This window comes from Accipiter gentilis, chromosome 2 (assembly GCF_929443795.1).
Source record: "Accipiter gentilis chromosome 2, bAccGen1.1, whole genome shotgun sequence".
Taxonomy (NCBI): Eukaryota; Metazoa; Chordata; class Aves; order Accipitriformes; family Accipitridae; genus Astur; species Astur gentilis.
Genome location: NC_064881.1, coordinates 25,233,042 through 25,305,130, shown reverse-complemented (window position 1 = coordinate 25,305,130; position 72,089 = coordinate 25,233,042). Strand labels below are relative to the sequence as shown.

At 39.9% G+C, this 72,089-nt stretch overlaps 3 protein-coding genes across 4 annotated transcripts in view; 1 reads left to right on the top strand and 2 right to left on the bottom strand.

Moving 5' to 3' along the window:
- LOC126048467 (carbonic anhydrase 3-like) overlaps positions 1-1,796 on the bottom strand; it is a 16,017-nt gene extending 14,221 nt beyond the window's left edge. For both annotated transcript variants that reach the window (XM_049823558.1, XM_049823548.1), the window contains exons 1-2: positions 1,629-1,796; positions 536-733 (exon numbers count right to left, since the gene is read on the bottom strand). In XM_049823558.1, the coding sequence (XP_049679515.1) occupies positions 536-733; positions 1,629-1,674 (244 nt within the window). In that variant the 5' untranslated portion in view covers positions 1,675-1,796. The remainder of the gene's footprint in view (positions 1-535; positions 734-1,628) is intronic.
- A 19,371-nt stretch (positions 1,797-21,167) lies between these two features.
- On the bottom strand, positions 21,168-32,812 carry LOC126048451 (carbonic anhydrase 3-like). The gene is made up of 7 exons (XM_049823503.1): positions 32,776-32,812; positions 32,501-32,698; positions 29,192-29,310; positions 27,131-27,223; positions 25,224-25,289; positions 22,514-22,669; positions 21,168-21,287 (listed from the first exon to the last, which is right to left on the bottom strand). The coding sequence occupies exons 1-7, from the start codon at positions 32,810-32,812 to the stop codon at positions 21,168-21,170; spliced, it is 789 nt and encodes a 262-aa protein (XP_049679460.1).
- Positions 32,813-57,110: 24,298 nt separating this feature from the next.
- On the top strand, positions 57,111-64,324 carry LOC126050632 (carbonic anhydrase 1-like). The gene is given in 6 exon segments (XM_049828768.1): positions 57,111-57,146; positions 57,361-57,556; positions 58,702-58,823; positions 60,734-60,829; positions 62,784-62,924; positions 64,121-64,324. Coding segments are annotated over 6 exon segments (795 nt in total).
- The last annotated feature ends 7,765 nt before the right edge of the window (positions 64,325-72,089 follow it).

Sequence of the window (72,089 nt, the reverse complement as noted above, 5' to 3'; positions counted from 1 at the left end):
CATTAAGACAAAATCTCATGAATGCCAAAGGGAGTTTTAACTGATTAAATACCGTGACTTTGTGGCAACATCTGGTTCCTGACTTCATTTATCAGAAATTACATGGGTACAGTTTTCAAATATTGTAACTTCAGCCATATAGACAGTTAAAGATGTTCTGCTGGACATCTCAAATAGCTTGAGGAATTCAGTCCTCATAGATAAAGCCTGGACTCCTTGCTCCTGGAAAGCAACACAACTGCCATGGCTTTTGCAAGCTCAGAAATCTACCTTACACATTAAATCATCCTGCACTGAGCTTCTTTGCAGCTCTCTCCATTCCCTAGGATTTTACCCGTGGACTTTAAAAGTAGTCCCAGGCCCTTCCCACCAGTTGTGCAGGGCAGTGAAGCCACGGAAACCTGTATGTCACATGCAGGCAGTACACACAGACCTTCCGCCAGCCATGAGAATTCAGAGCACACTCTGTCTTCCAAGAAACTTGAGAAATAATCACTGATATATAACGACAGCTTGAGATTAAAACAAAACTAACCTGATCTATCAAAGGAATCGTCAAATACAACTCTGCAGGTCTTCCCATTATTGAGGATGGTCTTAGCTGCACAAGGATCATAACTAGCAAACCATGGTAATAAGGAGCGATCATAATGCACTTCTTTGTTATTGATTTCAATAGGTGACTGATGGCGTCCTTTGGCAATCGGGTAGTTTTTGTGCCACTGATCAGGTCCTAGAAAAAAACAGAAGTATCGTGAAAACCTTTTCTAGCTAGGTATGAATTATACTTGTGTTACAATAAATGCAAGCTTGGCTTTGCTTAGCTACAGAACATCAATTAAATGTATTAGTAAGTGGGTTACTAATCATCTAGGTTGTTAGTCATGCCCTGTCAAGAGTTTCACTGTATAAAAAGCAATTAGATTACTCCAGCTGGACTGCTGGATACTGCAAGTCCTCCAACTGAACCTAAACTCTCATGGCAACCGCAGGACTTTACTTATTGGGAGACTGACAATATACCAAGGAAGGAAACTAGAAAAGTCCAGCAGTGGCTAGAAATATGATGGGATATACCCAAATGACTCAAATGTGGCGCCATGTACCCACCTGGAGATAGAAAAGGCCACCGGTACCTGAAGAAGACAGGAATTTGAAACATGGGTTTAATTACCGTCATGGTTTTATCAAGAACTTCATGTGGAAAGAGCCCGACCAAGGCCGTGCTGCTCCTCCTGCAGCAGAGGAGAGCGCAGAACAACAGGCCACCCCGCTCTCCCACCTCTGCGGGCAGGAGGCACCCTGCCTGCGCTGCAGACCGGCACTGCTCCTCCGGCAGCAGGGCCAGCCTAAGACTGGATTTTAAAGCTATGTCCAATTTTAAACTGTATTGACAGTAGGAAAACTGACTTCATTGGACTTGGGGACAGACCTCTGCCACGGCCTCCGCCTCCTCCGCACCCGCGAGCGGCGACCGGCCGGCCGCGCTGCCGCCGCACAGACCCGGGCCCGCCTGGAGCCCCTGCTGCCCCTCTTCCCGCACGCCCAGGAAGCGGGGCCTCCCGCCTTGCCCGGGGCCCTTCTTTGGCCCCAGACCCGCCGCCTGCAGGGGCGGCGGCCCCACTCACCGTTGTCGCCGTCGTAGCCCCACGGGTAGTAGCTGGGGTTGATCATGGTGTGGCTGCCGCGCCCCGGCGCCGCGCCTCAGCCCCGCCCGGCGGCTCCGGCAGGACGGCGGCCTCGTCTCACGGCGGCTTTTTATAGACTCCCGCCAACTCCATGCCCTTCCCCGCCGCCGGCGGGCCGGGAGGGACGGCAGAGCCCCGACCGCCGGGGGCGGGGAGAGCCGCGGGGCCTCGCCTCGCCTCGCCCCGCCCGCGCTGCCCCGCCGCTCCCGCTGTGAGGCGCCCGCCGCCCCCGGCCCCCGCCGGCCTGCGGGTGGCGGGCGATTCTCCTCAGGGCTGCCGCGGGGGACGGGGCGTGAGGGGATCGCGCTGTGCGGGGGGTGCGGAGGGCGATCCCGGCGCGGGGCAGCGCGGGGGACGCGGCGTGGCTCCCCAGCTCTCCCGGCGTGCGGGGGCCGCGGGGAAAGGAGCCCACCCGGGGCCGGTGCTGGGAGGGCCTGGTGAGGGGAAAGGGGCTGCGGCCGCCTGCCCCAGCGCCGAGTACACGGGAGTATAGAAAAGCACGAATGCCCACAACTAGGCACGGGCAATGTATTTTCACATTCGTATAAGATACGTATAGGTACGCACACAGACGGGCACGGAGACACCACAGGAAGCTCAGGCTGGCTGGTGTCCGAAATCAAATTTACAGGTTACCGGCAGGCTGGCTGGGCTTTTTATGGTTGGTTGTAGAGCGCCTGTTTGCCGTCAGACTGCGTGGGGTAGGAGAGGCGGGGTCCCCCCCCGAGGAGAGTGTGCTGGTGGTGGGTTTCCCACTGGATGTGCAGCGTAACCCTGCTCTGGAGGTCAGCTGGGGATGAGGGGATCAGTCCAACAGCTTCCGCGTGCAAATGGCTATCACAGGTTCACACCCTTCCCTATGAAATTCCCACGTATACACTTGGGTTCCGGCGCTGCTCCCTGCTGCGCTGTCTCCCGCTGCCTTCATAAACAGCTTCCCTGCAAAAATCCGGTAGCGTTAATTGCCCCGGCCTTTAAAAAGGTGCCGCTTCCTACTGCAAGGATTCTTGGAAACTGGAAATAACTAAACGAGCTGAAGATCCTGTTACTGCCAGCTCCAGATAAAATCTTTATTATCAAGTTAAGCATAGGATCTGCTTGTTTTGCTTCAGCTCTAATTCTCCTTTCATTTAGCAGGGTGTTATCCATCAAATTGCACTTAAAATTGTAAGCATACTTGTTAGCGTGCACGCGTTCCTTATGTGACTTGCATGCGACACACAGAAACCAAACGCCTCCTAAAAAATATTTGTTATTCTGACACATTGGGAATTATCAGGTGAGTTAGAGGAGACAGAGGTTAGCACCAGTGGCATAAAATGGAGGAGGGACTGACTAGGCAGAAGACAAGACATTGGACTGAAAGGTGAATTACTGCGATTTAAATTTTAGTAGACTTTCTGAATAAGAAGAAGTGAGATTATTTTATTTGATAGTGATGAAGTGGGGGCAAAAGTACAAGTTGGTTAAAGAAAAATGCAAATGGCACAGGTTGGAAGCGTGGGGTTATCATACTGAAAAGATCAGTACCCCTGAATGTTGTGTAAACCACTGTGGGTGAAGTTCAGTAGCTCAAAGTGCAACACAGTGGTCTTGAATCACCGTCTTGGCTGATACATTTTTTCTGATCTGAAGTGGAAATGAAAAAGAAGGAGGAAGAATGGGATTCATTGGTGATAAGAGGTCAATAAGCATTACCAGGCAGGAACTGCTCACAAAAAAACCAAGCACAAACCGAGGGCATGTCGCTGGAGCTGGAGAGACCCTGGTGTGACCTCCTCTGAAACAGGTCTGTCATCCTCATAAAACTGAATTAGGATAAATTGGAACAGGTGCAGGGGAGACAAGGGAACTAAAGAGCCTCTTTTACAAGAGGAGACTATAAAAGCTTAGTGTGCTTTGCATAGCAAACAAATGGTAAGAGGGGAAGTGACAGCTGTCTGTATATACACATCATCAGAGAGGTAAACACCAAGAAATGAGAAGACTTATTGAAGCTAAAGAGCAATGTTAGCCAAGGAACAATTACATACACGTGTGCCATGAACAATTTGAGGAAAGATAACAGGTGAAGGTTTGGAACCATGCAAGGTATTCCAGTAACTTTGCAATATTAAAAGTGGAGACATGAACAAGGTACACAGGGGCTATGTATTTATGCCCTACAGAGCACATACTATTTCCCACCTCTTTCTCAATTTGCATTTCCATTTCCCACCATCTTCTCACTGCTGTGACCCATAGACAAATCTCCACATACAGAGTGTCTCCCAGTGACTCAGTACACTTGACAGACTTCTAGATGGAGCTATGCTGCAAGCATGACTATAGGCTAACTGTCCAACGTTTGCTTAGATGGAACCCAGCTCTCTTCACTTTTTCCAGTTTCTCAGTTTATTTTTATAAAAACAGCTTCAATTTGCTCCTGAAAACCAGATTAGTGTTAAGTCAGGGAAACCATATTGAGAAAATGTCTCTGGGAAGAGGAGAGGAAAAGAAATAAGAAATGGAGTTCTGGTGCCTCCCCTCTACTCATGCATTGAAGTTGATCAGTTGGTCTCATCTGCCACATATAAATCTTCCCTAGTCCCCCATTTTTCCAATATATGTCCTGTGCCCACCAAAAGAACTTCCTTGCCCAGCCAGAAGGATGGCAAGAAGACAAAGCCCTGGGCAATCTAATCTAATCTAATCTGATCTTTTAAATTTACTCTGCTTTAAACAGGGGCTCTTCTAGATGAGCTCCTTCCAGAATGATTTTTCTGGAAGACTATGAATATATCACAGAATCATGAGGACTCCCCCAAATCAAATTTGAAGGTTTATCGCAATTTCACATCCATGTCAGGACAGGAGTCATGCTGGTGACATATCAACCACAAGGCAGGTAGTTTATAAGCCTGGTAAGACATAGCCAGTTTTATGCATTAAGGCATTGCTTATGTGCCAAAGCCCAGAAGACTCCCACATGGAGGAGAAGCATTAGTAACAACAAGATTTGCAATGGAGTGAGTATGGAAAGTAGCAAACATCGTGGGTAAGCAAAGACAGGGATTAGAGTAATTTGAAAGAAAAGTAGCGAATGACATGAACTAAGATGGAGCTCAGCACGGACAATTTTAACATGCTACCTTAGCTACCAAGATTGTTTTCAGTATCAGTGCTAATTCATTTAAAGCTATTCTCCTTTAACAGTCCCACTATCTGTAATTGCACTCAGACAAACAATTAATACTGTTCACTGATAGTTACTTACCCACATTTGAAAAATAATACTTTGATGATAAAGATAACAGTAAAGAAAGAGGGGAAAAAACCCAAACCCACCCACAGTAGATGTTACTTTCATTGTTTTAGAGCCATTAGTAATCTCTAAGGAACAAGGTATAGTCTCACCCAGTTTTCTTAACAAATAGTCACATGTAATATAAAGCACTGTATCTTTTACACCTACTTAAATGGACAATTTTGAGGTTGTACTTTACTGCCTGTGTAGGAAGACTCAGTAAATACTGAAATTTCTGTCCTGAGCTCTAAGACACATATAGCATTTTTCCAGAGTCACTGTTTATTCTGAACTCCTTGGCATTTAGATAACATAAGGGACTGTGGAAGGAAGGAAGAAGCAATCTAAGAAAAACTTTTAACCTTAGACACTTTATCTTAGACCTTTAAATTAAATGAGTAAGTTACTTCTGAGGAACAAAAAGATGTCCTGCGTGTACCAGCTTTCATTGAGCTCTTTTTCGGTGGGACTTGAGGCTCACCAGGAGTACCAAAAGAGACAGAAGACTTCCTCCTGTCTTCTTCCTCTCTGATCCTTTTCCTTTCTCCACACAGTGTTCTTACTCCTTCCTTCCGAATTTCTCTCCTTTCCCCCAGCCTGAGTACACTGCGTCCCTAAACACCTCTCTCCAGGTGAAATACTTCCTTCTCAGAAAAGCCCCAACTACAGTAATTTAAAAACACTGGCCTTACCAGCGGATGATCTCCTCGTCCAGTAAATGAAAGCCTTTAAAATTCTTTGCTGGGCTTTTCATTACTAAACATGGCCTAAGTTTCCTGCATGTTGCAGACAAGTGTTTTAAGCAAATATACAGATGACATAGAAGACAACAGTCAAAATTAAATTTGCTCTAAAGTGGAGGTTGAAATAAAAAAGCTTTCACAGAGCAAAGTGATATTCACCATTGGACAACAACATATCCCAGTGTGCCACAAACCACATCATGATATACTCTCCTATAATTCCAATTTGGACACTACTGGATTCAATGAAAATACATTTTCAGGCAATATGCCAATAAATGCTTCTAAAGTATGGATAAGTTATAGAAGAAAAGTAAGCAAATATATTGTATATATTAACATGTTTTCTATGTGACCTCTAAGGCACTTGAACAAATGTTTTCCACACAAATACTGATGTTTCAGTGAGCAAAATATTTAAATGCGTGTTTGCCTGTGAAATTCTGATTAGTCATTCATTTTTCTTTATTCCTATACCACAGATTTTCTTTATATGCATTGCTAAGACTAACATTACTTTGTAAGTTTTAAAGAGGATGCTTTTTAATTTGACAACAAAAGAGAATTCCTTTGGATCCCAGTGAGGCTCCTCCTTTTTTTTGAAAATGTGTATTATCCACACATATATTTAAAGGTTGTATTACATCATAGAGTTATTATTGTTGGTATTTGCTCTTTATATAACAGTAGCAGTCAGAGGACCTATCATGACAGATATTGTACAAACATTTAATAAGGCCTTCTTCAGAGGCCTGAGAGACAGATGGGAAGCAGGTAGGCAGTCAGAAGCACTGAGAGTAGCTCATAATCACGAAGCAGAATAATGAGACAGTTAGAAACAGGATTCCAGGATTCTTGATGATTCATGCCATGCACAAAATCACTAGAACCTTGACTTCCAAAAAGTTTTGTTGTCCTAATTTCCTGAGGATATTTTATTTCAGGGCAGACCACAGGTCACAATTTGGTGGGTCACATCTGTGTGTTGTAACTAATAAATCTACTGCTGCTTTAGGTAATGGTAAAGTCAGATTTACAAGAAATGTAAGACAGACTTGGTCTCTAATTTAAAATCAATTTTAGGAATAATAGTCAAGGTCAGAGATGAAAAGCCATCAAGAAGTGAGGTTAAAATTCACCAGACAACATCTATCCATTAAAAAAATAAACAGGCAAATTCAGCACACAGAATCCTGTAAACTTTCTAGTTAGATAGCCATTACAGTGTTACTGTAAGTATTACCCAGATGGCATATACGCTGAAATGTAAATCTCTGTTCAAGAGTGGAGCAATCTGCTCATGTGTGCTCTGGCACTGAGGCTTAGAACAGTAAGAATTTGACCTCATCTTTTCATAAAAGCAAAATCTGAACATGTTGTGCTGTGAAATTCCCACAATTCAGTGGCTTCTCTCCACTAATGTATAGTTTATATTTAGTTTATGCTGACCTTAAACTGTAAGTCTAAAGTGAGAAGGACTACTCAAATATTAAATGGGTAATTAAGTTTACCAGGATAGTTTTCTAAAGCTTATACAAAACATTTATTCCAATCGTTTGTATTAACTGATGTGATAAAATTCTCAGTCTTAGGATCTAAGCACACATAAGGAAAATCTGGAAGAGAAACCCACACTCTTTATAAACAGCAATCCCACTTCCCAGTCTAAAATGCCCCAGCTCTCACTCTTTCTCTGACCATGTTCACTGTAGCCTGTCTTTATCAGAAGACATTTCTGGTTTGAATGCCTTTAAATAGTCCATTAAATGGTTTAGATGTAAGACTAACCTTAGCACTTTTAGAATTATGGTCCAAATCCTGCCCCTTACCTACCTTTTTAGAAGGACTGAAATGTATCAGAACTTAAACAGTTCTGCAATATAGCTAGTGAGAGGCAAAGTCCTAGGACAGAAAGCACAGCATGAATCCACATTCCTTACATGTCATGGAGAAGTTCTCAACAAAGGCATCTTCTATGTCAGTAAACTAAAAACACTGAGGATCACAGTGGGAGGGTAGATCTGCAATTGTGAAGATCCATCAGCCAAAGCCTTGATGCTATTGATGGTGGTGGGGACAAAGATAGGAAAACAACTTCCAGAAATAGATAAGAGGTGGTATTTGCTCATGTTTCATAACTCACTTCTAGACAGTGGAGGAGGTTGCTATTTCTAGCAATCCTGACATAGCGATTCCTCCCAAATGACTTTATTTAGGCTTTGCTCAAGGGACCAGGAATTAGTGCAGGATCCTTAACTGATTAGCAAACTATCACCTCTATATATCATTTCCATCCCTTAGGATTATCCACTTCTTACAGATGCACAGGACAAAAGATTGTTAACCCAAGAGTGTGTAGTCTTATTTTGAATGAGTACAACAGAACAGCCACACAGAGGGTCAAATTATAGAGCCAGTGAAAAGACTTTTAATGTATAACCATAGAAATTAATGTAGTTGCCAGCCTCCTTTCTTACATAACAAAAGAGTAAAGCTTGGGAAATTTCTGTGGTACTTTTATAATTCTTGTTGAGGTCTAAGAAGAATCAGCTCCTGCTACATTAGGTTATTACAGGATTCCCATCCAAAGAATCTTGTTCCTTGCATGTAAGTGAAGAAAGATATATAAAGAGCGATTGAGAAAATCGACTATTAAAACAGAAAAATTCCTTCTTCCATTACAAGGCAGATCAATAACAATTACAAGTAGGATCAGACTTATTTTTCGTCACATCCTGCCATTTATATAGCATATCCTAACCCCAGTTTTGTCTTATTCATGTAAACACTGATACATACTGTGTCTTTAATTCAAGCATTTTTTTCTCAGACAGTAGTTCTTTCCTTTTCTCTTTACTTCTTCTTCCTCATCCCTACGTTGTTTGTACGACAGACCATAAGGCGCTGGAAAAACATTGCTCTCAAGAGCTGAGCCTTTGCCAAAAGGCTATGCTTACTAAGTCCATACTTACTTCTCTAGAGTTATATCTATATTTGTAATACTGAATTGCTTCTGCAAGAGACTGAGAATGCTAACTCATCCATTTACATCTGTTTCACACCCAAAATAAACTTTTAATACAGTATTTACAAATGGAATACAGAGCAGAAGGAACAGATAAGAGATCTGTAGGAAAGTTATCCAACCTATGTGTGGTTCCCAAATAGTAAGCAGTGAGACTACAACAGGTGTTTCACACCATCTTCAGAGATTGAATCCAGAGCCTTTAAATGTGAAGTTTGGTAGTAAGTTTACATAACAGTGTAAGCAGAGAGAATTTGAGAGCTGAAGGTCCTCTGGATATTTTGTGGATCACCAGAAGAGAGCAATGAAGTTGTACTTCACAAGAAGGCTATCAGCTGCTTCTAAAGAAAGCTGGCAAAGTTATCTGTAATTTTACTTGAAGAAAGGAAGATGCACAAATATTTCCATTGTTTGACCTTTATTGAATACAACCCCCCCCCCCCCCCCCCCAACTTGAAAATCTGGTTACATCCAGAAAAGTAATTGTCTTAAGAAATATTAAGTAGACAGTATTTTCCCATTTGTCATTTCATTATTGTGACTCGACTTAGTGCTATATTGATGATAAAATGTAGATAGAAATGATACCATAAGGATTTCTTATTTTATCTTCAAAAACAACCAAAAATATTGCTGCTGGCAATGACATGATCTTTTAAGGGAGTGAATGAAGCAATGCTTTTTGGAAAAAAAGTAGTCAGAAAGCGTCATCTTAGTCTCATATCTATGCATGAAAAGCATCTGAAGGGGATAAAATCCCAGTATTATTAGCTACTGGGAAAGCTCCCTTACTGAACTGTTGGTCAGCTGCAGTGCTACAGGTATTTGTACAGTAGGCATGTAATTCAGTAAATCTGAAAAATGCATATATGCAGTAGAATAAAAATAAGAGGGAAATGTGCTGACAAAAGGGAGGCATTTTAGTAAACGCTACTTTAGATATACATAAGTTTGCCTAAAACTAGTCTAAAAAGATACAACCTCAGAACTGCAGCATATTTAAAAAATGTGTTGGGATCAGCATCACATAAGCCAGTTGGCTAAGCATTATGACATCATCTTGATGACATTTCTCTGTCTGTCTGCTTGGAAGTAATGCAATAACCATGGAACGGGTAGCACCATAGCACTCCAGCAGCTTAAATACCTCTGCAGTTTTCTGCAGATCATATAAACAGCCAGCTGGTCACACCAGTTAATACCGTACTGCCCAGCTATAAACTGAGTGTTTTCCCTATTCATCTTCCCAGTTGGACATATTTACTGATAAGTCACTGAGTGATTTATTGGCTGAGCAGGAAAAAAGAAGAAGGAAATAAAGGGAAGAAGAGGGATATGAAGCCTCTATTGTGTGATGGAGAGAATAGTCTGGGCAAGGGACGTATGGAGCCCTTGATGTAAAGAGAATGGGAGCTGAGTATGGGAAAAGGATAACAGAGACTGATACAAATTCCTGGGGCAAGCAGAAAAGAGAAAGGAGGCTGAATAGGAAGGGGCAGCAGTGAAGAAAAAGATGGAAGAAGATTTGTGGCACAAGAATTATTTGCATGATAGAAGATTGGCTGGTTGCCAGGAGTCCATAAAACAGAACGGAGAAAAAAAGGGCAGCTTGCAATGTCTGTGAGTGGAGAAGCGAAAAGAGCCAATGGCAATGCCAATAAATATGTCCAGTAAAAGCAGTAATGCATTAGTACAATCCTCCCGTATACACAGAGTCCTGATCCTTGAAATTTTGTACATCTATGATCAAAAAGAAAGAGGCAAGTCAAAGAGATTATGCTAATTTAAATGAAATTAATGTAGCTACTTATTCAGATACTATGAACAAGATTTGGTCTACTAGAGTATCCATTATTGGCCTGGAGTGAAATTTCACTTGTTTTATTTACAGGCAAAACTTTAATGACCTGAACAGTGGCACAAAATACACCCTCAGCAAGTTCAAGGATGAAATCACGGGCTGCTATCCAGAGGAACCCGGCCGGACAGGCTGGAGAAATGGGCTGACAGGAGCCTCATGCAGTTCAACAAAGGCAGTGCAAAGTCCTGCGCCTGGGGAGGAGCAACGCCCCTGCACCAGAACAAGCTGGGGGCCGACTGGCCAGCAGGCAGCTTTGCACAAAAGGACATGGAGATCCTGGTGCACCGCTAATGGAACACGAATCAGTGGCGTGCCCTTGCTGTGGTACACACTGAGCTGCATTAACAAGAGCGTAGCCAGCAGGTTGACGGCAGTGATAATTTCCCTGTTAACACTCATGCAACTGGTTCTGGAGTCCAGTTTTGAGCCTGCTAGTACAAGAGAGACACTGAATAAGTGTCGTGAGTGCAGTGGAGGGCCGGCGAGATGGTGGGGTGGAGCACATGATAGGCAAGGAGAAGCTGAGCGGACTGGATTTGTTCAGTCAGCAGAGCAGGCTAAGATATGTCTGCTTTAATTCTGTTTCACCTCGATGCCTGGCTGCAGAACGATTGCACCATATACAGAACAGTTTTGGAATGATTGTTTTGTGCTTAGTACAAATATTAGTATAACATACCTTCAATTTTAATTGGGAATTTGTGGAAAATAATACAACAAAAAGAAGCTGCAGAAAGCACCATATTGTTCTGCAGCTGATTGCGCATAGCACGCCTGGCAGTGTGCAAAAGACATTCACATAGTGCTTTTCATTGAGCATGCCATAGTTGGTGTGACATGTCACAGCCAAGAAGCCGGTTTGTCATATGCCTTCCACTTCACTGAAATTCATGCCAGGCTATGGAAAACATGGTAGGCATGAATGGAAACCTATCAACAACCAGATCTTTGTCTGCCAAGATTAAAAGAACAACATACTAAGTTAAATTATGTTGCTATTATGTCACAATCCCCATTTTTTTCCACAGTTTCTATTGCCAAAGAGCAGAATCTGATACTTACAGACTAAGAGTAGATAGCTCTATAAAATATTTTTCTGCCAGGATTTATTCTATTTTTATTGCTACTCATCTACAAAATCCCAGAGCTGCTATGGCATACTCTGCTCCACTACTTACGTTATTTAAAAGTCCACATGAACAAAAATCTATACTGAAACAAGAAAAAATGCAAATTTTGTTAGTATCAGTAATTTTGTCACATTCTTAGGGAAAGGTTTTTATACATGGATGAACTAGAAAAAAAACCCCAGACAAGTAAACACATCTAGGTGATGTTAAAAACGTGTTGGCACTCTTGGCTGGAACGCTGGGTAAAACACTTGCCTTATTTCAGCATATGTTCCCGTCTACCCGCTTTGCAATGCAGTGCAGCTACAACACATAATTGTGAGCTCATTTGGATACTCTCTGAATGCCATCCAGCCGTTTCTGTTAGCTGCATTGTTTTGCCTGCTACCTTTCAATTCCTTTCAAAGCCCTGGAAAATATTTGCTTCTGTATGTGTGCACGCGCGCACACACACATCACGCACATTTAATTGCCAGAGCTTGGTTTGCTTCATTGAATATACAGCAGGCTGGCTTGAACAACCAAAACATGCTCAAGAAGTGTATTACTAGATGCGCAGAGGACCACATTAGGTTTGGGGTAACAGCTTGTATCACTACAGCAGTAGCGATGGTAATGCAAGATAAACCAAAACCATGCTATTTTCTGTAGAAAGAACTCATCTGCAGAAGTTTACCTGGTGCTCATGAGATGGGTCAACCAGACTGCTGCCTAATTCAGGGAGCTCATAAAGTACTCCAGCAAATTTGGTAACTGTCAGCCTGCTTGTACAAAAATCCAACAAGTCCACATTTGCTATGCAGGTACAGGGACCATCTCCTGTGCAAAGAGAGGCGTACTTTTCTAGACCGGACATAGGTAAGCAAGAAAGTGTAACCAGGAGAAAGACTGATGATGGAAGGGCCCCCCAAAATTTAGAGAAAAAAAAATAATCATGAGACCAAGCTCTAGAGCAGAGCCTGCTGCTAGAGACAACCTTGGCACAAGTTAAGCAGTAAGATACATGGCCATTGAGACAGACTGGCAAAATACTCTGTAGATCTTATCAGGTACACATAGATAGAGAAGCATGAGGAGGAACCGTGTCTACAGCAACACCTGACGCTGGATACATAACACTGAGCCACAGATTATTTTGGAAACATAAGCGAGAGGGGTTTCTGGGCTGTGGCCAGTGTAATTATGTATATGGAGTTGGATTTAGCTTTTGTTATGGTGAAGGCTGTGCCGTTTCCTTCCCTCAGTGCAAACTGGGGCATATTCTGAATGGAGTAAGTGTAAATAACAAAGTTATCTGTATGCTTTAACTAAGTGTCCATTTAGCGATGGAAAAAATAGAATCAGATCATAAATTCCAGCAGGCACTAACAGGATAGATGGATTATACAGAGATTCCCAGTGACAAGGTGTAGATGGGAAAGCTTTCTGCAGGTAATACTGCCTTGTGCCCTATCCATCTGGGCTGTTTGGCAAAACTCCACATCCTAGCTAAGATTATGTGAATGTTCTCACATATTCCCTCTACCATTTCCAACTGAGATTTTTTGTGCGTCAGGCAGACCAGACAGTGAGTCAGGAGCTGAGGCAAGGAGACATTCAACAGCTTGTCTCCTTCTGACTGGTTATAACCATGCATTGCTATGATGCTTATTTACCAGTCGCAAATTTTCCTCTATGCATGCATAAAAAGAATTCACCTACTCCTTTTCCTGCCACATAAGATATTCTTGCGTTCCCTTGCTGACATGGAAATATGTGCACTTACACTAATGATGTCTATCCAGGCAACAAGTTTTAGAGGATGTCTTTTATTCAACAGCTCAGTCACAGTAAATGTTGCCAAGTGAAGAGGCTACTCACTTGAACAGGTGCATTATGAACTGGACCTTACAACCCTATAATATGAAGATACAAATGCAAGTACTAAGAAATGGATCCAGTGTTTTACTTGAAGTTTTATGGTTCTATGTGTTGCCTAGATGCTACTGTGAAGCTGTTCCAGGCAAGTCTTTTCTGAATCATGGGATTTCATTTCCTGATTAAAGACATTTTAATACAAGAAGAAAAAAAGAAAATAAAAAAAAAGAGCTCTAATGTAGTGTTGCTTTTTGTTCAGCATTTAGAGAATTACAGAGCAAATGAATACCAGAAATGTATTTAAAAATGGCTAACACTTCAGTCAGATCCTGTGACAAGTGAACACTCTGCTTCCAGCACAGATGACAGAGAGTAACTAGGACAGCCAAGCTCAGCAAAGCACCACGAGCAGCAGATCTTGTCAGGTTTCCAAAAATGACTATTGACTGGCAATGCTCACTTTTATTAAATTTAACTAATACAATTTTAATTATTTTATATTCTTAAAAATTAACCATTAAAAGTTCAAATTGATTGGAATATAAAACAACAGAAAGCAAACTCCAGTAATCCCTGGGTAAAAGGTCACAGTCAGGGTCCAGCAAGAAGTTGCTTTTATAAGGAACTGCCAGGCAAGGTTCTCTGCATTAGACCTTTGCTCCCCACCACCTCTAGAAGGAGGAGGAGATACCTGTATACACAGTAAATATTATGATTTTTGGTTTTTAAGTCTATGGGAAGCACATATAGGAACTCTGGTTGGGAATGTTGAAATATTTTATAGGACTTCTTACAGTGGCATTGAAATAATCTGATGATGGACACCAGTATAAGAACATGATTATTTTCACTATTAATTAATTCTGTAGCGTATTCTCTTTAATCTAATTCCTAGCACAATTACTACTTTAAAGGCAGAAGACATATTTCATATCCTCAACTTTGTTTAGATTACACTGACTCCGTGCATTTTTCAGAATTTCTCAGTGGTGGAAGTTATAGCAAAGTGCTCTAAGATATTAAGCATGGAAAGTATTGTTTCTACACTTGCATACCCTACCTTTCCCGACAGAGACAATGAAATCAGTGTTTCAATTATAGGTCTTACACACTGTTGGGCAACAAATCAACTTTCATCTGTTTATTCAAGGGTCAGTATCATTTGTTTAGCTATAAATTTAGGTGTGCTGCAGACACTGATGCCATCCATTGCTCAATGATGTCTGACAAGAAAAATTATTACTCGATCATACTCTTTCTCCAACAGAGATTTATTACACAGACAATGCACAACACCGTGGGAGCTCTTAAATTAGGGCTTAATAGCTAGCAGCCTGCAGTGTTAAGAAAAAAAATAAATCGCTGTTCTTTGAAAGAAGCAAACTTTAATGGAAATCTCTTTGTTTTTTAATTCAGTGGAGAAATTATCATAACCGTGAAGGATGATTGAGATATCATGTGCAGAGAGAAAAGGGCTATGTGGACTGAAAGAGCTAGTCAGACAGGCTATTGCTAGTATGCAGGGCAACTGTTACGGATGCACGCACTACATATGATGCATATCAGTGGAATTTCATCTGTAGCTCCTCTTTCTTGTGATAGGATTCTTTGGGACTTTAGGAATGGAATTAACTGGACTCTTAGCCTGTAGAAGCAAAAGCACTTACATACATAGACTTTGCATGAATAAACACCCAGAAAAAAGATACACAGGCTTTTTAGGTAGAAGTGGATACCAGTCCGTTACTATCAACATTTATTTAAACACAGAATCTTATAGCTCAAGAAGAACTTGGATAAACTGCATTTATTTCAATGCTTATTTAGTTTCTTCTGCTGGACTAGAGGAATCTGTGCTGCGAGGCAGCTCAGGCGACCCGTTAGCTGCAACTCGTGTCAGAAATGTGAATGTTGAGGAACTGGCTCCACCGTGTGGGCTAAGGAAAATGTACATTACAAGTCCAGCAAGAAGCAGCACCCTTCACTTCAGTTTTCAGTAAGGATGGGATAAAGGTAGGATGAATAGAGGGAATGTCAGTAAAAAAAAAAAAAAAAGGAAAAAAAACTACAGGGAGGAATTGGAAGAATTAAAAGGTTTAATCCAGTAAAGCTTTATCACCACCATACAGGTCTGAGAGAACTGGCCCATGGTCTCACTGGTCTAGCCCAGTGAGGAATCTGGTCTAACTCCAGGAAGGAGTTCTTCAACAGTTTTCTGACAGATCTTCTGCAAGATATTAGTAGCAGTAAAAGAGTGACAGTGTGCTACTCAAATTCACCAAAGGCATATTTTTTCCTAACACCTACTACATGTTCTGCTTACTGACGGCATGACAGAAATTGCAAAAGCATGAGTTAATGTAAACCTCTGGCTTGGAGAATTAGTGGCACAATCAGTGAGACTTACTTTAAGAATTCCTGTGACAGATAACATTCTGTGTTAAGCACTCCTGCTTGTGCTAAGTCTGGGTATGGTTGAGTAGTGCAACCACTTCTTCTGCATACCTGATGGTATCATAATATCCAACCTTTGTGTTGGACTTTCTCCTAGAAAGGCAGGATGCCATCTCCAGGGAGATCTTGTTAAATAGAGTTCTTAACAGAAGTGTTGCAATTTTTTATGCCAATCTTTTCAGTTTTCTGAAGCAGAGACAACTCCTTCGACTGGATGGAGTTTGCTCTACTGTCCTATTTAATTACCATCTTACTTAATGATAATTTTCATTCTTATATGTATATTCCTATCAATCCTTCTTCATTTGCACTCATGTACTCCACAGTCATTCTTATTGAAAAAGTGAGGTATTTGTTTAGACCGTGGACTTAGATTATCTTTGCCTCATCCTGATTGCATAGAAGCTGCATTTCTTTCTTCTCCATCTTCCTTTTTCATGGCTGATTTTCCATCTACTATGTATTTTTTTCAAAAGTAAAAATCAACATGACTTCTGACAAAGTTCACATTACTTACATGATCTCTGACATCAGATACGCTTTCCTTGGCTAATGATTTACCTTTTCATTTCTTACTGTCACTTACTCCCAACAGCCTTTTTGGTGATTATTCATCAGTAAGTGTAGTGTTCCTTTTCTGTGGTTTGCAATGTAAGTTCCAGAGATTTTAGAAGGTTTTGCTTTAAAGAACAGCGTTTTCCTCATTTAAGTGCATAGACTTTTTCAGTTCAGTTAACTTGTACTTACACAGATACTGAATACCTGCCTTTTTGAAATTAAAAGCTTTGAAGATGCAATTTTATCTGTTCTTCTTTTTAATTTGAATGGAAGCAACTTGCAATAATCAGTGCAAGATCCATTTCAACGACCACCACACTTGTTCGCTGAAATCCAAACTATAATTGCATAGCACATAATCTGCTGTTGGATTAACTGATAAAGAAATCTGGCATTTGTTACATACAGGATTAAGTGGATTCTACACATTCTTGCAAGTATTTTACTGTCCAGTCCAAATACATAAAGTTAAAATTTTCTATAATGACAATACTATGTTGGTGTTTATGTTTCTAGTAATATCACAAGGTCTCCATCTGTATTCAAATCTGCTTCTGTGTTTTAATGAAGACAAAAACTTTACAGTCTTTCTTTCTTTCCCTCACAAATAACCCTGAACTGGTCCATTTCATATTATTGCACATTTTTGTAAATCCACATGTACAGCAGCCCTAAAATGAAAAGAAGTTACTTTAAAAAATCTGTTCTTAAAGAAGAGGCGAGTCTGATTTGATCTGTAATTCATCATTAGCTGTACTCTTTATTTGGGAAGATGTTATTATATGTTCTATTAAATTCTTGGTTTTGGAAATAAAATAATTCCTGAATACATACTTTGTGCTGCAATACTGACAAAGATAAAATGCCAGAATTCATTGAAATGAAAGGCAGATAGAGGACGTGGAACACACACTGTATAGCTGCTTCATTGCTGAGGCATGGGACAACATGCCTCAGGAAGAAATACTGGTTTATTTTGCTAAACTCACTGACAATATGAACATTCTTTAACTCTGATTACTCAGGAACTAAACACCTGCAGGCAGATCCAGGAGACTCCTTCTTCAAGGTACAGTAGAAATAATACATAATTATTTTCATTTTGTAGTAGAAATGCATAACTATAGCTGGTTGTATACTGAGGGTCATAACAGGAATTCGCAGTTCAGTTATGAATTTACACCTGACTGAAAGATGGCCACAGCTGGTGGGAAACTTGTTTCAGTTAATAAAAAAGCTTTGAAACTATAAGAATAAGCTTTTAATTTTCTAGTGAGTGCTCTTCTGAAGTGTGGGAAGCTGCGAGAGTTTCAGTGTCTGTCAAAACCTAATAGATGGTAATTAATTTCAATCAATTGCCTGCCCTGCTGAAATTAATATCTATACTGGAAGTAGTCAAGGATTTAGTGCACCACAATGATTAGGGTAATTTTTACTTTTTTTAATTCATCAGTTCCCAGAGGCTTTTTTCTCTATTTAGATGAGGCAGCAGGATTAGAGTCCACATAATATATCCTTAGTTTGTTACCAAAGTAATCAATACTAAGCTACACTATTCATCAAAGAGAGAAAGGCAATGGAACAAAACTACGCATACTTTAATCTTCAAGAGATAATCAAAAGTGTAAAGCATATTTGCAATGAGGTTGATGGTTTTGTGTAGTAATAGTTTGAAGACAGAATGGAATCAGAGCAAACACATGAGGGAATAATACAAATTTCGGACTGCATTTTCCTTTCTGCCAACATAGAAAGCATGGGTTTGCTGTTGGAACCAAAACTACTCTGTCAGTAGTTGATATACTTCTGCCTATTCTGCCTTTCAAAAGCAGTAGAGGAAACATGCAAATGCAAATAAAGCAAAGTGCACTCAGTGTCTGATTTTCTGGGCAATTAAGATATTATTTCACTTTAACAACTCTAATTTGTATGCTTAAAAAGTATAAATCAATCAGGAAATTTCAGAATTATCTAACTCTTCAGCTAACTGATCCATGTGCTTCTTGCAAGAAACCAAAATTCATATCCAAGTTAGTGATATTCAAGATCAGACATGAATGTTCGAATTTTGGGAAGATGTAAGAGAATGTTTGTGTCCAGGCAAGAAATAAAAACTTTTTTTTTGTACCTGAGAACAGAGGACAAATGATACTGTTCTGATGTCTTATATTTTTGAGGATCTGTTTGATTGGATACAGAGAAACCAGGATGAGATATTAAACTCTTAACATCTAAAAAGGTGATTACTAGAGTGTCTGTCCACCCTTGCATTACAAGCATATGTATCAAAGAAAAGAGTAGCAAGGTTTTCTAGTAAGTCATTACTTTTAATCACCACTCAGCATTAGAAATAAAACCCAAAATCAATTTTTTATCTAAGTCAATTTATTGGTTCTCTGAAGACACAAAAGCTGCTATTTCAAGTGCAGGCAACTAATCTTGTTTTATTGCCCCAGTAACAAGAGATTAAAACATCACAGTCAATGGCTTTTAAGTAGAAAGGCTCGAACTCTTGTCTCGGTTATTTGTGTTGAAATTTTCTCAACACCAAGACCAACTGCATATGGATATGAGAAGAAATTTTACATGTAAGACATAGTACAGTAGAAAAAAATGTTGCCTATGAACTTTCTGTAGAAACATTTTTATGTGTTGAGAAGATGTACAGATTCAGGAGTTTAAAGAAGATCTAAGAGACTCTTAAAATCAATACTGTTCCAAGTACTGCACTCGTAATATCAAAAGCTGATCTTCTGATAAGATTAAGCCAATGCCAAAACATTTGTAAACAGGATTCAATCAATACTTTAGTTTCTGCTGACATGAACTTGGTTTTTAAAATGAAACTGCTTTATACTAAGCAAAATACACTTCTAATTAATTGAAATATTAATTCTCAATGGGCATTCAGCAATTCTTCAAACGTTTCTAAATGAATCCAAAGATCAAACTCTGCCCTCATTTCACTCCTGAATTCTCACTGAATTGTGCTGGTAATTACAGCAGAATTTGTCCAATGTTGCCTATTCATGACTTCTCTGTTGGAACACCATTTTTCTAGTAACAGTGAAGAGTGAAATAGTGAAGGAGAACTGGGAGATGCCTATTCTAGCCATTTGTAACCCTGCTTTTTTTCAGACTTTGACATACTCCTTATAAATGTTGCTGTGAACATGTTTGTGGCAACATCTCCAGAAGAATACCCTCTGCCACCTAGAGGAATACAGAGAATCCAGAAGCTTCATTTACAGGAGGCTTTATGCACGACCTTTGAGCACCCAATCTCCTGTATGTACAATACTAAATAATCACCCTGATGGTGAATATAACTAACAGATCTTTACTCACATAGTCTGCATGTGGGTTCAACCTAGACAGTACTTGTGTTATGCTGTTTAAAAAGCATGCTGAAATAATAAAGTTTACATGATGAAGGACAGGGGAAGATGATTAGAATTTCCTGTCTGCCAGTGATTCCTTGCTCAGATTGTATGTGCGAGCTGATTTGTCTCCCCAGAAAGTAACAGAGCTAAACAGACTCCACTTAAGAGTCTCTTGATTACACAGAGTTACAATAAATAAACACTTAGGTGACTTAACCTGGATTTTTCAGTAGTGGGGAAGACAAATTACACTTATGAGTCATCTACAAAGACCTTCTCCTTATGCAACAAAATCCCTAATAGGTGAAATCATTAATATGCAGACTAAGATGTCAAAAATAAAAAAAACAGGCAGAGAATCAAAACTAAAAATCCATTATCCTGGGAGGTAACAGAGCAAGAGAAGAAGACACTTCCCCCTCAGCAATACTAAAGCTGCTATACTAAATACAAGACAACATGACACCAACAGCACTCTACAGCTGGATGGGTGAAGTAACAGCAGCAGTTAAAGAAGAAAAGATCGATAGGCAGCAGCAGGATATGGCAAAGACAGCAAATGCTGAAATGACAGCAAGGTATCTTTTCTTCTTCACACACAGAAGCTGAGTATGCCTGAGTGTATCCCTAGAATACTAATATAATCTTGGATAACAAACTATGAACAAGATAGGGAAGGACAAATCTGGTATGTTAAAGACAAACTTATTCTTTGGATGTTGCAGTGGAGGTGGGATATCTGAGGAAGATGACTACTAGGGATGCTGTAGGAGCAGCCATTTTACATCCTGTTCATGTACTATTGAGCCACTGTTATTTCTGCTTTCCTGAACTACTGGTTCATTTTTCTGCCTTTACTAGATTGCCTTTGAAGTTCGTTTTAAATATTGAAACTGAGCCCATTTTTCTTCCAAGACCACATGGCAGGGGAGTGACTGTATCACAAATGCTGAGGCATTTGTGGTCAAGAATCATGTATATCTCACATTTCCTTATTAAGGTTAGTATTTGCATACAGTATTTTTTCTGCTTTCAAAATCAGATTCAGTTTTATCACTCAGAATTTCAAGCTGAGAAACACAGATCTGGATCCAGAGGAAAAGCAGTAGACAGCAAAAGCTAGCTACACTTTGGGATGCAGGGATTTTCTCACTCAGGTTCAGCAGAGTGAGACTTGAGACTTCATTTGAACGAGGCTCTCACTATCCTGCCCTTCAGAGGCTGAAGTGGGCGCCAGTTATCAACCAGTGGCTTCACAGGTTCATTCTCACCACTCTTGGAAAGGGTACGGAGCTTCGCCATCTGCAATAAAAAAAAATTAAAGTGTCCCTGTGAATTCACCTGGTAGCAGTGTGGACCTTGATGCCTAGAACAAACTCTTGAAGCAGAAAAGGAATTTTCTTATGTAATGACAAGCATACTGGTAAGAGATTATTGGTAGAGATCACTGCAGCCCAACAGCTAGCGCTGTTTCTGTGGATCTTTACACTCTTCATCCACAGAACAATGCATCATCTGACCCTTGCCTGGAATTCTTTTAGGATTTTCTCTGACCCACACTCAGAATGTGGAAAAAGAGTAGGGGCCTCCTCTGACCCTGCTGGAGCCAGACTGCAGTCAAATCACTTGTGAAAATATGGCTATCCATGAAGGAGGATGCACATCTAAGCCTATGCAAGGTAGTCTCATAGAAAAAGCTGGTCTGCAGAAGTTCGTATTTTGTTCTGTAAGGCAGAGAAATGTATGCCAACTGGATTATTAAGTTCAATCATTAATTCAGCACTTAGCCGTTGTTCTCCAAATTAATTTAAATTCAGTATTGCTTTGTTAATTGTTACCTTTTCATCAGAATGCAAAATAAATCTGTTCTGAAAACTGCCAAATCAGTAAAAAGGCTATACCCCGACTTGTACTGCTGAAGCAGAAAATAGTATAAACAACCAAAAGTTTTAACACAAGAACTAAAAAGAAGGTAACCCTACCCAGACTGGATCTCTGTTCTTTTTCCTGTGTAAATGCACACTTGAGCTATATGAATACAATTAGTACATTAATTTGTATTAACATTCAGGTTTGCAGGTTCTACCTAGTTTGATCCTTCCTACTGACAAATTTTAGGAAGTCAAGGTCTCAAGTAATTTCTTAAACTGGGAAACCAGCCAAATGTTAGTCTCACTTGCCACTTAATGCTGAAGCACAGAGAATGAACTGAGGCTGCTGTGGTGGCTGAATGTTGTGGCTTAGGGGCACTTCTGCCTATGCAGGTTTTCAGGATCCCAAGAACACTCCTGCTGAAGCTATTCCAGGAGGTCTCTAGAAAGACAGCCTGATTCTCAAGGCCAGTTTTACAGTCCATTTCAACAGTCCCTTTCAACAGTCCATTCTCCAAGCAATTTCTCACAGTCCTCAGCTAAAGCTTTCCTTATCAAAAAAACACAAGGTAACATAGAGTTTGCAAATCATCACACTGACATACTGTGACACTGTTGCGAACTGGTAAAGGAGCAGCAGAACTAGCTGGAGTTTACCTGGTCTGAGCTGACTTCAATCGGCTCCCTCAAGAGAATCCAAGTGATACACTCCTCACATGGGGGTGTAGTGAACGAACCATGGTAGGTCCAGTAGTCCCGAGATTTGGGGAAAAGAATTGAAGGATCAAAGTGCTGAAAAGGAGCCTCTTTCCCCTTAGAGAAACAAAAAATAATTCTCTGCAGTAACTCTAGGGATATGCATCTTAAAAGACATCAGTATCTATGTTATTACAAAGGAAGTAATTAAATATCAAGATTCATGCAAAAGATCAATCTCCTTTTCTTTCTGTCAAGCATTTGCCCCAAAATTAATAATAACTGACATTTTGATTCCATTAATAAATGAAAAGAAATTACAAACTGAACTGTGTGGAACCAAAGCAAATTCATTGTTACATTTTTCTATTCTGAGATTATCAAAATTTTGTTTTATTGTGGGTTACTTGGAATAAAAATTAAAGACTGTGGCACTGGACGTACTGGTACCCTTTTTATCCAATAGAACACTGGCCAGGCATTTATCCCAGATTTGTTACAGTCTTCTCCTCTATCTGAAGGCATTTAAATCTGCATCTCTCTCCTCCCAAAACTATGCTCTAACTACATTATCATGGTGACACTCTCAATCTTTTTTTTGGCACTATTACACTTAATGTAAAAAATCAAAATATTTCCTGGAAGAGTACTGGATCCTGAATGTCTTACAACTAAAGGTGATTATGACCAGACAAGGGAGAACAGAAGACACCAGGCAACATTTCCTGAGATGTTTTTCTTTTCCACTGACTAGGACACTCAAGAGAGTATCTCCACAGGACTGTGATGTCCCCTCAGGGCAACAAGAACTAAACAAGAAATTTCAGTTCTCTACTGGTATTTAGGATGCGGTTCTGGAAAGAAAAATCTATTATTCCTAATTCCTTCTCCTATCACGTAGAATCTTCCTTAGATTGGAACACAGTATTACTCTACAAAGTGCAATGGGAGGAGCTGAAATCTTTGCCACACATCTTGCACAAAATATGGGTAGAAGGAATAACATCAAGACTCCAAATATATCTTCCTGACAAAATTACTCTGTAAGTTCAATATGAGTTTGCAAATGACTTCACAAACAAAATTGTGCCTTTTCAGTAAATACAGTACAGTGCCCAAGAAACTCCTCTGCCTGTAACACATCACGGCAATTGAAACTGCATGTGCTATAAATACACTGGTGATACCATCCATTATTCTTTCCTGAAAATTAAGTAATCTTGGTAAAATGTGTGTGATGACAAAAAAGAAAGTAAGTGTAAGAGATAAAATGCAAGATGTGGTTGTTTGCATAGGCACCTATCTTTCCCTGCTTTTCTTCAACTGTTGCTTTTTCCAGAACCATTACAGAGAATATCTCTATGTAGGAAATCAGACTTCTACTTTTTTGTTGTTAGAAGTCTTAAAATCTCCAGTTAGGCAGTCTCAGATAGAATGTAATGGAGTGGATATCACTGCCATCTTGTCAACATTGTATGACACAGTGTTTCACAGGGTGATTGGTCAACTTTTTATTAAGTATGGCAAAGTTCTTCTGCATGTAAATGTCAAAAAAAATGATATAGGGATTATGAGAGAAAGCTGAATCTGTATGAAGACAGATATTATTGACAGGGGGAGCATAGCAGGGGGAGCAACGGGCAGGGTGAAAAAAATGATCTTCAGTTCCCTCAGCAGAAAGAAGTGAATTGTATCTGAAGACTAAGAAAAGGTTAAAAAAATAAAACTAATATGACTCTGAGTGAGGGGAGAACATACTTCAGGCTCAGACCCATACATCAATGGCAGTACATACATACATAACTTAAATGCAAGAAATTCTGCTGAATTTGGAAGAAAATGGTTACAAAGTTTGTAAAATTCAGTCCTGGTGATCTGGTGGTACGTTCAAAGTCAAACAAAACAGGGACTTTTCTTTTAGCATCATTAGAATCATAAAGCTTATAATGAAGTAGAATTGCTGAGGTATACCTAGAGATTAGCTCTATGTTAAATAATAATGTTAAATAACAATAGATGCAGTATCACAGTTCTCTGCAAAGAACTCCCTTCTGCAGTTCTATCTATGCAATAGGTATGGACTTTGGTCCTTAGATCATTAATTAAACTGGAATACAGTTTAGAATAGGTTTGCAATGCTATTTGTGCTGGTATCATACGAAGACAGAACCTAGGACTGGTGCAGAAACTGTACCATGTAATTCCTTTTATAAATGAATTCAGTTCCATCTTAAAACTAATAAAGTTTTTTAATCTTCCTTACACCAACTGGGAGCTTGCTCCATCATTCCTACTAGTTTCTTCTCATTTCAGGCTAAATCTCTGACTCAATTTTATGCATTTGTTTTGGCCACTGCTGTGCTCAAATTCAAAAAGCTTTTCATTTCTTCTTGATATTTGCACACTAGCATATTTTTACAGAGTGGTATCAATAAGACTATCAATTGTGCACACAAGCATTGATACAAAATCCTCTACAACAAGAATACTTACAGAAGTCGGGAGTTATATGTTTACTTAAGTAAAAGAAAATGTCCTGCTCCACAGTCCAATGTATCACCTCTGGTGCTACTGTTAGATATCAGAATGATGCCAAAAAGTGAATCTGAACTTCTGATTTCTGCTGCTGCTGCTTTTCAACTACATTATATCACAAAAAATGTTTTGATACCTTGGTCTTTATGTTATCAATTTCTGCAAGAATTCTCTTCATCTCTGGTTTGGGATTTTTTCCAACCTGTAATGCAAAGCACAAGTACTGTATTTTTTCATAACGTTCCACAGTATTTTAAAGAAGTTCAGTACATCCCATCTGTCAAGTTAGGCAGCAATACTCTCAGAGCATCCATTACAGAATGGCACAAAATTATGTGTGTTAAAAGAACATCCGGAATAGCAGACTCAAGTAACTGGCTTTGCAATTCAAAAATGCACTGCAGGACTCTACAAGGCATCTCCCACTGTATGAGGAACAAGCTGCGTGCTCAGACAGTATCATCTACACCCTCCAGGGCCTAGCCCTTGGCTCCTGGTTTGAAAGCAACCCACAACCGCTGTGAGACATATGAGCACTTGGCGAAGTGTTGATAGTCTGAAGAGCTGGAGTTCCTGCAGACACTTCAAACATTCTGCAGCACATGTGCAGTCAGATCAGACTTGATGTAAGACACATGAGGAGATTCATGTTATGACCTCCTCAAGCTGTGGGGTCACTTTATTGCTTATGTTCATGACGTTCAGCACCTCCAAAAGCTTTGACACGGCTCTGCATCCCAGAAGAGTAAAGATAGTATGCATAAGACATGCTGTTACTGCCATGTCTTGTTCCAAAATAGCTTGAATTAAATTCTTCAGAAGATAATTCCATCTCTCTTTCAGCAATATCCAAAACCATGATAAACCCAGAGGAAAACAATGGCTCCTATGCCGAAGAGCAAGAAGGAAACAGCAAAAGAAGGCCAGAGAAGATATACTGATACTACTTACTTTTCTAGACCCTTTGGCTGACCTTAGCATGGTTAATAGGAACATAAAGTTGTGTTTTACAAGATAAAGCTTTAGCCTACAACAGACCAAAAGAAATGACAAAGGAAGAATAATTGAAGGACATAGTTATAGGGGAGAATCTGGACAGGTGCTGATCTTCAGTTTAAACTAACCACAAGAAAAAAGGTCAGGCTGGCTCACAGCATAACAGAATTAAAATGACATTGGATATAGCCTGTCCAGCGACATTGTGGCAAAATTAATTACATCCACTTACTACTGCTTGTACAAATGCAGCTTACTAAGTGATAAAACAGCAAAAGGAGAGCTATTCTCTGATGCTCTGTTCAAGCTGAAATGCCCACCTGCAGGTAAAATGACAGCCACATAGCTGAAGTGTGCATAATTTATCACTATTAGATGTCTGCCTGTTAGTGTTTCTCAGTGTCCTAGACCACATGCAGATTTGATGCTAGGATTGCTTTCTTTCTGTTTTTAAAAAAATCAATTGGAAAATATTGGTACAGTATTATTTTTTTATAAAGCTGCTGTATTTCAAGGTTAAAATGTTCAGTGAACTTCTTTTACCATCAATTCTTTCTCCTTGGAGCAGGTTCATTGAACTCCTTTTGATTCCCAGCTTATGTGGGGATCAGCAAGAGACCAAGGGAATCAGTCAACATAACCTTGCTGACAGGCAGATACAATACCTGCTAGCAGACAAAGGGCAGGAGGAAACACTCTTCCTATGCAGACTGTCCTCACTCAGTACACACCACAGTAAAGAGCTGGTCAGCTACCAGGGACAAAATTAGCAAGTGTCCCAGGCTTGAAGCTGTGTGTCTCTTTTTCAATACCACCCATGATATGTGCCACTGGTGTCACGAATGGTGTCAGAAGTCGGCTCTGAAGGGGTTAGTGCATGGAATCTGGAGGGCCCAAGGACATATGTGACTTCAGTCTGTGCATCGCTTTGAATGTTTTCCTGTAAAATGATACAGTGCAGGGAAAAACGATGGGAACTTTTTTCCCTGGCACTAGAGAAAGATGAAAAATACAGAAAATTATAAAGACTGAATATTTGCCACTTACTTTCAGAAAAATGCCCACAACAGCCACACCATCAGGTTGTTTCAAAGCTCCAGCAAAATTACCATGTTTTGGATTCCAGTGCACCATATGTAACTAAAAAAATCAATGAAACCTCAATTATAAATGCAATAAATTGCCAACAGCACAATCTTACAAGCTTTTACATTAAGTTAAGAAAAGTTTCCAGTACACAGGTAAGTAAAGGAATGGACTATAGAAAACTATACATAAGTATTTCCTATTCCTGCTCCCATGCTTCCATACGCTCACACTTTCTATAAAGCATCACTTTCCATTTAATTGAAGCATAGAAGAAAATGGAGTTTACCACACAATACATTTAAAAATTAATAAGACAATTCAACTATAAACAGTTTAACTCAAGCACATGACATGGACACATGCAGCGCATAAACCACCTACTGACATGCACTTCATCTCAAATAGATTTCTAGATCTTCATGTTATGTAGGTAACAGCTCAAGGATTTACACTGTGTTGTATGTAGCACCTATGGTACTGTTTTGTACCTCATGCCACTCTCAGCACATTGTACTGAAAGGAGTGGAGACAATAACCTGACATTTCTTTCTCATTTCTACTTTCAACAATGATGTATTTTTCAGGATATATTTCAAGATTTTTACATCTCCTTCCAGAAAATCTCTGGTTCCTGTATGTACCTCCAAATGCTGCAACCAGCAGTGTGGAATCTCAAAATAAGTAGCGTCTGGAACATAGCACCATACAAAAAAAAAAAAAAAAAAAAAAAAAAAAAAAAAGGAGTCTGGTGCATATTTTGAATGGAGATTTTTTTTTTTTTTTAAGCACAGTAACAGTTATTTAAAATAACACCAAAATAATTAACACTGAATATGAATTAATGTATTGCTCTCTGTTTCTTTACTCTTGAGGATAAAGACATCATTGCTAAGGATAAAGGTGAAGCAGCAATATACTTTTGGTTGCATTCTAGCAAAATTTCATACATTTCAGGCTTTCTTCTCCTGTCAATATCTGAGCACTGCAAACAAAAGCAAAGTAAAAAGTCTGTGCTTGAACTAACCAAGAAATACCTTGAGGAAGCAGAATTTTTCTGTTTAGCTGGCCACAGAAAGTAGAACACTAACATAGTTCGGCTGTGGCTAAGGAATGTGAAAAAAACCCCAAACTATCACCCACAGTCATATCTGCAATGTTTGTGCCCACTGACCCTGCAAAATATCTGCCCAGATTTTCTCCTATGATAGGTGGGCAGAACCCCTGTAAGCTCTGCACCTTGACGGTATACGTGGAAGGCAGGAAAACACTACTGCTGACTTTTTGTGGGCATAAGCATGTATTTTGAGCCTGTTCTCAAATAGATGGAGGAAGGAGATAACTTTTGCTAGTAATTCACTAGCATCAATGGCAAATTCACTTACATTTATTACCTGAAGATATCATCAGGGCCTAGAGCAGCCATTAGTTTTAGCAAATTTGGAAAATAGTGCAGTAGTTTACATTAAAAAAACCCTCCCAACATCTCTTTATCACAGTTCCCAAAAATAAACAAAGATTTTAAAGCACAGATGTTCAGAAACTAGAAGATACTCTAGCACTCTGAATCAGTTTTAAGGTGGATCTGATTTTGAATATCAGTTTATCAAATGTGCTTTTAGCGAGTTCTTCTATTTATTAGTAATGCTGTCTGAAACTAAGTTAGTAATTCAAGCTATACCAGAAATGGCTAAAAGTCAAAAAACATCAGCAGAAAATAGATCCTCCTATTTGGAAATAACAGATCGCTTTGTCTCAAATATTTTTAAAACATTCTAAAATACCAGCAAAAACTCCTGCTTGAAGAAGTGAATTCCATGTTAGTATATACTTGCAAAGATACATTTGTTGGCAGATGCAACTTAGCCTACTGCAGGCTGATGAATATTCACAAGTTTCACAGATTTTAGAGAAAAAAACATTGATAAATACTTGCAAAAGGGAGAATGGTTAATCTGTTCAGATGCACAATCAGTCAAATCCCAGTGAGTACTGAATACTACTATTAAAAATAGGTCCTACCTCTGCTGCATATTTCACTCCATCTATAACATGCTCAGAGCCGTGGTCATCAGAGGAACCCCAATGCAAGTGAAGCTGACGCAGCCTGTAGGCTCCCGTGAGTGGCCCACCTCTCAGCACTGCAATTGATAATCTACATCAACACTAGCCTAAAAAATGCTGACATACAAATTTACTGAACAGGGACCTGTACTTTATCAGTGTGGACTACCTCTTGTAAATCCAGCTGACTGAAGTGGGGGTTACAACACTCACCAGTTTACAAGATTGGGGCTGAATTCTGTTATAACTCAGGAATAGTCCTGTTTGACATGAAAACTGTGGAAGCTGCTGTGAGCCAAGCACAGAATCAAACCCCAAAAGCCTAACAAGCCACTTTTCTCTTGGCAAGTGGACACACTATAGTTCCTGATATGGAGACAGAAGGAAGGTATACACAGCTGATTCTTGTCAAGAAAATGGTCTGTTGTGAAATGGTTGGGGATAGGACTCTGAAATTAACCCAAAGGTGCTTTGAAGTGTACCTCTAGCCCATGACTGGCATACCTTTTACAGTTCAGACAACTAAACAGTGGTTACAGCATAGTTTGCTGCTTCTAAAAAAAAGAATCTATCTCTTCAAAGTGCAGGAAGAGAAAAGAGTTTAGGTCAAATGAGTTAGAAAAGTGTTCTTGAGCAAGCAAAAGCTATAGTCCACATTTAACATTGCCACTGATGAAACAATTTAAGAAGCTATTATTTCTTATGTTAGCCAAATAATGCTAACCATGCATCAGTCTGACAGTTTACATCAGTTCTGACTTTCAAAACATCACACCTGCTTTTCAGTTTGGGGGTTCTTTTGAACAGGGACTCCTCAGAGGATAAACTCTAAAATAAATTTTTCATTCATTACATAAGGCAGGAATGAGACGTGTTTCCTTACACAGAAAGGTGATAATGCAGGTCACAACTGCAGTGCCAGAAGACCTCGTTTAAATAGCATTCAAGTTTGAACTTCTACCAATAGCTTTGAAGTTCAAAGTTAACATTGAAATAATATTTAAATCCTCTTGTGCCCAATGGTCTCAAATTAATTCTTGATATCATATGTGTTGGAATACCTACACAGAGCAAGAGGTTTAAATTTGCAGTTTCTCTTTTTAGTTGGCAGGTGTCACAGCCATTGGGGTGGAGGGGGGGGGCAGAAACAAAGCACTGTGTTGAGTTTTAGGCATGCAGTTCCCCTTATTTTTTGAGTTTGTTCACACATAAATAAATTTTCATAACTAAATCAATACAGTATTGAGTAAGCATTCTGTAGAAGCCTTTAATGGAAAATAAGTCACATGATAAAAATAGTTGTTGTTGTTATCATTATTATTATTATTCTTTCACTTTTCAATGTAGGATAAATACAGCATAGACTCTAAGGCCCAAATCCTCACAAGTATTTGCCTGCCATGTCACGCTGGAATTAATGGGAGGCAGGATCTTTCAGGAGCTTAATTTATGTGATCTACCTACACTAACAAGCTAAATCGGTATCAGAGTTGGAAACTCATTTAGCAGTTGTTTCTTACAAGTGGTCCTTTCCAGAGCTCAGATACTGTGAAGCACTTGGAAACAGCACTTCATAATGGTATGCAGATCTCTCTAGCATAAAAATAAATCTTTTTAACATTCAAAATTTTCCATGTGATTAGATCAAAAAAAGGCTATCTTCAAGCTAGATTTCTTTTTCCAGTTAAAATTGGATCTGTGACTACTACTTATCCTCAGCTGCTGCCACCACAGAAGCCAACAAATGAAGGTAAAGTTCATGAAATGCTGTCTTACGTGTTTTTTCAGAGCTGTCAAACATTGCATTTGATTCCAGTCAGACACATCCCTATGAAAAGCTTGAGCTCTACTGTCCAGCAGCCTGAAGAAAGTTAGTAATAGCAACAGGGAGTGAATGTACACCCTGGGTGTCCAGAGGGACAACAGAGATGATGGGGAGGGGAGAGGCAGGGAGAAAACGGAGGGAAGGTGATTCAGAGGAAGGTCTGCACCAAGGGCTGCACTCCGCTTGGCCAAATCAAGGTCTTTATCAATACAGTTCCCTGGGCAGACACGTTCTTGAGCAGCCTCTGTCTAAAAATTTCAGCCTTTAGGAAGCTGCAAAGACAGAGCAGAACCACCACATGAAAACATTCATAATCAATTTACTTCCCATGCTTTGAGTCATGGCATTGATTTTATGCAGTGCTTGCGGAAGAGCATTCCATGCTATAACAGAAGTGCAATTTATGGTTTGTCTGAGGCCACTGTGTAGAAACTGCGGTAATAAATACTAAAGCACCATACAAATACATAACAAAGAGATTGTCCCTATCCTATATAGCTTAGATACTATCTGCGAGATGTGGAACAGTAACAGGTAGCTGTAATGGTAAACAAAGCAGTCCAAGAAAACAATGAGCTCATCAAGATAAACGATATAGTGATCTTTCAATGTACTGCAGATATATTTCATTAATTATATAGCTTATGAAGAAGAACAAAATCCCAATACAAATGCCATCAAAGCAGATGCAGAAAAATACAATGGAAAGTAACTGTTTTCCATTAATTAGATTGCTTTCCTTCTTGATAAAGGACCGATCAATATTGCATGCTCTTGAGATGTCTTCACATTATATGGCATTGTGAATTTATTATTCATGTTGACTGTTGTTGCCCATCTGCATTCAGAGCTACGCACTCATACAGCTCTGGAATCAAGTTTTGAACCATTTAACTTAGAGATTAAAGACTGCTCTCTCTCAATTAATTAAGAAAGCCATTTCATAGATTTCCAGAAGCTATGAAATGTTATTTTCATAAATACTATTTTCATAGCTTTTTCAGGCTGTGGAGGCTCTTAAGACTTCCCACACAAACAGAAGAAATCAAGATCACAGTCAGTAGAAACACAATGGGTTCTGTGTTTACAAAGTGCCTCAGAGCACGCACTAAAACCCCCTGGATGACACTCCCTCCCCTTGCACAAAAACTGAGGATGTGGTTTCCATGTTGAAGGAGGTGACTTGGGAAGGAGAAGTCCACCTTCCAGCTGAGTCTGTATTTCAGGGGTGCCCCTGCAGCTACAGCCTCCCTGTCCCACCTATAGTGGACCTAAACATGGCCGGATCCACCAGAACCACCACTGGGAGCACGTTTTTTATGTACCCAAATAACTTTTCTCTGCCAGCCTCCATAGGCTGGGTACCACAGGATGCATTTGATTCCCAGCGCTTTGCAAACCTTGATACCTAACAACCCCCGAAAGCCGAACCAAAACCCGACCTGATCGATCGAACATGTCGTCGAAGACGACTCGGCAGGTGCGCCCGTTGTTCAGGATGGTTTTCGCTGCCCCGGGATCGTAACTGGCGTGCCAAGGGCCGAGAGAATTGTCGTGCTGCACGTCTTTGGTGTTGATCTCAATGGGCGACTGCTTGTCTCCCTTGGCCATGGGGTAGTTTTCATGCCAGTGCTCGGGTCCTGGGGGGGGGGGAAGGCAAGGAAATGTCACCCCGGCTCAGACCCGGCCCGCCCGGCGGCCCCGCATCCCCACTCACCGTTGTCGCTGTCGTAGCCCCACACGGACTGGGCCATGGTGCCGCTGCCCGCGCCCCGTCCCTCGCCCTCCCCTGCGGCTCCGCCGGCGCGGTAGCCCCTCTCTCTCTCTCGATCCCTCCCTCCGTCCCTTCCCTCCTTCCCTCCCGCCCCGGGGGGACTTTTTATAGACCGCCGCGGCTTCGCGCCGTCCCCTGAGGGGTGGGCAGGGGGAGGGCGGCGGCGGGAGGCTGCGAGGCGGGCAGGGGTGAGGGGCGGCGGGCAGCGGCGGGGCGGGCAGCGCCATTTTCTCCACCCCTGCAGGAGGCAGAGGGATGCCGGCGGGAGCCGGCGGCTCCCTTCATCCCCCTCCCGCGGGGCACGCCTCAGCCCGCCCAGTCCCGGGAGCGGGAAAGAGGGGGCTGCGCCGCCCCGAGGGCCCGAGGAGAGCGGGCGGGCAGGTACTGGTGCTGAGCCTGCGGCAGAAATGGCGGGAGCGCCCCGCAGCCCCCACGGAGGGTCGTGGGGCCGGGCGCGGGTGGAGGAGCGGCTGCGTGGAGAGCGAAGCTGCTGCGCAAACTCGGGGAGCCAGCCAGAAGGCAGGGCAGAACCCCAGCCCGGCCCAGCCTGCGTGGTTCCCCCCCGTCTGCAGGCAGCGTAGTGGGCGTGAGGTCCGCCCGGATGATTTCGGGCGAGCTCCCGGGGCGGGCAGGGTTGGGAGCTCTGGCTTCGCTGTTCTCACAAATGCTCCCGCTTAACAGCTCCGAAAGACACCGTGTCTGCCTGAAAGAGGACCTCGTGGCCTGCAAAACCACACCCTTACGCCAAGCTAGCCTCTGCCAGCCCCAAGGGAGGCCGTTCCTGGCTATTTGGTCAAATTCGGGTTTGACGTCCGGCTGGTTCTCCTTCGCACAGGGAGCTTTACACCAAATGTGTTTTCTCGTGTTGGGCAACTGTGCAGTTAATATTTCGGCCAGGAAAACAGCTGTTTTTCAGGTGATGGAGAGTTAGTGAGAGGTATGGTTGTGTTTGTTGGCTTTGTCTCTGCATCTGCGTTGAATACTCAAAGCTTTTCTTTCAAATGCCAGCTTCGCTGCAGTCTCCCCGGCTTTGTCAGTCCATGTTATCACTGCTGCAACTGTATCTACCTCCAGCTAAATAATACCTCAAACTACATACCTCAAGCTAAATAATATCCCAAGCTAAATATTTGGGAGCCAGCCAAGAAGCATTGTGAACCATGGAGATTTCCATCATAGTTGCAGCAAACTTGCTAAAATGCTCCTTGTACCCGTCAGCACTGGAAAGTAGCATGGAAATAAATCTGCGGCTTTGAGAGGTTGCAAACCTCTTGTATTGGTGAGGTACAGGGAAAAGGTTGAGAAGCTGCAATATACAGAACCTAAGATTAATTTGGTATATTTCATGTCCCAAAACAAGCTGGAGGATAAAGGTTTCCCTTCTGGCTTACCAATATAGCTAGGCTAATAAATAACTAAATACGGACTTTGTTTAGGGTAACTACAATGGTTTCTTTAAACATGTTTAGTAAATTCTTCTAGCTCTGAGGTTAATCATAAATAGACAGCCCTCCTTTGAGAGAAAGGTAGGACAAGATCTCTCACTTAGGAATCTGCATCTGAGAAGATTTATATAGAGATGTATATAGTATCTTTACGTAGAGAAGAAATGTCAGATCGAAACTCACTGAATCTTAGCAACTTATACGATATCATAAGAGGCCTCTTACTATCTTTAAAGGTACAGAGATGTCTTCATTATCAAACTGTCCTTCAAAAAATGTAGTTTCTTATGTCTTCCTTAGGCAGAATTAAATTAAGAAAACACTAGGAGGTGATTTAGGTACAATGGTATGGAAAATGACATCTTTTCACTTTCAAAAGAGAACTCTGAAATAAAAGAAAATACAATCTTTTACTCTGTCATCAATCAAATGGATAATGCTACATTTGTTGCAAGGACAGGCATGTAAAATTGACACCTGTTGCAATTTTAATTTGGAAAGCTTAGACATTAATCCTTTTGAAATGGTTTCTACCTCATCTTCATAGAGAGAAACATTTGTGAGCTCGTGAAATTCTAATTGGAGCAGCTCATTTTCTGTCTGTATAAACAGACAGCTTTAGTGGGCTTGTTTATTGAAGGCTCACAGAGACTTTTAATCAACTTCATCTATACAAGGAATGCTTATTGGAGCCATTTATGGAGGTAAGGGACATGATTTGTATTGCACAGAAAAAGGTGCAAGTCAGTTCTTACCCTACTATTTCAATTCATTGCTCTATGTGAGAACTTACACAATCTTTTCTGTAAAGGAGCCCCATGCCTACAGCAAAAGTCTTCATATTTTAGCTTTCCAGTGAGCTGGTCCTCTTGCACCCAGAGGTGCAGATCTCTCAGCTTCTGCACATTGCGGCTTCTAGACACTGTCTCACCCGTAAGTGACAAATGCTAGGATCAACAGTGTAGGTACTTGGAGTCAGCCCCAGGCACTGAGTCATATCAGAGTGTCTCACTGACTTCGTGGTGATGGTATTCTTTTCCTGTTGCTTTCTTCATCAATGGTAGAGCAAAAAGAAAACATAGTAGATTTATCTGCATTAAGACATAATCACAAGAAAATTATTTTTGCACCCCTTAGGACCTACCTTCACATTTATCCTTTTCTTCTGATACTGGCTCAGAAATTCATTATCATCTAACTTGCATAACATCGCTTTCTCTAGGAAGTAAATACTTCTGTCATGGAAAAGCCATTATGAATAAGAAAAGGCCACGGTTTTAAACATTTAAGAAGAGTGGTGTTACCTAGTGCATTCGCAGCTGCATTGCAGTGATTTGTTTCTATTTTCTAAACCTCTGACATGTTTAGAAAGCCAGCAGCCATATGAAATAGCAAAGGCGAGAGCATAACAAGATCAATCTATACCATTCATGAAAAACTTCATGATTTCTGCAAGCCCAGCTGCAGTACCTTCACCCACAGTACCGTAGTATGCCACTAATAAAAGCATCTTCGCAATATCTTCTGAAAAGAAATATTATACCCATTGTTCAGGTGGAGAATTGAGGTACAACATTTTTAAGGAGAGCTTTCATAAAAGTTATCCTACATTTCTTACACACTTTAAAAAATCCTGGCTGAAACTGCTTACCTGTGAGTAGGCAAGAAGACTGTAAAACAGCAGGGAGTCCAGTACAGCCCTCCTTACCCTATGCTTTAATCAGATCACACTTGCTCAGGAACATAACTGCATGCAATAATAATCGGTAGCACTGGAAGACATAGCAAGTTGACATCTGTTTCATCAGAAAGATAACGTTTGAGAAATCAGGGAAGCAAACGTAAGAGGAAAACTGGGAAATTGAAACAAACTGACCAAAGCAAATGGCAAATTTTAGCAGCATCATTAATGGCTGGGGCTAAAAAGTATTAGCAAAGTCATTATCTGTGATTTTAGTTGCAGAAGGAAAGCTGTGTATCTGTTCATAGTGTTCAGATTTTGTCCTTAAAGACAGAAGTGATCTGAGCGTCAACTGCTAGGTGAAGTGCAGGCTGAAAAAATAGAAAATCTGGCTTCTCTCAGACTGTCCTTTTAGAATGATCCAACAATACAACACATAGAATGTATGGACTTAAGTAAAAAGCAAGCAACGTCGCATGGAAAGTGATGTCACTAAAGGACGCAGCTGATGTTTCAGCTTTGAAAGATGCCTGCCAGACAGCTTCCTATCAGTGTTCTATCTGTAAAAATGTAATATCAAATAGTAGTATAATCCAATTCCAGTAGATATAAACCAGCAATCTTCAAACTAAACTGCTGCTCTGTTACAATAATAAAACCACCCATGTAAAGTAGACAAGTGCATGCATCATACATCCTGTAACTGAAGAGAAATGCAGTGGGATGAAATGAGACCAAAAGTGAGAGGTTTTAGCCTACAGAGTAATTGCAGCCATGCTTTTGTCTGAAACTTGTACCCAAATCACAGGATCACACCTGGGCACTTGGTGACAACAGTTTACTTCAAAAGCTTACGAGAATAAATAAAACATAGTGGTCCTGTTGGATACCTAACCAATACGGTACTCTTCATCCAAAAGAGGGTTTTGTACATTTGTCACCTAAATGAAAGACCAAAACAGGGACCAGTGCTAATTAACATGCTATAGCTATGGGACACTGTCTGTTGGACATGCAGTTCAGTTGCAGTGTTTGCTTCTAAACAAACAAAAGGCACAATCATACTCATCTCACTTATGAAAATACCTTACCTGAAATCATAAGACACTTTCTTTGAGAATGGAAAGCAGGAATAAGTGGAGTCTGGAAAATGGCTCAGAGCCATGGCTTTACCCAGAGCACACAAAACATGTATAGAAGAATGATGCATGGAAAAGTGACTTACAGCAGCTTTGGGCTCTGCCAGCCATGACTGGCTTGGCCAATACCTTGACGTAACTAGAACAACCAAAGTGCTGCTCTCCTCAGCATGCCAATTTCCAGCAGTCTCCAGGGGGACAGCGTGACAGCTAGGAAAGGCTGACTGTAAGGGGACACATAGAAGTAAATATGCCAGCAGGGTGTAATTCAAGAATTCCCCTGCTCAAAGCTAAGTTTTCCAGGTCCCACCATGCTCAGGGCTATTTCCCATGGGTGATTTCATGCAAAGGGCTTTACTGGAGCACAGAACGTGCCCACAATGAGCACAATGTTAAATAAGCAAAAGCATTTACTCAATGCCTGTGGCCAATCTAAATATAAAATATCTTCCACTATATTTAATAGCTTGTGGAAGAAAACAATACAACAGAAAGGAATCTGATAATACACAATATGGAAGGGGCAGCAATGTTTTTTGACATATTGCACATTGCATGCCAGGCAGTGCAAGAAAGGCATGTCACTCAGTGCTTTTGATTGAGGGATGCCATGGTGGCATGCCATAGCCAAAAAGCCAAATTGTCATATGCCTTCTACTTCACTGAGATGCCATTCTATGGAAAACATTGTAGGCATGAATGGAAACCCCCATTGACGGCCAGATCTATGCTGGAAGATCTGCCAAAGGAAAATGAGAAGCATATTGGGTCAATTTTGTTGTTTTTATACACGGTGAGTTCTTTAGCTACATTAACTTTATTTAATGAAAAGCAGAATGTAGCACATTTAGAAAAACATTAGTCAGACTTTTAATGCACCTTTCCATTTCAAAAGACATATAACTCAGCAGTCTGATGTTCAGATTCTAGGACCTTGCTTGCAAAATCCCATCATTCTCCTGTTGTGGCTCAGAACCTACATTACCATTTGCAGAACTTAATATTTAGTCCATGAGATATAATAAACATGGAAACAATAAGCCAGACTTCAGATTTAGCAAAAGGAACTAAACAGTGAACAAGTTTTCCTTGTGGCAATCTATTAAAATGAGCATAGACTTAAAAGACTATCAGTAGCAAAAAAAAAAAAGAAAAGAAAAAAAAAGGTAAATTTACTAAATAGCACATACAGATCTGATACATCAGTATACTGCCTGTTTAAGACATGTCTTCCAGATCTGAAAAACTAAACTGATAAACTGCAGGAAGATGACTCCTCTCTTTTTCCCATAGGGATTTGCTTGTGTGGCACTCACACTGAAATCCAAATCTGAGCTGGGCTGTCTACTTATATACACACTGGCACAGTCTGACTTGAAATAATCCAAGTATGAGAATCTGACCTATACTGTTTGCTTTTATGAGATCTGGACGTGTCTGTTTGGAAATTCCAGCAGATTGGCAACTCTTCTATATCAAGGTAGAGTTTTATGTATGACCTTCATCTTGCGTGATACTCTGGCAGTAACATCTACCTGGGAACAGTTCTAACCAGACCACAGAAATGCTAAGATGAGGCTGAAGGAGTTCATAAGAGTTTTAAAAAAGACACATCAATGATATATGTCACATAGTTAATGATGCCACAAATCAGAAAGACTTCATACATATTTTCCATTGAGACACATACTCCTAAAAGAGAATTTTATAAGAAAATCATTGGATGTTTCCAGCCCTTGCAATATGCCCTCTGCAGGCAGCAGAGTTTTCAGTTCTTAATCATCTTCCAGAAATCCCTTGAGATGCCTGCCTCCCAAGGCCCTGAGAAAGTCACTCCTTATGAATCCATACCATTTGTGCACTTCAAAAGGTCAGAGCATAGCATCCCATTTTTATCAACACCTGTGCTTCTCTTCACTTTAATTTCACTCCAAGACCACAAAACAACTTTGAAAGCATTATCTGTAGGTCATAAAGAGATAACTTGATGTGTGGAAGTATAAACATTTATATGTGTACAGCAAGTGTAAGGACTATGTAATTAAAAAAGAGTCAGTGTAAGGAACCCTATGCTTGTCAAATACACATGTATCAGCAACACATATTGAAGAGCAGGTATCAGAACAGAGGGAAAAATACATAATAAGCCTTCAGTAACTGAGAAACAATATTTGCTGGAAATGTTAATGTTCTTCGCAGAAGAACAGTTTAAGAAATTAACAATATATCTAAATGTATTGGGTTTGTGTGGCAAGGTTTTGGTAGAGCGGGGTTACACGGGTGGCTTCTGTGAGAAGCTGCTAGAAGCTTCCCCTAAATCTGACAGAGCCAATGCCAGCCAGCTCCAAGACAGACCCACCGCCGGCCAAGACTGAGCTGACCAGCAACAGTGGTAGTGCCTCTGGGAGAACAGATTTAAGAAGGGGGGAAAAGATGTGTGCAACAGCAGCCAGGAGAGAGGAGTGAGAACATGTAAGTGAAACAACCCTTGGTGCAGACCCCCAGGTCATTGAAGAAGGAGCGGGGAGGAGATGCTCCAGGCGCCGGAGCAGAGATTCCCCTGCAGCCTGTGGGGAAGACCACGGTGAGGCAGGCTGTCCCCCTGCAGCCCATGGAGGTCCACGGTGGAGCAGATATCCACCTGCAGCCCGGGGAGGACCCCACGCTGGAGCGGGTGGATGCCTGAAGGAGGCTGTGACCCCGTGGGAAGCCTGTGCTGGAGCAGGCTCCTGGCAGGACCTGTGGACCCATGGAGAGAGGAGCTTATGCTGGAGCAGGTTTTCTGGAAGGACTTGTGACTCCACGGGGGACCCGTGCTGGAGCAGTCTGTGCCTGAAGGACTGTAGCCCATGGAAGGGACCTATGCTGGAGCAGTTCATCAAGGACTGACTGCAGCCTGTGGGAGGGACTCACATGGGAGAAGTTCGTGGAGGACTGTCTCCCATGGGAGGGACCCCACGCTGGAGCAGGGTAAGAGTGTGAGGAGTCCTGCACCTGAAGAGGATGAAGTGACAGGGACAACGTGTGATGAACTGACCCCAACCCCCATTCCTCATTCCCCTGCACCGCTGGGGGGTAGGTAGAGAATCTGGGAGTGAAGCTGAGCCCGGGAAGAAGGGAGGGGTGCAGGGAAGGTGTTTTAAGATTTGGTTTTATTTCTCATTACTCTACTCTGGTTGACTGGCAATAAATTAAGTTAATTTTCCCTAAGTCGAGCCTGTTTTGACCATGACAATAATTGGTTGAGTGATCTCTCCCTGTCCTTATCTCAACCCACAAGCCCTTTGTTATATCTTCCCTCCCCTGTCCAGCTGAGGGGGGGAGAGTGATAGACCAGCTTTGGTGGGCACCTGGCATCCAGCCAGGGTCAACCCACTACACAAAAGCATTTTTTTTTAAACAAATCCCACAGAAGCAGAATAAAAGAATGATATGCAGTGATCCTAAGATGAAATCTTTAAAAAGCTGTCTGAGGATACAGTAATAGAGCAGTACCTAATTTTACAGTTCGTAGTACATTAAAGTCTTATGGACAAAATCCTCAGATGCCATCCTCTGCATTCTAAGTCTCATTTCTAAGAACTTATGCTGATGCATCCCCATGGGCTCCAATTTTCAGCTTTGTCTGACATGATCACAAGCTTGGGCTATGCGTTCTAAAACATGACTGCTTTTTAAAGTTGCCAGTACAACAAACTGAAATGCTGTTGGTCTGACGGTTCAGGATGACTCAGTACAGTGGCCTGTGCAGCACAAAAGACTTTGCTAGTTTCTCTCCCTTGATTCCTACCTTTCTGTGTCTTTCTGTTCCTCAGCTTCTTTCTTCAAATTTCTTTAACTTTCTCTGTGGTTTTACTCTCCAATCTCTACAAATGTGTTGGTTGCCCAATGCATCTTTACATTATGTATTTTGAAAAAAACCCTCTACTCTTTTTTCTCCTGAATGGATGCCAAGACTTCATGGTTGTTTTTGAGATTGATGCTAGACATATTTTATGTGATCCAGTCAAACTCTGCCATTCAAATCTTGTAGTCATTTCAGCAACCTTACTCACATCCCCACAGTAGTGCTGAGGTACAGAAATTTGAAGTATGGAGCCAAAGTACTCAGACCCTTTCAGAACTAAGCTCTTCACTCTTGACCTTAAGGGTGCTTCTGTGCTACCTCAAATGCAGTAAAAAGTATAAATGTAATACTTACCTTTTGGATATTTTAACTGAGGTTTTTTTATTAGTAAACTTTTATGTCATTGTGGAACTGTTCTTCCTAGACAAGCCCAGAATATTTTCTGGCACAAACACTCCACATCTTCCTAACTGTATGCAAAGAAGACTAGTAAGGGCCTTGATGTGATAAGCTAGAGGTAAATAAGGAAACTGTGCTTCATACTTGCAGTGAAGACAGTGTCTACTGTTATATTGTGCTGCACTTCAGGCTTTTTTGGAAGCAGTAATAGCATCACACCAAGAAGCAACAGTGGGGGGTACCCTCTGGTATTTGCTGCTTCTGCCACTACAACAATGGTCACGCCTTATAATCAACACATAAAGAGCTCGGTAATAGTGAACACTGAAACACTTTTTGTTATCCTAGAGCATGCAAGCACTGGCTGCTGGTAGCCACATGTGTGATCTGGAACTACAGACTTTGGTCTTCCCAACAGCAGTGATTGTATATCCTCCCTAGATTGTCACAGGCACAGATCCTCATCACTGTCATTGGAGGAGAACACAATTTTGGCTGCGGAAAGCGGTTGACAACACAAATAATCCTCTTTGATTCTTCACATTTGCTTGGTGCTAGGTTGCCGTCTTTCCCTCAATTCTAGTGATTTCAAGAAACTCCTTTCTATGTAGCCACGCAGTCATTGTAGACTTTAGAAATGCTTTTCTTTTGCTCAGAGTTAAGAACAATGAAACCTTTGTGTTCAGGATGCACACTGAGGTGCATTCTCTGAGGACTTGAATGATGCACCAGTTCACTACTGCACAGCCCGGATACAAAATGTAATTGACTTCATTCCTTAGTAGATGTTATTGGTTAGTTTTAAGAAATATGCTTGGCTGAAATGGAGAAGTAAGAATTAAATAAATGATAATGAAGAATCACAGTTCAGGAAATACCTGTAAGAAGTCTCAAGCCAGTCAATATTAGTGGTTTATATAACCAAGCAGTATCTGCCAATTTCTCAAACATCCCACAAGGACACAGCAAAGATTTCCCAGCTATTCAGAAAGCAAATTCCTCCAGGACAGCACAACTGTAGTGAAAGGGATATGACAAGAAATGACAAGCCATTAAATCTAGTCCTGTCTCTAACGCTGATGTCCTCTGCGGACCTGTGGGTGTCACTCCCTGGCCAGCATTCATGTTACTGTAATCATGCAGAGTACAACACCCTACTCCCTATCTCACAAGACTGTGTTAAAGATGAATAATATGATTACTGCAAACTCTTTTATTCATCAGAAAGCCACACAAATGCCAAATGTTAGCTACCTACTTTTTACAGGAATACCTTCAATGAAGGAGGGAAATCTGATCTGTTCTGGGTGTCCACACTGCACAGCATCACTAATCTATTTCATTATTTTCTTGTAGAGTTGCAGTCTGCAAGTAGCATGCTGGGTGGAAAGAACAGCAGATTGAACACCCACAGCAAACTGAAATTTATGTTAGTATTTCTGAGTTTGCATCCCTAAACATTAGTGTTTGTAAAGCTAGTTTCACTATTCAGTCGTCTTCTGTGTGCTTCTGGCTGGGCATTTTCCCAGCTTTAACTACGTGCTTTTTGCAAAGGTTCTCTACAGAAATTATAGCAAAGTATTTTAAGGCATTAGACATGGAAAATATTTTTCTAACCTTGCATCACTATACCTTTTTTGACGGAGGCAATGAACGTAGTGTTTCAATTATAGGTCTTACACACACAATTGGGCAACAAGCCAACAATTTTCATCTGTGTATTCCAGGACCAGTAGCACTTGTTTAGCTATAAATTCAGAGATGGTGTAGGCTATGATCTTCTATCAGGACTGGGAGAATACATGCCATGATTAAGTCCTTTCTCAAAACAGTTTAACCTAATTAATCACTTTCCAGTTAAACTCCAGAGACTAAAACCTAATAAAATGTAATAAAATGAGGTATTTCTGATGAGACATCAAGAGGCAGCATATGCTACTGCTCTCATTATTTGTCTTCCAGATGTCTTACTACTATGTAAAAAGAAAGGTAGAGATTATGTGAGAGGAACATTACAGTCATGCAGCGTATGTCTTTTCATTCTCTCACCTGGAATGTCTAGTATTAATTTGGACAAAGCAAGAGTAAAGTACAAGATGCATCTTGAATTTCTCAGGTGGCTAGAACTCTGAATTTCTGCCTCTAGCTTTTATCTTTGTATAATTTTTTATCTATGCTATGATTTGAACCTGTAAAGGTAGAGCCAGTCTATCTTTAAATTTGCATATGTCTTCATTTTCGGGTAACAAATTTTCACACACAGAGAACACATATACTTGTGTAACCAAAATATGTTTGCAAATGTATACAAGTAACTTCTTAATACTAGATCCTGAGTAATGAACAATATCAAATTTCAAATAAACATTAGTGGCACAAGAAGTAGTATCATAAGTCAAATTCTCTGAATTAATGTCAGATGTCAGTTGCTAAACAGAAAATTAAAAACAAAAACAAGGTAAGAAAAAAGGTATTTTGAGTTAAAACTATTTTTAAATCGACTTCTATCACTGACATAATTTTCATCATTTGGTTTATTTTGAATTTTTAAAAATAAATTTAATTTGAAAATACAGCGTTGCTTAGCATAATGAATGTGTCAAAGCAAAATGTTTTATTTTCTAATATTTCTCCCATTTCTTTCAACAATCCCTATCACCAGGTTCATCTTAATCCCCTGATGAGAAACTGCATAGCCTGCCTAAAAAAATTTGTTCAGCTCTGCTCTCAGTTGTATTACTACAAAACCCAGGGAACTGTGTGCGATTCCAAACTGACTTATCATTCTAGGTGCAGCAAATGAATGAGGGTCTTTAAACTCAATGATATGCTGTCAAAGGCAAGATTTCAGTGAAAAGGCTCCTAACTTTTACCCAAATCATCCTATCACCCACAGATAACTCCCTTTCTCAACTGCAAAGTCCAGTGACTTGTTTTCATATGCCTTCACCTATGATGATCTGGGCAGGAAAGGCAGATAAGGGTTTTCCTCTATCAGCCAAAGAGTGCTCACTTCAGCAACTTGTTAATGCTTTTTAAGAGGGTCTTTTCTTTGTTGAAAGTCAAAAAGAAGAATTTCTGATCAGCTGTTTATATCAGCTGAAAGGCAAGCAGTACAGCTGGTACAACTGCAAGCCAGTGCAACTGTAAACGATTAATCCTCGCACATGCTTTCATGGAGTGCTTCTGAGAGTTTCTTAAAAACATGTCTCACAAGGGTGAAGAAAATCCTCATCCTGTAGTGCCACCCATCTTTTAAAAAAGTTTATGTTCTGAACAATTTTCTCAGTTTGCAAAGAATCAGAGAACCCAGGGCAGAAAAGAGTAACAGCAGAGAGTTTTATACTTTCAATAGAAAATTTGATGCCCAGATAAGCCTGCAGAATATTAACAGCAGTTTTTTTCAATAAAAGAGCTAGTTATGATATGCTAATGCTGATATTCTGAATTCCATCAAAATAAGCTTCCCAGTGTGAAAGGACAATAAACCAAACCTGATAAAAGTTACCTTGTCACAAAAAAGCATAAGATCGCCCTTGTCTTGCAGTAAAAAAGCCCCAGTCTTGCATCTTTTGTTCAATAGGTCGTTACCCTGGACCTTGGGCTGGTAACTGGAGTGTTGGGGGATACTGTAAACACAACTACCAAAAGATTGCCTGCTGTTGGAAGCAATGGGGAGGGCAGTATTTCAGTTTTATAAGTAAGTTCTGTTTTACTTAGCTATTTTGTTGCAGTACTCTACATTGCCCTGTGCTCAACAAAGAAAAAGTTTAAATAATGCCATCATCTGAGTATCCAATGCATTCTCCTTAAGTTTTTATTTCTACTTCTCTGAGTTTAATAAAGGTCTGTGTTTAACTATGTCTTTGAGTATAACAAAATAATAAATTGTAATCTTGTAAAAAAAAAAAAAAAAGTATTTAGTATGGTAAAATAATAGATAATCTACCCAAACCACAGAAGCAAATTCAAAGAATTCCATTTAAATAACTGGATGCGTAGTTTATGAATTCAAGTAACCCTTACCTAACACAGTCTCTAAAGCTGAGGGCTTAAGTCATCTCATAACGACTAGCAGTGCTCTAATCCCCAAATTTTTTAAGGCACAAGGTGTCTTAAGTCTTCTTGTTTCATTATGCATGGGACACCACCTTCATTAAGCACTGCTGAATTTATCAGGTTTGACAGTGGTCTTTTGCTTTTAGTAAAAATATATGACTTTCCTTTTTTGGGTGGTGGTCTACTGACTCACATCTAATAACACTGGCTACTAAGCATCCTGAAATACCGGAAAGTGGACATTCTGGATATGCAGAGTAATTTGATACCCACACAAAGTCCTGTCATGCTGCACGCGTTTGATTTCTCTGCTGTGTTGGATGTACAGCGAGTTGAGCATGCACGTGTGGATCAGTAGCGCAGTACGCATGCAGTAGGTTTGACACATTCTGCATTTACTTCCTACGCACTGCACAGAGGCAATGGGAGCATACCGCATGGCTGTACTAGACTGACTCCTGACCAGCTGGATATTTGTTTTGTCTGGGGGCAGGGGTTGGTTGTTATTAGGAATGACTTCTTAAAATCCTTCATACGTGGAATGGGTACAATTTCCTTGGGAAGCATTAATTGTCTCCTTACCCTGCTGCCCAGGGGTTTTCTAATTGCACGGTCAGCTTAGCAGGCTATTGGTGTTGATGGTCCTCCTCATACGAACATACTTACTTCAAGCTGTGGTTTAGGAAGCCCAAGGCCACATACAAAAGTGTTTCTCCACCACAGGTTTATATTTTAATACTCAGTCATGCTTATATACAGAACCCAACTGCAGGAGTGATGCTAAACATGAGTCATTTGGTATTACAAGAGTTCTGCTGATTTTTGAAGAGAAGATGCATTAGAAACTGATGTCTCTCCTTCAACAGTCACCATTGTAGCTCCAGTGCCTCAGTGAAGGCAAGTCACATTCCCTGCAGGGAAAACCTCCTTATGGATCACATAGGATATAATTATCATCTATCATCCAGACTGATCATAACTGTTAGCATTGGCTCAGAAAGACTAAGATTTGCTGTTACTAGACAGTCACTTAAATATTCAGTGAGTCATTTGCTTCTATGTGACCTAATAACTAAAGCTTTCATTTATTTAATACAGAGAGGAAGAAAACAGGAATTCAATGGACCACCGATACACTGTCACAGTGACACTTTTGTGCTATGAAGGACAAGATGCTTGCAAGATAGTCTCAGACCTTCCTCTGCCCCCAAAATTCGAGAAAAGGACTGCTGCTGGCTGGGTAAGCCATCTGACAAGCAAGCCCAACCTAGCAGAGAATTTAAGCATGTGCAGAATTTTAAGTTTATAACCAGTTCTTTTGATTTCATTTGGAGTGCTCACACTTTAAAAATGCTTGTACACTTTACAGACACAGTTCAGGTGAGTAACATTTTTTTGTCACAGATATTGGAGCTTTATTTTAAATAACAGTGGTCTGTTTTTAAAGTCACATAAAATTTCAGTTTTGAAGAAACTATGAATTTGTTTCAAAAATTAATGTAACTTGATCTTGTTATGGAATTAGCTTACCAGATGTTCTTTGGGTGTGCTGGGGTGGACTTGGGAGAATCAAGCCTGTGCTTCCCTATTTAGTCAATGCATGTCTCAGCAAAGCACTTTATTTGTGTTCTCTTGCCTCTCTAGCAGATGGTACAAACTGCCTGTCCTTTCTAAGACAGCATTAACCACACTACTGAAAAGCCTTCACATTGCTAGTAGTCCTGCTTCTTCTCTGGTGCTTCCTTCTGTTACCCACATGTCAATGGCAAAGGCCAAGCCACATTTGCTGGTCCTCTACAGGAGGAAGGATCTCCCATTCTTTTTTGCTTATTCTCCATCAGAGTTTGAACTGTTGCATATATGTGTACTTTGAAAACTCTCTGGGAGGAGAGAGTAAGATACATGCAGAACAGACACAGTCATCCTTCACAAGGTTATGATTTAATACCATGAATACTTGTGAACAGTAAATAAAAGAGCAATGAAATCACTTCTCAGAAAAGTAAGCTTGCTTTTAAGAGACAAGGGATTCTGTTGTCTTCAGCAATCCATCTGCTTTCTTTAGAATTTACAGCACAGATTAGAGATTAAAGAAGCATCACCTATGGACATGTAAATAAAAATAACATAAGTTGGTGACAATTAATTGTGATGTGCTTATTATATTCCAATATAAGAAGTAAACAGTCATTCAGCAATCACAGCATCATTAAAGGAAAAGTATCTGTTTCAGAGTTTACAAGATTGTCCTGAAATAATGGCAGACAATATTGTGTTTATAAGATTTGTTCTCTGTCTGCACTTACTACATGATACTTGATCTCACTATGGTATTGCACTTTGGAATGGAAAAAACCCAACAGTTTAGTCAGGCTTTTAGGAAGCATTAGCTAATTATAGCTTTTCTAATCCCCTTCATTTAGAACTAGTCTCCTGTTTGTAATAGCTGAAATCATCCCCATCTTGCAACATCCCACACGGCCACTTGCTGGATACCCTGTTTTTTCTACAAATATGCATCTCTGAACTCTCAATTCTGTTAGTTCATCTTAACAAAGTGATAGATTATGGTTTGTCTGCTGTTTTACATTATTCTCATGATTGATTTCACCACAGATAAAAATTCAGAGAACAGCCATTATCAATGTTTGTCTTAATCCATATGTAATGAATTATAAAAATCGTTGCACAGCAATGTTCAAAATTCCCTAGGCAATGCCCACATCTCTGACTCATTCTTCTTCTCTTTAACTCTGGACATATTCTCTATACAACACGTTCTTTGATTCCTCTATCTGATCACAGAAAATAAACAGAAAATAAACCAGCTTTGCTGAAACTCAATATAATTCTTATCTAGTGTTCCAATATTTTTCATAGCGACAGGGAAATGTTTTATAACATTCCAGTCACAGGACCATAAAAACACTTAGGTAGGAAGGGACCTCAGGCAGTCATCTAGTCCAACCTCCTGCACAAATAACAACCCCAAAATATCTCACATATGTTTCAGAACATATATAAAAATGACATATATTAGTTTCACTAGCATATGACCTGCTTGCAGAATTTATTCTTAAAATGATTGCTAAAATTTTATTTCAGTTATCAATTAAAATTTTGGAAAGAAGTAGAAGAACTAGTGGTCTCAGTAGTCCCTGAATGAAATAAATATACTTCCAGACTGGTTGGCCATGTAAAAAGAAATGTGTAGGGTTAATGCACCAGAACCATCCGGTTACACCGTATGCTGATGTTCAATAAGATAATAGTGAAACAATAAGGGAGACTAATGTATCTGAAGTCCACAATCTCACATTAGATGAGGTTAACCTTCCTACAAAGACAGCAGGTTTTAGTACAAAGGCAACAACAGCATCACATGGACAATTAAGAAAACATCCAGAGCGCTACTTCTGTAAGAAAAACAGTGAACAGAAATTCTGTGGTTGCTCTGTGTGGCAGAGAGCAATACAAAGATGAGAAAAAGAAGGACTAACCTTCACTTAACATTAGTACCTCCATCAAAGTACAGAATGACTATTATAAAGGCCAGGAATATTTTATTACTAATATCAAGCAGTGCTAAGACAGCTTTCTTCTATGTATCTGTGCTAGAGGTACTCAAGGTGTGTAAGTGAGGGAGCCACAGGCTAGAACTCTTATCCCACCAGGTTCTCCTACACATATATTTCCTTTCCATCTTCCCACGTCTTCAGTTCCAGTCTGGCCCCATGTTATTCTGCAGCTCTCAGATTGTTTTATAAACCCTAATACTTCTGCAGGTCCTCCATTTCCTGTTGGCATTTTGCAGCCTCCCCCCATACTCTTCACAATTTCTTGTTCAGTTTCTAAAACACAGAACCCAAAATATCTTTATTTAGAACTGTTTTCTTGTCACTTCAGAAAGCTGTCAAAGAGTGCTGTTATTGAGATCATTTGAGTGGTTTTAATCTTCCACTGAAGAAACACAGGGCCTAGTCATTTTGAGTAAGAGCAGGCATTTTTTAAGACCCTGCTACTGGGAGGTGCAAAATTGGGGAAAACTGCAAAGAAACACAGAGAATGTGAATTCTTCACAAAAATAATAATTCTGATTTTTTACTATCTATCCTGCCAGGTAAAGATATTCTTCAGAGCTGAAATGAAATAGCTGGGAGACTCTTTCATGGTCTCCCACATCCCTGCTCTGTCAGCATGCGATGGGATGGGCAATGGCCAGGGAGATGGTAAGGAATAGGGAGATTTTTTCAGGATTTCTTCTTAACTTCTCTGAAGGGGTAAGAGCATGAATGAGTGGGTGTGCCACCATGCACTTGTCTCCCTTCAGTGATACTCTTGCTCTCTGTCTGTTGTCACGCTGACATCATCTCACTGGCTCCTTTCCTCCATTTCAGTCTGTTTACATTGTTTCAGGTTTTCAAGGCCATCTCTGCACAGAAAAGGGCTGGAAAACTTCTTTTTTTAAACTGAGAGGAGACCTGCAGTCTGCTCTGCTGACCTGGGACTCACACAATTCTCTCTGATCCTTTGCCAGTACACCAGCGTTTATTTTTTTGTTGCCTCTGTGAGAGGAATAGGATAACTAGGTAGTACGACATGTGATTTCATGGTGGCAGGGAGTATGGAACATGCAGTTAATCTAAACTGCAACAGAAACTAGGGGGAAAAGGGCAAGGTCTATTTTTGACATTTTCAGGCACATCAGGCTTTTATCAGAAATTTGGGAAAGCTGCTGTTCATTTAAAAATAGAAAAGATATGATTTATTTTTAAAAACAACTAATTCCTCTTAGTCCTGTTTAGCATCATGGGGCTCAGTAGCAAAGATGGTTATGGAATAAACATCTGCAGTTTCTCGCAGAAACCTTGCTCAATTTCTGTAGAATTTGCATTAAATCTTGATCATTCTTCACATTCCTGTACTTCTGCTGGGATGTCCCAATTGGGATGCCTGTTACTTTCACTTCTGTAAGGACTCTACACAGGGCTAAGGTGGAGTTTTTTTAGTGCAGCTACAGAAATGATGTGTCTGTAGGTGGCAGAGTTGGTCTAATGGCTCTGGGGTACTTGTGAATTCTGTGGCTTTTCTGAAAATATTTCTGTTTCTTAACAAATATGATTCTTAGACTGCAGTTGTTAGTTGTGGTAGTTTTCAAACGTGCCCCAGTGAAAAAGGAAAGGTACCGACAAGTCGCACTGTGCACCAGCCAGGCTGCCCACGTGCCATCAAGCAGCTGGATATGTTTGGATACTTTTTTACCCACTCTTCTTGAAAAAAAGCCTATATTTTAATGCTTTGTCACTGACAAAAGGAAAAAACAACCAACCTTGTCAAAAGTTTTACTGCTCCTGTTTTTCACTGCTCAGTCTTTCAAGAGACTGGAAACAAAAAAATACTCTCACCCACCCAATGCAGCTTACAATCAAACATAGATTAAATTTTCTGTAGCATTTTGACAAAAATTCTAATATCAGAAATTGCTTTTGGACAACAACCTTACCCTATAAAAATAGTTATGTTAGAAGATGTCTTTGAATTGTCCCATTTCAGCCATGTTTCAGGTGAAAGGTATACAGGCTAAGTTTTACTGCTATTTCTTCACCGTGCTCAAGCAAGCAGCAGAGGGCATAGCTCCCTGCTGAAAGCCTTCCAAGGAGCAGGGTGTACGTCTATGCCTCATTCTGTCCCTCAGGAGCGATATTTTGATTAAACCACTGCAGTTTTCACAGTGAGTAATGCCTCTGAAAGAAGGCATTTCCCTTTTACTATTTATGCAACTGTCAATTCTGTACAAAATCATGAGATTTAGTTATGCCTAATGCAACTTCCAGAATACAGGTGTTATCACAGACCACTGAAGTAATTATTTATATACTGTTTTGTACCGAACTCTAAAAATTGGATATGTTTGGTTACCTTGGACAAACATCTGCTCCATATGTAGAGCTCAAATTTGTTCACAAACAATAGCAGTAATACTTGGCAAAGCCATATTCAAATTGATCAGCAGCTCCAACTGAAGGGTCCAATTCTTGCAAATGCATCATGCAGGTAACAATTTTCAGCAGTCCTATGGCACACAAATGTGATTTTCAACTTCTGGCCCCAAACTCTGAGGTCTGTGGATTCTTTTCAAGGTGAAAGACAACCAAGAAGAGCAAGCCCACTTTCAGAAGGCTTTGATTTTCTGTATCTTTGCTAGTAAATGTTTAAACATCTGGAAGTCAAAGGGCTGAAAACCCTTAATGTTGGGGTAATGCAAGTAAAACATACCATCATAGCAGTCTATCTTTGTCTTTCATATGTTATATCTATAAACCAGATTAAGTCAGTTGCAGCTATATATGCTTCTTTCAGATGAAGGTACAGAATTAAAAGGAAAAAAACCCCATAGAACTACCCCATCATTTCTGATACAGATTGTTTAATGTCGTATCAGTCTAACTGCAAATAATAAAATCTGTATTTATTACCATGCCATGTCAACCTACAAATCTGTTCTATTATCTAAATGTATTAGTTGCAATTCAATATATTCCCTGAATATGAGGTGCATAATTACATTTATAAAGTTTTGTTAATATTTGCTAGAAAATATGGACTATATAAGCTCACAGAACACCTGGTAACAAGAAAAGTTTATGAATACTTCATTATTTGGACACAACTTTTTTCCTTGCTTCAGACTCTGGGTGTTCTCATAACTGGGACAGGGAGTTATAGGACAGGCAGTTTTATATTTTATAGGGCTGTCTGCACATAAAAATAGAGAGATGGATTATCTTTCACCACTTAAAATAAATGCTCAGTTAGTATTAAAAGCCTAAAACTGTAGCCCATAGCAGATAAAACTCCCCTGTTAGGCTGACACTTTTCCGTTTACAAAGAGGGGCCAGGTTTGATCCTATCCACAATAACCAGCTGTGTATAGACAAACTGAGCTCTGTCTCTTCCATTAGCAAAGCCTGGTGCAGGAAGGAGGCACAAGGTAATATGAGACAATAGCTCTTTCACAACCATTGGGGTCCTATTATCTCCTGCCTTTATGCCACAGGCCAATATTCACTATGTCTTCTTTTTTTTCTTTTTTTTTTTGATCCTTATCTCTTGCACCCTATGCAATACTTTGCATAATGATGGCCAGAACTTCCTCAGATCAAGTGATGCCTGATGGCTTAGAAGCGACCTCCTTCTAGTTCACTCCAAAACTTTTCATAACTTTGCAACTCCCCTCTCACTAGTTTACTTACAATAGCTACAAGAGAAGATTATCTAATACAACTTATTTAATTTGACCAGAGCATTACAAATAACAATAACTTGATCCTCTGTAAACATTAAAAAGGATCACTATGAGAGCTGGTGAAGTTTTTTTGAAAATTTTGTAGGATTTTTTCACAAATCAATTCACTATCAAGATATGTAGTATTTGGCACTTAAAAAATGAAAAAAATCCTTTGAACATTCTTGTAATTTAGTATTTTTTGGAACAGTTTTCTTTTTTTTTCCTGTCCAGTGTCCTTAAAATTAGACTATTTTGCATTCATTCCTATACTATGTTAATTTTTAATTTCTTACTCACAGATGAGGTCAACAGGTATCCTGCGATACATAAAGTTAGACACATCTATAGTGGTTTGCAGGTTCAGAGCTTTAGACATTAAAACTTTGTCCCCACTCATCTGGGAAGCCAGGGATCCACTTCTATTTATACTGTGAAGGTTTTGCCAAGGATATCACATTTCTTTAATCCCAGTTTCCTGGAAAGGTGCTAACACTTTCCCTGCAGAGTGTGGATGGCCTAAAATGTGGAGGCAATAATTGGTAGTTGATGGAATACAGGCTTGTGTTTTAAGAAGCTTATTACCATCCATGATCCTCAGCATTCTTATGCCCTGCGCTGATGGGACATTTGTTGTGGTTGCTGTCTCAGCAATTTAGTCCCATAGTTCTAATGCATTAGTGTAACATGACAATGTCTGGACTACAAGTACTCTGAGGAATGCATGAGAGCCACAAAAATAACTATAAAATGCTTTTAATCATATTATTTTAACTTACATTCCTAGATAATTTACTTCAATCCCTATTGTGATTTGTAAAAAGCTTTTATTTTGGAAAATAGCTCAGTGCTCTTTGAGTTCAGAAGTCTTTCCTCCTCGTATGAAGTTGTTGTAAAAAGCCTTGAAATGGTTTTTGTCAGAAGACGGAACTGAAAGAAGTCACCCAAATGGCAAGTGCTGTGCAACAAGCAGTAAGATATCAGCCACCCTTCCTAAGTTGCATCACCTCAGTTCCTAGGAGTTCGTTTCAAGTCAAACCTAATTTCTTTGTCATCTGGAGAAAGGCTGATCGTACAGCCACATTGTAACTTCAGGAATTAAAAAAAAGTGGTAAGTCTATTCAAAGAACTATTGGATTCTTTTCCTTTGAATCCTGGTTCATGAGCTCTTCAAGAACTCCTTCATGACATTAACCTTACTCTCTACCTCCATACAGAAAAAACCCATCTGTTTTTGACAGGTTTTATTTAAAGTTGTAAAAACCAGCAGCTTAGACTTTAATTAAGACATACTAGTAATTAAATATTTTAGAAACAGTGATAGGGTCATAGTTAAAAGGTGAAGTGCACTTAGGGAGGTATAAAAGGGTGTAATGGGAGAAATCATAAGCCAGTTGTGTTAGGTTTCAAGAAGCAAACCAGTTGTTGTGTCAGTCACACACACTCTGCTGCATTTAAATTGGAGGTCTAGAATTACTTTAGAGCCTGGCTGATGAGGCAGTAAAAAGGTCACAATTCTGAAATCTTGGCTCCTCTTCCAAGAGATCATTTTACTGAATCTCTGCCATGCTCACCTCGCACAGAAAGAATATTTCTCATAGTCAGAAAATTGACATTGATTATCTGATCAAGCATAAGATACTATGGCAATTCATCCACATTATATTCCCATTACATCTGTCTAACAAGACAAGATTTATATTTCCTTTGGCTATTATTCCTAAAACTTTGTTCCTTTCTTTGTTAGAAAATTCAAAATTATCTTGCCCCTCTCTTCTGCATTCAATATCACTGAGTTTCTTTATATGATATTGTCCCCCCATCATGCAGGAACACACCATCTGTTTCACTCAAACCATAAACACAATTTCAGATCTTACTGGATTAGTCCTATCTAACTAGTCACTTGGGGTTTTTTTAGCGGTCCAGCTGATAGTTCTTGACCACTGACAGAAGGTCTTTGATATTATCTATATAACTAACTCACAGTGACCAACACTGTCTACAAATGGCTGAGAGCAGACAAGGAACTGAGGTGTCTCTGTCTCTTTAACCGTGCTGTGAGGGTGAACAACTGCAGTTGATTTGGTGCTGTGGCTCTCACAGGAGTGAAGGAACTTCTCCTACATTATTCTAAAGGAACGATAATAATTGACATCAGATCTGGTCAAAAGTCAGGATTTCTGTTCTGCAAGAAACACATTATGTTTCAAAACAGTTCTTTAAAGAATTTATAAATTTTACTGATGGCTGCTAAATCCCTCCCAAATACATTCAAGAGTTCTTACTCTCAAAATGAAAAACTTTTGACCCATGAAAACCTTTGCCCCAATGTACCAGGCTTCTCTGTCCCTCCAGGACTCTGTCCTAGAGGACAGGCAGGAAGCTGGGAGACCTACGTGTCAGTAATAACCTTGTAACTTGGACTCAAACCCCAAATCTTCTCCTGCAGCAGGAGAAGGTCTCCAAGTCCTGAGTGCCCGGGATGAAGGTGGCCTCTTGGGGGCTCCTGGGCTCGGTTCTCCAGAGCAGTGGATTGAATCTTTTTAGTGTCTGGTGCCAGGTTTGGTTTCGGAAGCCTCAAAACATAGTCACTGACACCAGCCTGAGTCTGTTTCAGCACTAAACATGGCAGTAATTTATCAGAACCATTCCAGACCGTAGCAGCCAAGACAGCAGCAGGCCTCCTGGTTCCCCTCGCCCCAACAGGGTGCTGAAGGCTTGACACGAGCCTGGTTACTGAGGTCTTCAGGCTCCCTGCAGGAGAACTATGAGTTAATAACTGGCCAGGTCCAGCATACTTAGTATTTCCAGCTGATCTATTAGTTTTGCTATCTTTGTTTCTCACATAGCGCCCATAGTAAGGTTGCCCAGGGGCCATAAATTGTGCACCCTTCACTTCAAGCAGAAATTTCATGATGTAGTGAAACATTGATATCACCTTAGTAATCTCACTAGGAAATTGGTCAGGAACTAAGCAGGTGAAGCTATCTCTCTTTCAGCAGAAGTTCGTGGTAGTAATTTTCCTTTGAACATTTTCCATTCTGGTAAAACATAATTTCTGAACAACAACAAAAAATTAACAGAAAATTGCAATCCACCTGTAACTGAGACATACTTAAAAGCTGTCACATTCCTAGGCATCGATGCCAGAAGTTTTACAGGTTGTAACATTACTTGCACAATAGTATCTGAAATTTCTGACGTCAGCTGTGGACATCTGCAAAGTCAGATATCAGTAGTTTCCTATTACTGAGAATAGTCTGTAAGAAAAACAGGAAAATGTCAACAGGTTCCATTTTTGCAATGCAGGATGACAAGGCAATGCTTACATAGTCTATAATAAACCTTATTTTATATAGAAATAATTACTCCATACACTCAGTTCAAATTGTTACAAATGTAGATAATACCACAACTATTTAACCATGCTGCAGTACTTGTCAAGCATATGGTCCTAAAAATACAATCCTGCTTCTAAGCACTTGTGAAACGGAGTTTAAGCCAGGCAAAATCCCATATGTGTTACTAAAACTTAACTTTAAAACAAAGAGTGAGGGCATGGTAACTTATTACTGAAGAAATAGGTGACTGTGTGTATATATTCTTGAACTACAAGACAGGACCTAGTTCAGGACAAAACTTTGGAAGTTGCATTTCAATCATGCACTTAATTAGGTATCAGTCCCCAGGAAGACTGTCTTGAAGATTCCCAGCAGTACAGAAATGGCTTGAGATCATTCCCAAAACATCTGAAGCTGCTAGGACTGAGTAGGCTTTGGACTTCCTCTTTTATTAATGAGAGCATTGCTAGTCATATTAATGGAATATTTAATAACATGTTGACCATTTTGTTGCACACTGATGTTGTTATTTGTTTTCCACCACTAAAAGCTACTGAGATTGACTATTTTTTAGTGATTGTCAAAATTAATGTTCTAAAATTCACACATAGATATCTTAAATCATTGACATGGATTTTCAAAAAGGCTGAGCATCTATTGCTTTCTGTGTAGCCTGCACTTTTAGACCATAATTATCCTTTGGATTGTGAAGATTTAGTGTAAAGGTCTTTGGACCACATTTGAACAGTTAGAATGATGTATATTTTAATGTGGCATCTAACTCATATCTGTCTTAATATCAAAATCAATATTAAAAAGTAAACAGATTGCAAACCATACTGTTTCCTTATTACAATCCTTTCTCTTATCACAGTTTCTCATGCCATTCTGAAATCATAAGAAATCAATAAAGGTTGGTTAGAAAATATTACTGTCTTTACTGTTTAGGCAGGCATATAAAAGCCCAGGTGTAGGTTCGAAATTCAGAAGAAAATCAAAGCAGAGATCTTGTCTTAACACCTTTCATCAGCACCAGTAGAATTTTTTTAAAGAAGACAGTAGGTTGCAAGGAGAAAAAAATGGCATGTTTGAACTGGAGTTATCAAGGCAACAATGGTAAAAGTTATCTTTAATAGAAAATCAGATATATTTATAATATATTGAATATTTATTTCTTTTTCTTATAAAAGTTCTTCAGAATTACATGGATTATTAACATGTCAAGTATCTGTATTATGTATACAATTGGTTCCAAGGGAAAGTGTAATGAATTCAGTATTAGTACAGAATTAGAAGTAGAAAACTTCAATTATTTATTTATTTTGCCTGGGACCTGACCACTGGCACAAGTTATACTCTACTGCCAACAGAGACCACCAATCTCCTATTGATATTAAACCCAAGTCAAAAAAAGATGCATCTCTGGAGCTTCTCTGGATCACTTGGAAACCTTCCACATGCAAAGAGATCCTCAATGCTGGATATTCATTCCAAGTGAATTTTGAGGATAGGGACAATCAATCAGGTTAGTAAAAAGGGGATCTGGAGAGGGGGATGTGAGACATTTTCTTTTTTCATTCTCTTTTTCTCTAATTTATAATAAAAACCAAGACTAGTTGCCTTTCAGGAGTATTTATATAGATTAGGGTATGCTTGCTAATTTTGTTATACTATTTGGCAGTACCCTTTAAGAATCATAGAAGATCCAAATTTTGTTCTTTAAAATTAGGACTTGTTGGCAGGTGTTCTTGTGTTAATGGCAAAAGCACTGGTAATTTTCCAGTAGGAAACCTCCAGGATAATCACTGATTTGGGGAGGGGAAGGTAGGAGGAGAGTTTCTAAATACAGTTACTCAATTGTGCTTTTTTAAATCAAAATGCAGTGGGAGAGTTAGTTATACATATGTAAAAGTTACTCACAGTATAACTCCGTATGGAATCACTCTGGACTAGGGTTTTTTCCTCAGAGAGTCTTATTGCCTTGATAGCAAAGAAGGAGATTTCTTTGTGCTGATGTAGAATACTGCAAGTGATGCAAGAACTCCAGGCACATATTTCTAGGCATCATGCACAAATACAGGTGCCTATCACCACAGTAGGAATCAATACACATTTATGTGCTTGTATGGAAGGAATTAATGGTAATGACCAATAAACAGTGTCAATAAAATCCGAGTACACGGGTGGCATCTCATTATCTAAATTCAGAAAATATCAAGTACCTATAACTGTTACTTCTGTGAAGAAAGAGACCTTTAAAATATTGTCATAAATAATACAAATATTAGTGGGAAGTGAATTCCATGAAGTAGGATGGTTTGTTCTGCAGTTATTAAAATCCAAGCACTGTTTCTGCATTATTTTTCCTTTTGTTTTCTCTCTAGAGTAGAAGGTGCATTCACATATATTTCACCTAAATTTTGGAACTGTATCAAGGAGACATGCAGATTTACTATAACCAATGCATTGGAATTAAAACCTTCAATAACTTTGGCCTAACTGCACTAACTGTTGGGGTTTTTTTCTCCAGATGTTTAAAAATAATCTAATGTCAAAACATGTTAACATGGAGAAAACTGCCTGCATGTTATAAAATATTTGAAATCTATAGTTTGCCTGTCAGGAAGACTTTATTGATTGATGTTTTTACCATACTTCATGCATTTGCAGTGCTGAATGGCAGACCTCTCACTGGAACATATAGATTGTGGCAGTTTCATTTCCATTGGGGCCAAACTGATGAGCAAGGCTTGGAGCACACAGTGGATGGAAAGAAATATGCCTCAGGTAGAGTCAACCAAAGAAAAGTCAAAGTCAAGCTTTCAAAGTCTAGTCACATATACCATTCCTAGGGGGGGAAAAAATACGTAGATAGCTTTGATAGTTATTTTATTTTGCAAAAGCAATACCATCTCTGTGCGTGCAAAGTTGACTTTGCAAGAGCAAATTGGGTTTTGTGGCCAGTACATATTAACCTAAATTTAGATAATCTAAATCCATATTTAAATAATGAAATAGGGTTGAAAGGTACAGGTATAAAAGTGAGTAACATCTGCTAAATGCTAAAAAAGATCAGCTGTACAAGTACATTCAGCTTAATATTAAATCAGCTGCTTTTTAGAAAGTCTGACTCCAATGCCCTATTATAATTGTAGCTGGAGCTCCTCAAAGCTACAAGCACACTGATCACTGTAAGGTGGGTTTTTTCCCTGGCTTTTCAAGAACAGCAAATAAGAAGGAAACCCAGAAGAGATTAATGAAGCAAAAAGGTAAAAAAGTTATCTAGTAAGGGCCCCAGCAGCTGTCAAGTACATTAAATGTCTTCAGATAATGAAACAAGGTCTGTTTTACAAAAATTTAAAACCACTTCTAAAGTAAGAGATTTTATATGTTTTCCAGTGCCTTAGTGTTCTGCTAATAGTCATCAGCATGCCAACAAACAATTCATGTTCAATCCATGTAATGTTATCTTTGGCAGCTTTTTAGATTTTAGGAACATTACAACACGACAAACTAATGAGACGGATTATACATTTTTAATTTAGGCATTAGGAACACACAGCCATAAGTGTGTTCCTAATAGGAAATTTTCCACTGTTGAAAGTGCTAAAGCTATCGCATTTGATACAGCCAAGATAAGAAAGGGGTGTCCCTTTAGAATTGCTTTCTGCTGTAAAGAGATAGGGCACTTAAGCTGTGTTTAAGCAGCACATGATTAAGTGTTTATTAGTTTGCTTTGAATCAATAGTTTAAAATATGTTGAAACAGTAAAGATGTTAAGTTGAAAAGACAGCAATTCAGCTTTAAAAAAATACCAGAAATTCTTTAAAAATCTGATTTAAATCAGAATTTTAAGATTGCATGCATTATATGATAATTTCCATGTTCTGTTTCTATATTTAGAATCTCCTCTTTGTATTTTAAGACATTTCGACATTTTTTGTGACCATGTTGCTGAAACATTACACAAATAATCAAGGACTCGACTATTGCCATAGAGTTACATAGTTGTCAAGGAATCGCTAAACATATTCATAGGTGAGAAGGCATTTAAAGAAATTCTTATGATTTCCAAGTTCTGTAAGTTTTGGAAATTTATATTTCACAAAAAATAGCTTAAGATATAATATGCAACATACTAGGCTGAACGAAAGTTCCTTAAAACTCTATTAAAGCAAATACTGTCAAATACTTGTTGAATGATCTATGTTGAATATAAACTATCCACAGCCATGATGTTCATGGCCGTACCATCAATCTTCTGCAGTAAATGGAACTATTGTGAATAAATATTGTGCCATGCATAACAAAGTGGTTACACTCCTGAAAATGCTATTTAATGTATTAAATTTTTCAAAGTATGGAAATAAAGGCATTGCACAGGAGACTGTTAGCAATAGAGAAAAGAAAAATATATGTCCCTTGTAAGTTGTGATTTTCTACATCTCTGTGTACTTACCCCTAAATTGCTTTCAGGACTATGTGCAGTTCTGCCTACCCCAAGATAAAGCCTGGGTATGAGTCCTGACAATGCCAGGGCAAATCAGCAGAACACTGTAAACCTGCAGGTGTTCACAAGCGTGTTCTCAGTTTCATGGTCAGACCCGAAGAGTGCAGAGTGGCATTTCTAACTATTTTACTCTAATTGTGGCATTTCTTTGTAATAGAACCAGCAAAAGTGATCCTGTCAATCGCTTTTTAGCTTCATCTCATTCACTGGAACACGGACAAGTATTTGAATGTAACTGAGGCTTTTGACAAGCTGGATGGCTTGGCAATTGTCAGTGTTTTCCTGAAGGTCAGTTACTGACATACTGAAAACACGTGTCTCTTCCCTTTCCTTATGAAAACTGCAGTCAGTGCTTAGGACTAGGAAAAGCACGTCTTTGTGTTAAATCGGTGGAGATGACTGTCTGTTATCCTGATTTAGCCCATACCGCCAACTTTGCCCATGCTTCTACATGGATGTTTTGCCCAAATGCCCAGTTCATCCATAAACCCATTCAAGAAGAGCTGTACTTTAAAGCATGGGTGCTAGTGAGCTTGTGGTGTTTTGTCCACCTTTGGGACTGCTCACACCTTTTGTGTTTGCGTTCCACTCCGTTTGCAGCTATGTGAACTTTCACAGAAAGACAGTTTGAGTCACATGTGCTATTACTGTCTGTCAACCAGAAAAGAAAATTCTAAATTGGAACTCCAAGAAATCTCGAATCTATGCATATTTAGCCTTTCAAAACCAACTGCAGCAGGAAAAAGAACTTCTTATTATTAAGGACTTTGTTATATTAAGGAAATATCATAAAATAATGTTATATATTACTATATACTGTTAAAATATAATCACTCATAGTTCACACTGCAAAAAAGATACCAGCAAAACCATCTCTCTGAATGCTTTCAAAGTGAATTTCAAGGATAAGCACATATGATCAAAGCAATCATATACTTCATATACTTCTGAATCACAGATTATTTTTGCACTACTGTTTGCATTAATCTGCAAAGCAGAAGCAAAACTTCCTGTTATTTCCTCAAAAGTCTAAATTTTGTCTCATTCATAGTGGTTTGCAAAGCTAAACTAATCAATATTTATAAAGTATATTCTTATTCTTGATTCTGTTAGAGTAAAACTATTGTTACATTTTTAGGATTTTGAAGTTTGGTTTTTTTTTTTTTTAATTTACAGCTTGGCTTATGCAATGAAAACCTGAAGTCCTTGGATTCAGTAAAGACTGAAATAAACATTATCACAGCTTGATCATGATAATATAGAGAGTAGTTAAAGTAAAATCTACACGTTCTCTCATCTGCCTTTTTGAAGACTTCAGAATAATGCAGGGGTTCAGCTGAAGGAGGCTGCTGAGATATGGGAGCTGAAAGCATGATTCTGGACATGAGTTTATGGGATCCCATAAAATATTTTGTATTGTTGGGGCTCCACACTGTAGACAGTTATGGGCTCTTTGTATAATAGTAAGAGTATACAGTTCCTAATTCCTACCTAATCCTACATTTCCAACTGTCTATCTATTTAAAATTACCCTTGGTGCCCATCACCACCATAGCCTCACAATAACCAAACTGAAGTCTTGCTCTGTTAAAGGAAGGAAAAAAGGGAGAAGAAGTAACACCAGAACTGCACTTTTCTTCAGCTGTCTTGTAGAGCAATGACTATTCCCACTAAGCCTCTCATAAAGGCACAAAATAAGCACAGATAGAATCTGAATATCTGAATTTTAGTGAAGCATGTTAAAAATACACTACAGCAACTCCACAGGATTTTAAAAAGGAATGTAGATTTTGGCCCTGGACATCCAAACATTATCAACATGTGTGAATCCTTCCCTTTAGTCTCTACAGACAGCTGAAAATTGATTATATGCTGAAGTGTTTTGCTTGCTCAGGAGCACAGAGTTCTGTATTTTGAACCCCCCCTCCCCCCCCCCAAACACACACACACACACACAGTCCTTCAGTTAGTGATCACTGAACTCTTTGGTATCTGATCCCATTTGAGGAGGAAGTTGGTTTTCGTTTGGTTTTTTTTGAGTAATACTCCTCATTGTCAGTGGTGCCAGCCTAGATGTATCTCAGTGTCAAACTCAAAGGGCAAGCAACTCACCTCTGATGCTATGAGAAAACATTAGTGTTTTGAAACTACCTCCTCTGATTTAGGAATACACTCCCTTGTAGCCTGAGATGTAAATCCTATCTTACTCACGGGTTTCATCAACCCAGCATATCTTCCACAGGGTAAGTAAGCTCCCTTTTCTGATTTTGATCCTAAATCCATGGATTACTGGACCTACAATGGCTCTCTGATTTATCCTGCCCTCCATAGGAGTGTCATCTGGATTATCGTTAAAGAGCCAATTACTATCAGCTCAGAGCAGGTACAGTGTTACAAGGAACAAGACCCTTCTTGTCTTTTAGCTCCAGGGACATTATCACTTTACATTGTATTGCTGCATTTTATTAGGTTTATTTGTCTCATTTTTACTGTAAAATGAGTACTACCTTTACACCACATTATTGCTCTTAATAAACACGATTCTGCCTCAGCTGGGTTAGGCTAGTCACATTTTACAAAGTCTTGTGGGAATTGAGGTAAGATGACTTCAGACTGGTGGTGTTGCTTCCATTGCTCCAGGAAAGGAGATTTGCTTATTTAAACTTCCTTGCAGTGCTGTGTCTCCCAAAGCAGAAGCCAGGCAGAAAGCTGAATTCTTCCCATCTTCATTCCTACAAGACTCCCCAAAGAAATTCATATTCTCATCAAGTCTCAGCCAAAAACCTGCCTGAGCAGGGAGTTTGATGACGTGCCACAAGATCAAATAGCCAGAGTATAGTTCTCCATTCAGTGCTATCAGAGAGTGGATAGGAGCTGTACCAATTGCTTTATTATTGCATTATTTCCTAACAATGTCTGTAGGACAAGCTAAATATCCCTCACTGGCCTTACTGAGGTAAGTATTCTTTCTGTTCTAAACTCTTATGAAACTGTCTTATGCAGTTAAATTATTGCTACCTGTCCTTCCAAAGGTGTTTGAATCGGTATCTTTCCAGATACGGCTAGTTAAGTACTTTGAAACTTTGAAAATAAAAAGCATGCATGTAGAAACAAATTGGGTATTATGAGGATCCTTAATATTTGTTCAAGGTGTTATTAACTGGGCTGTTCAATGGATAGGGGACAGAAATTAAGTACAAACAGTCTGACATAAAAAGCAATGTTTAAAGCAAAGTTGAGTTAGTTCTAAGGCATTGGTTTTTACTTTCACAGTTGGTGATATTTTTAATTTATCAAATCTCAGTTTTTTTACGTAGGTGATAGCACAGTGGTACCAGTGCCTGAAAGTTTCTGTGGCAGTTGGATATAGGGGTGAATAGGATATTCAGAGATGGTTGGTTGTTCCAGTACTTCTCTGTGGTATCATAAATCCTGACTGACCACTTGATTAATCCAAGAATATGAAGCTTAATTTTTTTAAAAAATAGAAAGTTAGTTGGGAAGTATAACAATTTCTCACTGACATTCAATATAAAAGTGAACAATTAAATATATCCCTTCTTTCCTAGCCCCATTTAGCTGGCTCAATTCTGTGCAATCCTCTCTTCTGCTGAAGAGGAAGCACCTTGTCCCATACTGAGCAATCACCAGCAACCCCTCCCACTGAAAGGCAGAGTGGTGAGAGGCGAATTCCAGACAACCAAAGCAAATCTGGAGCTCAGTCTGCTCATCAAAAGCAACGCATCCAAACAAAGACTACAGAAAAATGTGCCAAAGAAATGAGAATGTGCATAGGTTCTTAGCTGCAATATTCCTGCCCTGCCAGAAGTTTTTTAATTCACTGTGGCATTGGGCTAGTGCTTTTACTGAAATTAAGCTATATTATTTTTGTGGTAGGCAACTAGTCTGTTTTAATGCATAATTTTTAACAGTGAAATGTACTTTGAAGTTTTTAATGAATCTTCACATTCCTTCTGATGTACTAAGTAAACCGTGGTGATAAGAAGCAAAGTAATTGTTCAGAGTGAAATTAATCAGTACTCAGCTTCCCACAAGGTGAGTTTATGCAACTGTATGAGATGTCTGTTGGTTTTTGCAATGAAATTGCTACTGTTAGTAGCAATTGCTAATGGGTTGTTGTTGATTTGGCTAATAAAAATAGTTTCTTTTTCTAGTTAACTGATATATGCCTGATTAAAATTAAATTAATAAAGGACTTTGAAATTAAACAGTATTGTAACAGTGCTATGCTATCAGTGTTTTAAAAGAAATTGTGTGATAATTGCTGTTTTATTTCACTTGAAGATCTAATAAAGAATTAATAGACATATGTCCATGGAAAAATAGAGCACCTTGGTCTGGCTGTATGTTTAAGTCACACACTTAGGGCACCAGTTTCACTATTTCTCAAGCAGAGCAGTACTCAGCTTTGCAAATGGCTCTAGCAGTGACAACTAAATTATGTAACAGCCAGCAGTGGCAAAGGTCTGAAATAAAGTCATACTCTACAAGGAACAACATAAAGCATTAGAACAGAAATTAGGTTTCCAGTTGACCCTATTATGTAACTTAAATGTTATTTGACTGAAATGATTAAGTACCTTCATTAAATTATGTAAGTGACTATTATCTGTTGGGGTTTTGCAGCACATGTTGCTACAGATATAGTTTCTTCTTTAACATTTGCATGCTTTTGACTATACAGTAAAAGCAGTGCTGTAAATATTTACAGTTCCTTACACTTCCTCTATAAAATACAGAAAATTTTCAAATGCGTGTTCCCAACAAATTCAAAAGCTGATTTGCTTTAAATGCAAAATATCACCTCTGCTGCAGTCAGCTGCATTCAGTGGGACATATACCTAGGCCCACCTTTTCAGCTAACCAGTGTGTGTATCCAGCACCAGGATCAATAAGGCTTTGGTCTGTGACTTGCCACCCTAATGGAGTGGCAACAATTATCATACCCAGAACATGTGAAATGAATAACTAATTACTTGCCCCAATCTGATTAGCTTATACCTGATTGCCTTGTGTACCCTTGCTGCCTTGTGCCATTAGCCTGTTAAGCACAACGGTAGAAGTCAAGACTTAATTTGATGCAATGCATTTGTAAGAAACACAATAAAATCATACCAAGACCTTTCTTTATTCTGCTCCAAAACAGATGCCACATTTATGACTAACTTTCCATATGAAATAAGTTTTGAGATATCACAAGCAATTTACACCTGAAAAAAAGGAGGTGTCATTTAATCTTATTTTCCTAGCTTGAAATTAAAGGAAAAATTGTTCATTGAAAGTGCAGAAGAGTGAGCACAAACTGCAGATAAGCACATGGCAGCTAAAATATAATACTTCAGCTTAGTCTTAGACCTTCATCTTATGAACAATAAACTCCCTTTTGTCAGGAAAGCTTCTTTTCCTAATAATATCAATCCGTGATGCAGAATCACGAACAAAATGGGAGCTCACCCATGAGCATGGGAATGAGGAGCTCAGTATTCAAAAGCAGGCTCCACTTCTGTGCTAATTAAAAAGCAGGAAAATCAACATTCAGTCAGATATTCCTGCCATCCTCATCAGCAATACCTATTCTTATTATGTTATTAAGCAAAACTAGTAAAATGCCTCTTTCTGTTCATAAGCTTACAAATTACAAAGGTAACTGATACCTTCTTGAGCAATCTCCAAACCATACCACTTTTCTCTGCCTTAGTGCAACAACTGCATCATCCCTTTAACTGCCATGAACAGGAAAATAATAGTTTTCACTCCTCTCAGTTCTCCAGAAAAAAAAAATGATGGTGCTTGTGGGAAAAGCGAGAACAGAGACACAGCTATATCAGTTCAACTCGTTTCAGAGGAGGTATCTTCCTCATGATGGCAAAAAAATTAAACTTCACAAAGAGATCACAATGGGCACACGTGAGAAATGGGAACAAATCTGTGAGGCAGAACAATAGCTTCCTATACAGAGCTTTTTCATTCAGAGTCTCTTTAAAAAGCTCTCTAACTAGTGTCCTGAACTAGGTCTTGTAATTTCTTAGATTTAAAGTGGGCCTGAGCTGCAGAGCTGTGGATTCAATCATTTGGAGGCCTTTGCAGATGTGCACAAGGCTGACAGGAAGTGGGCAGCTGGATCTACTGATTTGTCTCAAGTTTGTCTCCAACATAAATGACTTTATCCTACTTCTTTTTGTGTAACTCCTTTGGAAAATTACTTTAATAACATACAAGTGAAAACATCAAGTAGGAACACCTGTGAAAATCAAATGATTATGACAACCAAGAAAATGAATAAGCAATCCATAGTCTAGGAAACGGTAAGGCAAAGGAAATGTCCTTGACCAAGGATAGGCAAGCTTATTTCATAGTATCTCTAGATTTTGACTACCAGTGAAGGAGAGATCTCTTATCTTTATAGCAAAGAAAGAGAACAAAATATAAACAGGATTTTATTTTAGGACATAAAACTATCACTATGTTGACATCTAACAGTACTTGCTGGCAATATAAAAGAGATGGAAAGGAAAATTAGCAAGTGCAGTAGTTTGAATGGGTGGTTTCTCAATGCCAAAGACTTGAGGAAATTACACAGAAAAGCATAAATATTTTAAGTCTTATTTTAAGAATACAATTTCTGCCTTTTACCAGAATGAACTGTTTTCTCATTTGCTACTCCGTATTTTATCTGTACATAAAAATATTGGTATCTGTGTGCTGTGCATCAATAGGCAAACCCCACAGTAACTCATCTTCAGTCCAAAATGACAGAGAAACAGGCAAATGCAAGCTACCACAGTCACAACTCATCTAGAGAACTTCTGCTAAGCTTCTCCTCATCTTTCAAAGACTTTCAAAATATAGTAACTCTGCTAAAATCAAGTTATTTTGCGTAGCTCCACAGCTGTGAAAAAGTAGTTAACACTCAGAATTTCGTGTCTGATCAGCAGAGTGGGCTTCCAGTCAGACTCCAGCAACCCCTTCCATCTTGATCTGCTGGGCACATTAACCAGGACTCCTTCGTTGGGGTTATAAGACAAAATTGGGTTGGTTAATGTTTGACATTAATTTTTTCTTTAGAAAATCCTTCCTAATTCAACTTTTTTCCTCATGTGTACTGTTATAACCACAAAGGTGTCAGCTGATAAGTGTGCTTTGATGATGCCCAGGATTTTACTGTAGGGTCTGTAGATCTTTTGGAAAAGGAAAGACCTTGTACAAGAAGTCTCACTTCTGTCATAGGACTTTCTAGGAATCTTTCGCGTCTTTAATCCCATCTATAACAGGCACAGCAATGCAGAGCTGCAGTGCTGAGCAAGCCCAGCGGCACAGGAAGGGAAACGCAGGGCTTGGAAGCAGCTAGCAACAGCGCTGGGCAGTGGAATAAACCACTTAAAACTGAAGTCAGTTGCAGTAGACCGCTTACTTAGAAAGAGTCCAGATGTAATACTACATCTTGAAACTTTAAAAATTGTTTTTCAAGCAAAACTGCTTGTCAAAACCAACACATCCGCTAGCTATTCTGAATTTCTTGATTGTGTTATTTATCAAAGAAAACAAAAAAATTGCTGAAAAAATCCCACCGGGATGAGTGGTGTACTGCTGCCTATGTTATAGTAATGCATTATAGCTTCTTTACATGCCTTATTCAAGTTTTTTTGCATTAGCACAGAGCTCAAATAAAATGCGTTTATTTTTTGACTGCTTCAGCCATTAAGTCTTTTCCAATGCTCTGAGGCAACCAAGAGATCACACCATAAAAACTTTAAAATCAACGAACTAAATTGTGCCACAAAAGTCACCGTAGTGTAGCTAGAGCTAAGACAGCTTAAAAAGTGTATGTGCAGGAAAAATACACCTATGGGATTGTATTCACGCCAGTTCAGCACACTGTGACTGATTTCTTTAAGGGCTCTCCTCTGCAGCGCTAAGTGAACCAAAGGTGTAGGGTTCCTCTCAGAAGGGTGCTAAAGGAGCCCAGGTGACAACAAGGCACCTGCTCCCCTGAGGGACCAAGTGCCCTTTGTCCCCAAGGCATCCTGGCAGCTTCCAGCAGACGAGCAAAGGGTGGTGCTGCCACGGGGCGCTGGCCTGCTGGGGCCCGCGGATCCAAGCAGATGCGGGACCAAGCTGTGCCATTTTGGGAGCGGTGGCAGCAGCAGCACTTTCTGTTACTGCAGCCTGAAACGAGCACTTCTCTCACCACCAAACTATTGCCACCTGATGATCCCCTTTTAGATATCCATTACGTTCACTTCCTATTTTGTCTGTGGAGAGCTACTGCTCACATTTGGGTAAATCTGTGAAATCAAGAGGCTGGAATATCTTATCCCTAATATCCACTGTATTGGGCAAGGTGTAGCCTCTGCTTCATTTTCTCATAAATGCGTACACACGCACACACTCCAGGGTGGAGATTTAAGAGTGATCTGGGGAAAGCCCTGAGCTTCCCTCTCTCTTCCCACCCTGGGGGGGGGGGAATCAGCTTCGTTCCTCACATATCCTTGGAACTGCATTTACCTCTTCTCAGGACACCCGTGAGCTTAAATCCATCCCACCCAAGCAAGAGAAACCCGAGGACAGCTGAGGGGCGACCGAGCGTGTCGCATGCCCAGCGGCCCTTGGCGCACGTCACCCGGCGGGACGATGGCTGCCAGGGCGATAACACCTCCGTAACTGGATACGGCAAGGCAAGGGGGCAGCGTGTGTCCGCCATGGCTGGGGGACAGGCCTGTGGCTCAGCTCTGCGCAACCTACACCAGGCCCCCGCTGCAGCTGTGTACCTGAATTCAGTCCCCGCTGAGGCCGCTGGCCACCAGGCTCATCCCTACGTAGATGAGCACTGACTTTGTCAGTGTTGGGTAAGACAGTTTCCTAGGCAGCATTTTTGGTCACAAAAGCATCAGATCTGCAAAGGAATCCTGGCGACATGGGGATGTGCTTTTTTGAGACCACACAAATTTGATTTGTGGTGATGATTTGGCCTGCTCTTATTCTCACTGAAATATTTAGCAAACTGCCCATTGACTGAAGTTGAACGGGGTAAAGCAGTGAATGAGGCTGAAAGACTGAAAAAAATAAAAAAAAGTGTCTAGCATGACAAAATCTAATGCAATAAAATTTCATCTCTATCCGTGACATTCGGTTACCAGAGCAATGTAGTAACATGAACCAATATATAAGACCAAGTCATGCAGTGCCAATACTTTTATTAATGGTACCTCTAAACATACCCTCTCCTGCCCTGCTGTAAACTCAGTCCTTCAGCTGGAGGGGTGTTAATCAGGAGAGAGCTGAGGGCCAGGGCAATCTGGTCATCTGGGCCACCCCTTGAAACCAAACTGCTTCCTGATGATAAAGAGACGCTAACCCTTAGCACACCAACAACGTGCTGTCAGGAAACATTTAGATTTACCCCTGAAAAATGTGTTAGGACAGATTTGGTAGTAATGGCACAAAAAGCTGTCAGCAACTGATGCAATAGGACCACCCCTGCCTTATCGGGAGGTTCCCCGTGAGGAAGAGGGAGGAGGGGGACATCCACAGCCGCTTCTGTGCAAGCAATTGGGCTTCCCTGCAGTCCTCTGAGAGAGGCCAGATCTGCACATACCCCTCCTTTCCTCACCAAACTGTGTGCTCTTCCATTGATTCGCACTGTTGTGAAGTGTGGTCTAATATCCTTTCACAGAACCTTACTTCTTAATTATCTACATGAAACCATATAGGCCATTTCTGCAATGGCAACATACTTTGGCAGCACAGTCCAATGGAGCCATTGTGTCTTCTGTCTGTGAAAATGCATATATGCAAGAGGAATGACTGAAATGGCCAGACTCCAACTATTCAGAGTGCTTTCAGCCCTTGAACAAGTCCTGTAGGATTAACATTAGGCAGGATTTTACAAGGCTGCCAGCTAACGATGTTGCATTTTGCATTTCCATTACATATCCCACAGCAAAGTTTGTAACATGGATTTTTTTTTTTTTTTTTGGTTATTGGGTCAAGGGAGAGAAAGTCTCCAGAAAAAGCCTCCAGACAGCTTTAGGCAATTATTGCAAAGGAAAGTTCTGCCAAGACCTACAGAATTGTTTCCTATTTCGCTCATTTTACCCAGCTTCTGGCCTCCTAGGTTTCCCTGGTATGAACATTGCTGAGCTATCCTGTGATCCTTTAGCCCTCCTTCCAAGTATTTGTTGTATGCATATTTCTTTCTTCAGCTGACATTTTAACTCATTTGAGCACATCTGATTGATGAGAGGGAGGTGGAGAACAGATAGTTGGCTCAAGCAATTGCCAGAACAGACACTTAGGTACAGGAGATCAAGCTCTAGATCTGTTTCTGAAATCTTATTTCTGTGATACTATGGCAAGTTGGGCCAGTTGTGAAAGAAGCATAGACTGAATTGAAATAAATGATTCAAAAGAACAATATTGCAAGTATAAAGGAGTATATATTAAAACTTAATTGTGTTCAAGGCTGTGACACACACAGCGTTCATACTCATGTTCTGTAGATCTGCGAGCATACAGGGATATAGTTATTCCAGTGGGATGGTTAGACGAATGATAAGATACAGCAGCTACTCCTAAGCCCTTATTCCCAAAGATTATGCTTTGAAATCTCTAAACACCACAACAGAAGTGACCTAGCTTGCCACAGGGCTGGAGCTTCCATTAACTAGGAGATCTCTCAGGTAGTCAGTACTTCAAGGAAATTAAAATCTTCTTTTTAAATGGCTAAACAAGGAGTTAACTACCAGTTTGAAAATACTGATGTAATGTGACTACTGCAAAGCCACAAAGTGGTGCAAAATTAGGAACAGAAGAGTTTCTGTGCAGGGCTCCTATGCTAAGGTGACTCAGTACCCTAGAACAGACCTACCATTAAAACACAGCTTTCCAAAACCACCTTCCACTGCTCTCCCTGAGACAGATATGTGACCTGCCCCTGACCTAAAGTCAACTCCTTCTACACATCCAGTTTTCCAGGCTGCAAACCAGAAGGCCCTTCTTTCCTCAGAGAGAAAGAAGAGGAGGCTCAATTTCTAGTTGCTCCTATCCTCCTTAATCTCACCCACGTGCTCCTGGCTTTGACCACAGGACCAGCTGGTTCCAGTCTGACCTAACAAAGACGATGGCTGTTTCCATAGTTAAATCAGCAGTCACTTTTGTGCTGGCTTCTGTGACACAAAAGTCACAAAAAACTTGAATTTCTGCTGAAAGACAGCAAACTAATGAACAGAACAAGCATTAATGGACCCGTTTTGCAAATAAGAAGTGGCACGAGAAAGGCTTACAAAAGGATTCAGAAGATGCATTTTAGCACCTATAATGAAACTTAGGATGAATGCCAGTGGTTAAATTCAGTAGAGAACTCCAGAAAGTGGATGCCAGCCTGCCTCTCATTTACGAGACATCTAAATACCACTGTCACGTAGGAATGCTGTGTGCAGTGGTGCCCACGCAGCAGCCAGCTTATGGAGACTCAAGTGTCCAGACTGAGTGGGGACAAGACATCACACAGCCACTCCAGTTGGATTTA

What these genes read in the sequence shown, in the direction of transcription:
- LOC126048451 (XM_049823503.1), bottom strand. Translation starts at nt 32,812, where the DNA reads ATGGCCCAGTCCGTGTGGGGCTACGACAGCGACAACG. An exon ending in TTGATAACATAAAGACCAAG is followed by an intron (nt 22,670 to 25,223) that starts GTATCAAAACAT and finishes TGTTTCTCTAAG; the next exon opens with GGGAAAGAGGCTCCTTTTCA. An exon ending in TTGAAGTCAGCTCAGACCAG is followed by an intron (nt 21,288 to 22,513) that starts GTAAACTCCAGC and finishes TTTTTATTGCAG; the next exon opens with ATGGCGAAGCTCCGTACCCT.